Raw genomic sequence first — 72,089 nt, forward strand, 5'->3', positions numbered from 1 at the left:
CAAATTGAATAATTTTTTAATAAGGCTCAGGAAACGAGACCACTGAGTCATTCCTGCAATAGTGAGAGATGTCAAGTTGCAAAGATGCCTTCTCCTAATGTGAAGTGAGGGCTAATAAGGTCGTGTTAAAAGGAAAAGACTTCTATTTATCTACTAACTTTCATGATCTCAGAATGTCTGAAAGTGATTAAATGGTCAAAACTGATTTGGAGGTGGGACCTCACCCAATAGTTTTCATGTACCAATTGAGCATATTGAAAAAAAGCTGACAAAACAATTTCAAAGAGGAGTTACAGATTTCAGAGTCGCTCCATTCTCTGTCACACCATGACCATTAATTTATGTTTAAAAAATTAACCTATCCAGGAACAATGACACACTTCTGGAGCAGGCTGGACCACCACCTCATCACCATGAATTAACATTAAAATCCAAATTAGTTTCAGCATCAGCCTGGTATATTGATTAATCTCCCCCCTTCCTCAACAGCTGCCCCACTGCTTACATATATAAAGGTTTTCTACACTTCATTTTATGTGCCAAACAAAATATGGTCTGAGAAATGGTGGTAAAGGAATTAAGAAAGCAATCTGAGCAAGTTCCAACTGGATCTCAAACCATTTAAATGGTGGGTTTTTTTTGGGCACGTTTGGGAGTTGTTGCCAATTTCTACATACATTTGCTCCTCTGAGATTCGAATGTTTTGTTTCGTTGCTGCACGCAGGCTGACAGAAACAGAACTCAATTCCTAAAGACTCAATGCAATTTAAGTCACAACTACAGTCCAATGCCTGCTTCGAGAACCCTGTTCCCAGACTCACTTTATCCCATTTCAAGCGCCCTACTTCAGAGTTGAGTTTCATGAATCTGGTTGAAAGACACCCCCAAGCTGACAGCTGTTCTGCCCAGTTGATTGAAAGTTAGTCAGATGCTCACTGTTACCTGCATTCCTCGAAAGCAGAAGCACCTTTTAATTGATACTGAGAGCACCAGCTCTTCCCTGACCTAATTCTGCTGTAAAAGAAAACGCCTGCATAACTTATTACTACTCATCTACACTTAACTTCGACATGGAACTCTGCTCTGCTAACTTGAACATTCTGTTTGCCATTTCTTTGCCAACAATTGATGGCAACTCTGAGCAAAACACTGCAGTTTCTTCACATTGATATTGTAGCACCAATTCTCCCCATTTCTGTAATCCTTCATGTTGCAGCCTTCATTAGTTTTGACAAAGTCATCAATTTTAAGTTAATGCTTTCTTGCTGCTAGATCTGTTGGCTATTTCCAGCACTTTGTTTTAAATTCAGATTTATAGCATCTATGTTACTTTGCTTTTATTTCAAAGAGTTGCAGGAGTTGAGGTGTGTTATGCAGACCACCTTGATGTCAGGATACAGCTCACACAGGAGCTGGATCTTTGTTGGGCTACGTGTTGTGTGGGGGTTATAGGTTCCACAGGCACTGGATACTTGGTGACATGAGTCCCAGTTCCCATGGCTCATGCCTAAGGTATGGGTTCTACTGATCCCAACTCCATGCTGTGGGTAACTACAGCTAAGCAGCTGAAACCCCATCTTTGCATTTTGGTACAGGGAATTATGGGAATCTATCGTGATCAGTGGAATGACTGAAAGCCTTAAAGTCTTTTAGCTGATCAGACAGGATATGTAAATGATTGATTAACTGAGCTTTGTCAAATGATCTATGAGTTTTTTAGATTCCCTACAGTGCGGAAACAGGTCCTTCGGCCCAACAAGTCCACGCCAACCCTTGGAAGACCCATTTCCCTCTGATTAATGCACCTAACACTATGGACAATTTAGTATGGCCAATTAACCTAACCTGCACATTTTTGGACTGTGGGAGGAAACCGGAGCACGCGGAGAACATGCAAACTCCACACAAGGCTGGAATTAAACTTGGGACCCTGGTGCTGAGAGGCAGCAGTGCTAGCCACTGAGCCACCGTGCCACCCTATTGGCTGCAGAGAATGTCCAAGAGTGTCATTTACATGGATTTTGAGAAGGTATACGATTAAGTCTCTGCATAGATTATTGGTTGAGTGTGAAGCACACAGAGCTCAGAGCATTCTTGATCCAGTGAGAAACTTGGCTGCACAGGTGACAAAATTGGAACAACAGGCACATACCAAAAAGGGTGGGATGGACAGGACTGCCAGTGTCCTTCTAGAGTCTCTACTGGGACCTTGTGATGTATAATCTTTGGTAATGGTGTTATTGTATTTACCTGACGAAGAAAAACTTCAAAGACAACAGGGCACAAATATACACAGCAATGATCCAACACAACTACATCAGTCGAGAAAATGTTAGAATTATAATCAAGACACAACCCTCCAAAAAAACCTCAAGAGGAGACCTCAAATGAAAATGTTTTCAGCCCTGCATGAATGTTCATTTAGCTGCCTTTATGCTGTTCCAGGATCCACATGCTCAGCCTAGACTGGAAGAACACCCCAGGGTCTTTGACCTAGTATAGTTTTTTTTAAAATCATTCAGCCAATGAAAAAGCTGTTGTCCATTGAAAATAGTTATATTTGGAGATACCACAATCATGTCAGCAGTGAGATAGTGACTCAGTGGTTAACACTGCTGTGTCTCAGCACCAGGGACCCAGGTTTGAATCTACCCTTAGGTGACTTTGTGGAGTTTGCACAGTCTCCCTGCATGTGCATGGATACCCTCCAGGTGCTCAGATTTCCTCCCACAGTCAAAGGATATACGGGTTAGGTGGATTGGCCGTGCAAAATTGCCCATAGTGTTCGGGGATGTGTAGGTTAGGTGGGATATACAGGGTTACAGGGATTAAGGTGGAATCCTCCTCTGAGGGTCATTGTGGAGTCAATGGGCTGAATAGTCTGCTTCCACATTGTTACGATTCTTTGAGAATATAGCTATGGCTTAGTTTGACCATATATAGTGGAAACTTTGCAATGATCATGCTCCACTTCATTGTCAAAGATGACTGGAGTAATCCTGGGACCATGGAAAATTCGTTAACTTTGCCTTGTGCCTGCTGTGAATCTCTCAGCAGCATATGGAGCAGAGGGAGACTGAGTTAATCACAAAGCTAGTTCCTCCAGGGGATGTTGGAAGATGAATGATTCCCTGAACAATGCTGTTCTATTCTCCACTCAGTAACGAGTACAGGGAGATATTTCCAAAAGAGGACCAGTGAGGGGCTTTCGATTTAAATTCCCTGTCCACCCTGCGAAAAACCCAGTCACATTTTCTTTCAATTAAATTAATTTTTACTCTCCTCAAAGCAAGGAATGATCCTACTAGGAACAGAACATTGTTTTTGTAATTATCAGCAGTGGTCAAGCCACTCAAATTCGGTATTTTGTAGCTTAGATACACAACAAAATTCTCTACAACAACCTGACCTTGGTACAGCATGTGTTTAGTAAGTTCACTTAATTTAGTCTTGTCAAATACTTTTGACACAGCTGAGAGTAAAATTATACTGTTCCCATCAAACGTTCCAAGGGGAGGTACAGCACTGGGTTAGGTACAGAATAAAGCTCCCTCTACATTATTCACAGGACAGGTACAACACAGGGTTAGATGCAAAGTAAACCTTTACACTGTGATAATATGTTGCATCCCTTTGCTTCATTAGAGTTGTACGTTTTCCTCTTTCTATGCCAGCCAGGCTGTGACTTCTCAGAACAAATCGGAGAAGTTGGTTGAGAATGAGAGGATGCTTTGTGTTGTGTACTCAGCCTGAATAAGAGGAGTCCAAATCCATTCCAAGGACTGAGCAGGGTGTGGTGACTTTGATCCCATGTTTTGCAATTTAAACAAAAAGGGCTCCAGTGTGAAAGACCACGTCAGTTTTAAAATGTTTTCAAAGCACAAAAATTGGCAGGAGCTGTCAAACGGCCAGAGACCATTCCCATCTGATCACGGCCTTTCACACTTCTCAATTCTTTCACTCCTCGCAACAAACAGAACGAGTTTCACGTGTGGTCGACCTGACTGAACACTTCAGACACCAGGGATGCTGACATCTGTGAAAGGTCCCCGTGATTTGGTACGACGCATTAATTCTCATCCTCAGAGGACTCCACCTCAGCCTCTTCAAGCCACTTGATGAACTTCAGGAGCTGAAGAATAAAGGAACCAGTTAGAAAAATGTTGTGAATGTGCAAAACCCACACAGCAGCAATCCCAGGCTGTTTACAAAATGTTTGTTGTGCAAAGCAGAGACAGCTCTCCTGTTTTACATGCAGTCAGCCTAAAGTTAATATTCAAGATCGGATGGTTCATTATCTGTCCGAGGCCACAAAGAATTTCAATACTTACTTTAATGGCTGGTTTCACTTGCCAGTATCAAAACAGAAGGAAGGTTCATTTTATTTCTGGCCTGTTTACCTTTCCTTCTCCTTGTCAAGATGCTAACTCATTGCCCTTTCCTCCTTGAATATGGTGACTCAGAGTCCCCCTACCCACTGAACACCAACTCATGTCTCCATCTACCTTGAAGGTGCTGATTTGATATGGGCTAGTGGCTGCAGGGAAACTGTGAGCATGTTTGGCTAATGGCTGCCAGGGTATTACGAACACTTTGAGCTAATGGTTACAGAAATATTTATTGAGTTATGGACTAATGGTTGCAGGAAGACCATGAGTACTTTCAGCTAATAGCTGTAGAAATATTGCAAGCACATCAAATCCCAGCGGCACGGTGGCACAGTGGTTAGCACTGCTGCCTCTCAGCGCCAGAGACCCAGGTTCAATTCCTGCCTCAGCCAACTGTGTGGAGTTTGCACATTCTCCCCGTATCTGCGTGGGTTTCCTCCGGGTGCTCCAGTTTCCTCCCACAATCCAAAACTGTGCAGGTTAGGTGAATTGGCCATGCTAAATTGCCCGTAGTGTTAGGTGAAGAGGTAAATGTAGGGGAATGGGTCTGGGTGGGTTGTGCTTCAGTGGGTCAGTGTGGACTTGTTGGGCCGAAGGGCCTGTTTCCACACTAAGTAATCTAACCTAAGTATATATGTTTTATGTCGTATCAGCCTGGAGTTACTTTGATGGCTATTGCAGGGTAACAATGACGTTGATAGCTGCAGGGATATTGCAAGCACTCCAACAACTCATCCAAATGGAAAGTCTTCATGTATGAACCCAAGCCGCATTACCAATCTATTGAATCATAGAAAGCTTCTCAGCCAAACTCAATTCTACCCTCCCCCGACACACAGCTATGGAGTTGTTGCAAAGCTCAGGAGATAGCACTCAGGATTGAAAAGCCAGAAGATCAGATCTCCTCTTCTGGCCAGTGGTGGTGCCTCCAATTAAGAGTAATTTAATGAGCTGGCAGCACAGTGGCTCAGTGGTTAGCACTGCTGCCTCAACGCCAGGGACGCGTGGTCAATTCCACCCTCAGGCTCCGGTTTCCTCCCACAGTCAAAAGATGTACAGGTCAGGTTAACTGGTTATGCTAAATTACCCTGTGGTGTGAAGGCTAGGTGGGGTTAACTATGGTCAATGTTGGGTTTTGGGAATAAGGTGAGATCCTCTTTGGAGGATCATTGCAGACTCAAATGAACCGAATGGCTTCTAACTCATCGTGGGCCGAAGGGCCTGTTCTGTGCTGTATTGTTCTAACTGCACTATAGGAATTCTGTGATTCCAGTGAGCTTCTGGTTAGTGAACTAATGGTCATGTGGTGCCTTGACAAAATGCATGAAAATATAAAAATAAATAAGATAAATAACCACTCAGGAAATAACAAATTCATTCCTTAAATCAGGACACCGAGAAAAACTTAAGCACAGCATAATTTACCACACAGCTTGAAGACCTTGTTGACACAAAACAGAGTGTGGGAGACAAGAGAGTCAATTATCACAGGACACAGGGCAAGTTGGAAAAAGTTAAAATTGTTCTCCCTGTACAAAAAAAATTAAAATACGAGCAAAATCAACTTTTGCGTGTTTTGATTGAGTAGATGGAGGAAAACAAAACAAATTCCATGATGAGTGGGCCAGAGGTCAGAGATCTATAAACATTGGCAAAAGATCTCAAGGGACAAGGAGAAATTATTTCAAAGGGCAATGAGAACCTGAAAAGGCGCTTGGACAGGATTCCGTGAATAATTTTTAAAGGAATGTAGGCTGTGATGAACATGGACAATAAGGAGGGGTGTGGGACCGAACATGCTTGCACATTCAAACAGCCAAAAAAAGGAGTGATGGGCTGAATGGCCTCTTCCTACATTGTGATTTTCTATGATTCAATAAGATAACTGGCTAGAAAATCCATGTGATGTCTGAGGAATGGCAGCATGTCTTATAGTTTGGACCTCAATTCTATAAAAGCAGTGAAGGCAGCTTCAACTATACCTTTCAATAAATATATGGAGAAGTATATGACAAGGAAAAAGTGAAGAAAGAGTGTTGCGTACGACTAATTGGATAGATCTTTGAAAGAACCAGTACAGGCACAATGGACTAAATGGCCTCCTCCTGTGCTGTATGATTTGACAACACCTCTTGTAGGGTACTCATTAACACAACTGGCACATAGCCCAGTGACAGAAAAGGGTGGACTCACAGCCGTGCACTCACCCCTTGATGTTTTCTAATTTTTCTTCCTTTCTCTGTAGGCACATTCTGAGAGAACCAACCCAGGATGGTTTCTTCAACCAATACTTCCAGCTGGTACAATGTCATCAGTGCCTGAAGCAGATGCAGAAGAAAAGAAAGAATCAGCTTCCACTTTATAACAATTTACAACTTTGTCTCCTTAAGCCTAAATAAAACTCTGCTCCCCATATTCAGACATATTTTCATCCTTGTTCACTGACCTACAGTGACTCCTGGTTTCAGGAACATTCCGAAAATTATTACCCTTGCTTTCCAATCCCTCTGGACCTGACCACACCCTCTCTCTGTAAGTGCTTCTAGCTCCACAATTCCATCACGATATCTGTGCTCCTTGAATCCTGTCCTGTTGATTTGAACCACTCCTCCATTGCTGGCTCAATTTTCAGCAGCTGACACCATAAACATTTCTGCCTTCCTTTCCTCCTTTAGGACATTCCTTCAAACCGAAATCTTCGACCAGGATTTTGGTCACTTACCCTAAAATCTCCTGAAGCAGTTCCGTGAGACTTTTGATGGTGATACATGTGAAACTTGGGACACTTCACCAACTTCTAGGTGCTATATAAATGCAAACTATTGCTTACTATCAAAAGAACCCTTTAGACAGAGATGCCAAAAGACTCTTTTTTTTTAAAAAAATTCTCCAAATGATTCCCTTTTGCTTATTTGACAATTGTGTACTAATGAGGAGAGGGGAAATAAAAACACCACGATCAAAAATTTTGCTGGACACAGGATACTGGGAAACTCAAATTAAAATCACATCCCTAGAATTATGACCTATCCTATTGTATAAAATGAAGAATTAGAAAGCCAAGGGGCTGTTGCTGCAATGCTTTTAAGTTCTGATTTTATATATTTTATGGAAACCACATGAGCCTAATATCCTTTAAAGTAGTGTCAATCTCCACATTACTGCCACCAGCCACAATAAGACACCAGTGTTATGCAGACCACATAACTCTTACCAGGCAACAGTCAGATTTGGAAGAGTACAAACTGAAAATGGTCCAACTGGGCATTTCCCAGAGTAGGTGAAGACAGCGTGGATGTTTCACATACTTATTACTACATTTGAAATAATCTTTTCTCTTCCCGTAAACAACTTGCCCCTCTTCCTCTCTCCAGAGCAGCAATCATTTGGCTGGGTAATGATCCCAACACCTTTCTGACACTTTACCCAAGCTGTCATCACTTTGGCTGGGAACTGTGACAGTGGGATGGGGTCAGTCACCAGGAAGTTACAGACAGTCTCTCAAAGCAGGCTGCAGGAGATTTGGGAGCTTGTTACCGACATAATTACCAGTCTGAAAACGGAACCCACTAACTGCAGACAACTACAAGGTGGTCACACAACTGGCAATACATATCTTGGCAGAATAGTTAAAGGAGGAGAGAAAAACACTTTTGACACTAAACAGACCCATTTTCCATTGCAATTGATACAGTGCATCCAAGAGGTTAACAGCACCACCCAGTGGCAACAGTTAGAAGTGCCAAAAGAAATGAACAAGTGAGTAACTCCATGCTGTACTTGTTCTGGTAGCCTTTGATAGGCCTGGAAGAAGGGCTTTCCTGGTATCCGCTCTCTCATAAAAACATTAGAAATTACTTTTGACATTCCTTAAGTTCACACAGTGAACAGCTGACTATGCGTAGTGACTGCCTTGAGTTAGATAGAATGGGATCTACTAATCAATGCTCCTGCTCCCAGTTACTAATATCTGCTGAAGAGGTCTTGCCTATGGAGGTCAGCAAGGACATTTCCAACTATGAAATATAAACAATATTTTTCCACCCACCCTGAAAATGGTCACATGATTCATGATAGGGAAGGGAAAGCAACAGAAAGGGACTGCATTTTAACCTGCACATCTTTGGACTGTGGGAGGAAACTGGAGCACCCAGAGGAAACCCACACAGACACAGATAGAATGTGTAAACTCCACACAGACAGTCACCCAAGGCTGGAATCGAACCTGGGACCCTGGTGCTGTGAGGCAGCAGTGCTGAACTACAATGCCACCACCCACTAATTTCAAGGAACAGCAGGGCACACCCCCTCAATTAAAATTACTGAAAAGAAATCTACTCATTACCACATTGCTGTTTACAGGATCATGCTCAACACAAACAGCTTGCTGAATTTTCCAGTTTGTAAAATGGGACCATGTTTCAAAACTACTTGATCGGCTTAAGTCCTTTTGGGTGTCCCAGGATTGTGCAAAGCACAATATCAATCAAAGTCCTTTCTTCCTGCTTCTTTTTTCCCCCCATTTGCATCACACTGGCTTTCAATGTTGCTTAAGGGCAGCAGCAAGGCCTGTGTCCCATGGCTCCTGGAAGTTGTAATGACAGCTGATCATGAGGTGGCCTGGAGCTCTCCCTGACCAACACCTCTCAAGGAGCAGCTTAAAGCAGTGAGATAGGAGGGAGCACGGCGTGGTTACACAATACAGCACAACCACAGGCCCTTCGGCCCACCAAGCCTGCACTGATTCCTAACCTGTATTTAAAACTATTTATTGCCCATATGTGGTCTCTATCCCTCTGTTCACTTTCCGCTCACGTATCTATCAAGATACAGTCAGTTCTGATATAACGCGACAGTTCAGTTCTCATGTGATCTCACATCATAAGAAAATCGCACAATAGCCGCACCATTTAAACTAATGGGGCCGGAATCGCGTTATTACCAATACAGGTAAGGAAAGTTTACGTTCTACAAACAACCATCTAAATTCTTCAATCGTGTTAAAGCCAATTCACGTTCAAGAAATATACGTTATAGCAGAACCGACAATACGCCAAACATTACTAATGGCTAGTATGCCTACTTCCACCACATTCAATAATAAACAAACAAACAAACAAGGTTAATAAATAAACAAGAAAAGTGAAAATAGACCTTACCTTGACAAGGGCAGGCCAGAACACTTCATGTTCTGTGAAAAACTCCTCAAAAGCAGCTAAGCAGTTCTGGTGATCTGTAGCCCGCTTGATATAATTCTTCAAAACGAAAGCCCACTTCTTCAGATGCTGAAATACACAAAAACAAACACTCATTCCTTCTCACTTTTGATTTGAGATTTGTGGCTGTATTTTGGCTCTGCAGTATTACTTAATAGAGGCTTAGTTTCAGGTTAATATTAGGTTTAATCCCCACACCCCCAGCTTATGAAGTATCATGAGAATAGATTTACCTTGCTTTGTGATCCTGCCATACTGTGCACTTTTTACAGATACTCTATTTGTACATGGATAAAATATCACTATGAAATTTCCATATTAACTTCACCCCATGCATTAGCTAAGTTATTCTCACTGGTCATGAATTCATCTTGAAAATGTAAAAACAAAATAATTCAGTCTGCACCACGAGCAAAGCCAGCATTTATTGCACATCTCTAGTTACTCTCGAGAAGTGATAGTAAACCATTCTTGAACCCAATGCAGTCCATAAAGTCCATGGAGTAAACTGAATGACAGTGAAGGAGCAGCAGATACCGTTCCTAAGTCAGGATGCTGTGAGACTTAAAGGAAACCTGCAAATATGATGTTCTCACGTAGCTGCTGCCTTGTCTTTCTAGACAATTGAATTCTCAGGTTTGAAAGAGGCTGTCGCAGAAGCTTGGCGATTTGCTGCAATACATCTAGTAACCATTCTACGGCAGATGTGTAGTGAGTGGATGTTTAAATTGATGAATGTACTGCTGCTGAAACAAACTTTGTTCTGATCATGTGAAGTTTTGACAGCTGCTGCAGCTGTGCATGTCCAGACAACTGGAGAGCATTCCATCTTACACATTTCTGGCTTTGATGAGCTGAGCACAAAATCTGCAACTTGCAGATATGGAAGCACGTGCTACTGCTCTGCTGTCAATTCATTTCTGATTTTGCAAGGTAAATGGTTTGTTGCTTTCGCACTGGTTCATGTTCTGTTCCTTGGAAATGGTATTCCAGAAACACGGACTCAGACTCTCTGCTCCAATTTGTTAACATTAATTTTCCAGCACGTCTCTTCTTTGACCCCATATAATCAACTGTAATATCAGTAGCAAAACCACCAAACAAGCCAATGACATTCTGTGACAGTGAAAAGCACTGACATTGCAACAACATGTCAAGAAGCTGGCAACTTCCGAGGCTCTTCAGATGTTCGCAGCCTTATTAAATGTATGTCCAGCTCTATTATCCAAAATGGGTTTTTTCAAAGTAACACTGTTGCATCACTGAGTAAATACTGTCCATAATATCCATAAGGAAATAAAAAACAATTCTTGCACTATATCTGACAGATATCAGCTCACTTCTGTCTGAAAGTTTTGATTTTGACACCCACGTTATGTCAGGTGACACTCCAAGAGAATGCTGCTCTATCAGAGGCAGATGAAACATTATATGGAAGACGTTTGCACAGTGCATCACCAACTTAAAGCTACAGTACAACTTGTGATACAGGCCAGAGAAACACTCTGCACACACTTGGATCTGCAGTGAAGCTTATGTTCGTAATAGTAAAACATACCTTTTGATCTGTTTCCCCGCAGTCAGAAGATAGTCCCAACATTTTTCACATTTTAGAGAGTTTCGCAATTCAATACAGCCATTCCCAGTCATGCCTTACGGCTGTACCTGGTGTGCTCACTGGAACCATTTCTTCTTGTTCCTCCAAAGATGTGGATAATCGCCAGGCACACTCAATCAAACTAACTGGTCACCGATCTCATTGAGGTTTTTTGGGACCTTGCACAGATTTGCTTAATCACTTAACAAAAAGTGACTCTACTTTCTAACATACAAATAAAGAGTTGGAGTAGGCTATTCAGCCCCTTGACCCTGTGCCTACATACAAATGTTCACAACTGATCTAACTACAAACTGAAATCCATATTTCCACCTACCCCAATAACTCATTTGCATTGTTCAGAAGAACACAAAATGACCTGATGAGAAGCAGCACTCAGTGGTCAAGATGCTTTGATGTACAGTTTGAGATGGGCTGAAGGACTAGCTGGTCTTTTTCTGATTGCACGTATTTTCGTAAACCCCAAGAACATGAAAAACCACTTGCTATTTGGCTTCACTGACTTGTCATGGCTTGTTGCACAAAATATCAGATGGTGGAAATCTGAAATGAAGACAAGTGCTGAAAATATTTAACAGAACTGGCAGTATTTGTACAGAGATGAAAATTGTCAATGTTTCAGGTCTGCGAACGCTTAAGAGAACTGGTAAAGTTGAGAGATATAAAAGGTGTTCAAGCTTGTGTAGAGATAGGGAAAGGGGGGGGGGGGGGGTAAGTGAGTGAGAAAGAATCACGACAGTTGCTGCATACTCTGCCAAGTATCTGCAACACTTCCTGTTGATATATTCAACATTTGCACTAATGTACTTCTTACAACACTTCAGAGTCTATTACGCAATGGGATAGAAAGTCAGTCAGACAAATGATCAATTAGAATTCATTATGACACACGAGACATCAGCTTTTTTTGGATCAGAGACAGATAAATCTGGATATTACCTTCAGAATGAGAAAGTGGATCTGTGAAGGAGCAGAGATTCAGGTGTGTATGTACAGAAATTAATAAAGACCAGTAACTGATACAAAAGGCAAATGAGAAATGACAATGGAATATCAGCCTTTATCTCAAGTGGGCTGGATTACAAAGGGAATGAAATAACACCACTGCTGCATAAAGCTGTAGTTAAATCACACATGAAGTCACGCATTCAGCTCTGGGCACTGCAACTCAAGAAGTTACACTTCTCTGGGAGAAGGGTTCTGTGCAGATTTGCACAGCATGATAGCAGAACTGAAAAGGCTAATTTATGAGGATGTAAAATTGGTCTTTATTGCCTTGAAGTTAGAAGATTAAAGGGTGATCTAAACAAATGACCAAAGTATATGATATGATAGATGCAGAGGAAATATTGAACCAATCTTCAAACTAGAATTACACCATAAGGTTTGAAATCAGGCAGCACCTTTTCATACTAAAGGATAATAGAAGTCTTTGTCCTACCAATCTCTGGATACTGGGTAGCATTTGTAATATTAAAGACTGTGATTGCTAGAATTTTATTTGGTAAGGGTATTAGGGGACATTCTGTAGTTGGCATACACATCAGCCATTATAAAGAACAGGTTTGAGGGGCTGATGAGCCTATTCCGGGTTGATCTACATCTAGAATACGTTTCCCCCAGTAAAGCAGCACTCAGCACACCCAAATCCTTTGCGGCTCATTTAAAATAAAGATGTTATGTGCACAGCTCTCTGATATGCATCTGTGCCAGTGCTCCTATTGTGTTCCTGGGAGTTAGGTCATGGCTGCCACTGTGCTAGAAGATAGCACCTTGCATGGTCCACATTAAGAAAGAATTTCAGCTGAATGTGAAACTCTGGTCCTTGAGACCAAAGCTGCAGACTTCAGCATACCCATCACAGTGAATCACAAATCATCAAGGTTTGTTGTGGTTCTGTTCGCCGAGCTGGAAGTTTTTGCTGCAAACGTTTCGTTCCCTGCTAGGGAACATCATCAGTGCTATTGGAGCCTCCTGTGAAGCGCTGCTTTGATGTTTCTTCCGGTATTTATAGTGGTTTGTTCTTGCCGGAACACCCGGCACCCAGAAGCGGCAAGAACAAACCACTATAAATACCGGAAGAAACATCAAAGCAGCGCTTCACAGGAGGCTCCAATAGCACTGATGATGTCTTAGCCAGGGAACGAAATGTTTGCAGTAAAAACTTCCAGCTCGGCGAACAGAACCATAACAACGGACACCCGAGCTACAAATCTTCAACCAGACTTCTTCAAGGTTGCACAGCTGTGTGTCTTGAGAAACCAAATTCCAAGTCCCCTACGTATCTCACCATCCAAAGACCTCATTCTACTGGGAATGGGAACCATTAAGCCCCAGGGTGCACTCTCCTGTTCTGCTGACTTGGACCTACTGAAGCCTCCACTATCCATCTGGTTCAAATACTCACCAATATTAGAGTGTTGCTGTACTGGCTGGCTGAGATTTCAGAGCCATGCTGTTGCAGGGGTATTTCCAGGATCACCTTAGTGGTGATCTGTGTCACATCTTTCATGGAGATGTTATAAGCATACCTAGGGAAAAGAAAAATCATTCAGCTTGAACTTACAAACTGTCATTAACATTGCAAAATCTAACAAAGATCATCGCAAAAGCTGTATAGGAATATTCGGACGAACAAAGAGGTATATTTTGGGAGAGTGTGGAAAGATATTAAAGAAAGGAATTTCAGAGTTCAGCCAGATAAGGCACAGCTATCAATGGCTGAATGAGATCTGCAAGAGATCAGAATTGGGCAGCGCTGACATGTTGACGGCTTGTAGGCCGTGAGAAGTTGCAAAGTAGGGGGAAAAGATGATGAAGGTGCTTGAACACAGTGAGAATTTTAAAGTCAAGCCACTGCCAGACTGAAAGTCATCAGAGACCAGCAAACACAGAGCTGAAGGCTGAGTGGGGCTTGGTGAGAGTTAGCAGCAGAGATTTGGACACAAACATACAAATTAGAGCTAATCACACAATCTCTCTTATATTTATGGAGAGTGGAAGGAGGGAAATGGGGAATTGAGACTCTGGGACTGCATCAACATTGTTAAAGATCTGTGCCTACAGATGCTTTAGATGAGGTCCAGGCAGGCCCCAGGTTGTGATTAGGCTTTGTTCTGGAGTCTGCTTGCAAGTCGATTTGTACACAAGTGGAACACAATGCAGGACAATGTAGCCATTTAGAAGTACAGGAAATGTTTGTATCTCAGACTTTAAAAATTACATCCCTGTATGGGATTGCGTTTGATAGTTGGACATTCACATATCCCCTGTAACAAACCAAGACTCCAGTTGCCTGAACCCAGGCTACCAGACACAATAAACTTTGTGCAGCATTCCTTAGTTAATAGTACCCATGCCACCATGATTTATGGGAAATCAGGATATATAACTGTGGGTGCTCAATTCATTAACATAACAATTGCTACAACGTGCAATAATTAGTCTTACATGAGGTACTTCATGATCCTATTGAATACAATAGGGCTCTGGCCCGAAACGTCGAATTTCTTGTTCCTTGGATGCTGCCTAACCTGCTGTGCTTTAACCAGCAACACATTTTCACCTATTGAATACAGTACAACCTTGATTATCTGAACGAGAAAATGGATAGTTTGGATAACTGATCTGATTGTAAACAAGCAGTAATTTGAGAGCGCCAGTTATCCGAACATGCCTCGATTATCCGGCAATACATGCCAGAATGCCGTTTAACTGATAATTAAATGTGGAGTTGCCTAATGCCTTTTTTAACGGACCTTGAGATCTTGATCAGATAATCTGAAATTCGGATAATTGAGGTATTCTGTAGTACGAAAAGGCATTACACAAATGCACATTCTTCCTGAAAGAAAAAACACTTAAACAGGTACTTACTTGAGAGAGTTGATCTCGAGTACAAGATGGTCACATGAAATATTTTCTTCTAAGCCTCGTTGCAACGTGCCTAGAACTTCATTCTGAAAAACTTTGGAAGGGAAGAGAATGGGAATGGTGTGATGTTGAGATGCAATGCAATGCAGGATCAGATCTCTACAATGTTTAGTATTAGAAAGCAGCAATGAAAAGAAACAACATGAAAATTTCAGCAACCATGGCAAACAAAATGATCCCAAAATATTGCTGATATTTCCCTCTCTTGCAAATGTATCTTCATCCTTCTTTCGTTGAACACTCAAAGCACAGTTCCACATCGGCTATTACCTAACCCAAATAGTCACTGTTCACTGGTAGGACTTTGACAACAAACTCTCTCAGGTGACTCAGCTATAGGTGATAAAGACTCTGTGCATTGATACAAAGGCAAGTCTGACAGGGTTTGCTGAATAGCAATGAAGGAAAGATGAATTTGGTCAATTTAACCTGACCTTTACCCAGGACTGATAAGGGCTTATGCCCAAAACGTCGAATTTCCTGTTCCTTGGATGCTGCCTGACCTGCTGTGCTTTTCCAGCAACACATTTTCAGCTCTGATCTCCAGCATCTGCAGACCTCACTGATATCGCGTCACCTGTCAGGATCAGCTAACTTATACATACATGTCATTTATAAAACAGACTGGGAGTCTGCAGTTATTTCATTTAATCTGCAACAATACTCAGTGTTAACTTCTGTACACATTACATTTGTGACTAATTACTTTTTGTTCTATAATTATAACATGCAAGTCCTAGCAAGTGCATAAATAAAGAGAATTTTAAAACAAAAATTGCTAAGCCATACGTCATTTGGAAGCTGGAATGAAACAGTTAAACTAGTTTATCTATGGAGGTCAAGAGTGTAGTGCTGGAAAAGGACAGCAGGTCAGGCAACATCCGAGGAGCAGGAGAATCAGTGTTTCAGGCATATGCCCTTCATCAGCAGTCCTCACTTTCTCCTTACCTAGAGAGATATCAAATTGCCAAGGCCAGAAAGGTACCAGGCTCAAATCTGGTCTGTACTGAGTCATCTAATCTCTGACAGAAGATGAGCAAGAAGTGACCTGATAGGTAAACAGTTTGGAGAAGTGAGAAAAGGTAGACATGAAGGAAATACTTTCACTTACAAAGAAATGGAAAAGAAACAAGAGTAGGTCCCTCGAGTCTTTGAAGTTCTGCCATTCAATAAGATCATGGCTGATCTGGTTTTAACCACAACTCTACATTCTTGCATATCCTGAGTAATCTTTCATCCCCTTGGTAATCAAGAATCTCTCTAAGACTGCCTTAAAAATATGTAAAGATTCTGCATCAACTGCTTTTTGAGGAGGGGAATTCCAAAGACTCAAAAAAATCTTTACTCATTTACTTTAGATGGATGCCCCTTATTTTTAAACAATGACTCCAAGTTCTAGATTGCCCCATCAGAGGAAACATGCTTTTAACGTTTCCACGTCTGGCTGAAATCTAACATAAACAGCAATAAATTTAACAGAACCACAAATAAATCTAATCAAAAATTCAGGAGAAATGTCTTTATCCTGTTCGTGGTGAGAATTGTGAATTTGCTACACAGAATGTTTGAGGTCATTTAAGCAGATGCAGTAAAGGGGATTCTGGGGAGCAAAAGGGAGAAAGAAATAGTAGGACAATAGTTTGACAGAGGGGACAGTGTTTGAAACAAAGGAGGAAAGGAGAAACTTTGAAGATAAAACAGCAAAGTAAGTTTTTTACACTGCCCCAAACCTGATCAATAATATTAAGCTTCTTGGTTTAATAACCTAAGGTTTGTTGCTTGATGCGATGCACAGTTTTTGATATTTTTGCTATTATCTGTGATCAGGAGAGGCAGGATCAATGCACTCAGTCTTTTAGGAAAAAGGAGGTGGCTCAGTGGTTAACACTGCTGCCTCACAGCGCCAGGGACCCAGGTGACTCCAGCCTCAGATGACTGTCCGTGTGGAGTTTGCACATTCTCCCGTGTCTGTGTGGGTTTCCTCTGGGTGCTCCGGTTTTCTCCCACAATCCAAAGATGTGCAGGGGAGGTGAATTGGCCGTGCTAAATTGCCCATTGTGTTCAGGGATGTGCAGGTTTGGTGCATTGGTCAGGGGTAAATGTTGAGTAATAGTGTTAAGGGATAGGTTTGGTTGGGATACTCTTCAGAGGGTTGATGTGGATTTGTTGGGCCAAAGGGCCTGTTTCCACACTGTAGGAATTCTATTCTAAAGATACTCATAAAGAGCTTCTTTAACTATATGAAAAAGAGGCCAAAGTTAATATAGATCCCTTAGAGAACAATGCTGGGGAAATAACAATAGAAAAATGAGGAAATGGCCGAAGGAGTTCAATAAATATTTTGCATCAGTCTTCACAGTAGAAGACAGTAACAACATTGCAAAATTAGCAAATTTTCAAGGGCCAAAAGGAGAGGAAATAAATATGATAATTATCACGAGAGAATAAGTACAGTGCTGAAGACTCAAGTCCCCTGGACATGATTGGATGCATCTTAGGATATTCAAATAAGTAGCTACAAAGGTAATGGATCAGTAGTAATCTTCCAAGAATCCTTATATCCTGCAGAAGTCCCCCAAAGGATGGAAAACTGCCAACATAACACTTCTATTTAAAAAGGAAAAGATACAATAAACACAGCTAACTACGGGCCAATTATTGGGAAAATATTAGTTTATTATAGGAGAATGGAACAGCAAAGCATTTAGAAATTTATGATATGAACAAGCAAAGTGAACTTGGCTTCACGAAGGAGAACTCATGCCTGACAAATTTACTAGAATTCTTTGAGGAAGTAACAAACAAGATGGATAAAAGGAAAGTAGTGGGTATGATATACTTAGATTTTCTGAAGACATCTGATAAGGTGCCACATGCTAGGCTAGTTAAGAATAAGAATTCATGGCATTAGAGGTTGGATATCAGCATGGAGAGAAGATTTGCTAACTAATAGAAGACAGATTTTGGGATAAGTGGAGCACTTTCAGGATGGTTACCTGTAACTGGTGAAGTACCACAACGATCAGCACTGGGTCCACAATATACATTAATAATTTATAATAATTATTATGAGGAAAGTGAACACACTATAGCCACATTTGTAGCTGACACAAAAATAGGTAGGAGGGTAAGTGGTGAGGATGACAAATATTCTACAGATGGATAATAGGTAGGATAAAAAAACTTGGCAGATGGAATATAATGTGGGTTGAATTTTGGTAGGAAGAATGGAGGTGGTGAATATGATTTGTAGAACACAGCAGTACAGAGGGATTTGGGAGTCCTCGTGCAAAAATATCAAAAAGTTAGCATACAAGTTCATTGAGCAGGCTACAAGGAAGGTAAATGGAATGTTATCCTTTATTTCAAAAAGAATGGAGCATAACAATAGGGAAATCTTGCTAAAGCTATACAAGTCACCAGTTAGACCACGGTTGGAATACTGGTGAACAGTTTTGACATGTCATCCAAGAAAAGATATTGGAGGCAGTTCAAGGGACGTTCAGTAGGCTGATCCTGGGTATGAACTGACTATCTTATGAGGAGAGGTTGAATAGGCTGGGCCTATACTCATTAATGTTTAGCATAATAAGAGGTAACTTTATTGAAACATAACAATTTCTTAGAAGACTTGACAGGTTAGATGTGAAAGACTCTACCACAAGGGGAAACAAGCTTAAGAGCAGAGGGCACAATCTCAGAATAAGGGGTCACCCAGTTAGAACAGAGATGAGGAGGAATTTCTTCTCTCAAGAGCATGGAATTTGTAAAATCCTTTATATTAGAGAGCTATAGAGGATGGCTAGTTAAGTATATTCAAGGAGGAATCAAGTTTATGGGGAAAAAAAAAAGAGAGGAAACAGGAGTTGAGGATTATCAGCAATACCTCAGTGAATGGCAAAGCAGATCTGATGGGCTGAGTGGCCTGCTTCCGCTCCTGCATCTTCAAGTTTCTAAAATCTATGTAACTATGCTTTGGCCACTTTCAAGCAGTTCATTTTCAACTGAGCTACTGTCCAGTTGTAGGAGTATGCATTATACCGAGGTTCCTATACCAGGAAATGGGCAGTTGGACAGGGAGAGAGAGGGTGGTGGCGGCATGGAACAGAAGGGAAAAAGGAAGAACTGGTACAACAGACCAAATCAAAAGGAAAAACCGTATAGGAATCCAATAGAACACAGACTGCTCTTTAAAAGAAAAGTTTGCTAATGATTTACTTGAACGGTAGCTGGATGATGGTCTTCAATAATGTAATGAGACAAGAGCACCTTGAATATATCTCTTAAATTAGAGAAGGTTAGAAGATTAGTGTTTAAGATGTTTAAATTTATAAGTAGTTTTGAAAGAGTAAATCCAAGCAACTACGTCTGCAGACACTTATTCAGAAGTTGGCAAAGAAAGAAACAAATAAGAATTCTGCACTGCCTGAAAAGCTGGAAGAACTAGATTCAATACAAATGTCCAAAAGCAAAATTGAACAAACACTTTGCAGGGTTTTAGGGTAAGAGCAGGGGAGTGGGACTGATTGGATAAAGCTACTAATAAGCTGGTACAGACAGAATAGGCTGAATGGCTTCGTTGTGAGCTGTATTCTTCTATGATTCTACATCGACACGAGAGAAACACTCCATCGACATGGCAAACACATCAATGATTGGCTTGAAATCTCTACTCATCATCACAGATTTAGAGGGATATAGGCCAAGGAGCTGGTAGGTTGGACGAATTTAGTTTGAGATTATGTTCAGCATGGACTGGTTGGACTAAAAGGTCTGCTTCTGTGCTGTTATAACTGTAACTTACTCAAACCACAGCAGGCCCACTCAAGGAAATCTGCTAAACAGAAAGCTTTGATTTTAAAAGGAGTTTTGAGAAACAAAGGCAACAACATAGCAGGGAGATTCCAGGGTTCAAGATGCAACTAATTCGACAGGTTTGACATCTCCCTGTACAGCCAATGCAAACAAACTCTGCATCGACTCCAGGAGAACATGGTAAGAGGAGATAAGGAAGAAAATTTCATTTCCCTTACAATCCAAGTGTCTGAAATAATTTAATATCATGTCTGAGCTGGTTTGTTCAGACTGTAATCTAGAATCTCTTGGAACACAATCTTTCACATTTTTGTGTGAATTGAGGTCACAGAATAATTGCAAAAAATGCAATGAACATTCATCACATTATAATTCATCCAACCAGAGGCTGAATTCCTCCACTGCGTTATCTAATCGCTTCTTAAATCATGCCAGGGATTCCTTTTCACCTCACTACTTTAATTGGAAGCCCACACTGATCACTCCCTGAAAGGAGAACTTCTGACTTTTACTAGTTTGAACCCGTTCTCATTCGTCCCACTCTTGCAATTTAATTAAAGTATTTAATTCCTGGGATGTGAGCAACACAGGTACTGCTGTGCTTATCACCTGCCTCCAGCAGCCCGGAGGTGAAAAGCCTTTTCTTTGTCACGTGAACCCCCAACCTGCCTTGTGGGACCTACGATGATGAAGCTCCCAGGATGAAGAAACTAGTAGGATACAGAGCCAACAACAGTGAAGGCAGACCAACTCCTGTCAATATCAGGGTGCTGTGTGACTTGAAGGCAAAGGTCTTGTGAAATTAACAGTGACCACACTGCAGCTACAGTTAGGATATCAGCATCAGTGGGAAGGCAACAAACTCTTGCCCATCCTCAACTGCTCAAGGTGGTGGTGGTAAGCTGCCTTCTTGAACCATTGTGGTGTTGGGGGAGGGTTCCAGGATTTTGTCCCAGCAGCAGTAAAGGAATGCAGGATATTTCCATGTCAGAACAGTATGTAGTTCAGAGGGGAATTTGCTGGTGTTGTTCCCACTCGCCTGCTGTCTTTGCCTTTCTAGGTGGTAGAGGTCATGGACTTGGAAGGATTGCTGGAAAGTTACTGCAGTGCATCCTGGGGGACACTGCCAGAAAGTGGTGGAGAAAGTGAATGTTTATGGCAATGAGTGGGTTTCCAATCAGATGGACTGCTTTATACTGGAGAATGCTAAGTTTCTTGTATTTTTGTTTTACAGTTACTATCATCCAGGCAAGTGGAGAGTACTTCATCACAGTTCTGATTGGTGTCTTGAAAAGAGTAGTGTGTTTAGGAGTCAAGCAAGTTATGAGTCTCAATTTTCAGCCTCTGATCCACTCTTCTCGTCAGTGGTTAAAAAGCTGGTCCAGTTCAGTTTCTGGTCAGTAATAATCCCAGGACACAGATGTATATACTGGGAGAGTCGGTAATGTAATGCCATTACACGACAAGGGGTGATGGCTAAATTCTCCATTGTTGGAGGTGATTATTGACTTGACACTTGAGCACATGGATTTTACTGGTCACTTATCAGCCCAAGACTGAATGTTGTTTAAGACTTGCTGCACATGCATCCAAACTGCTTCATTATCCGAGGAGTCACGAACATTGTACAATTATAAGTGAAAATCCCTATGTCTGACTTTCCAATAAGGCAAGGTCACTGAAGCAGCAGCTCATTATCATTGGTCTTGGATAATATCCTGAGGTGGTTTTGCAATGAATACAATCTGAAAAGTACAGTTTGGCATTTATTTCATTCATGTATCCCAGGGACGCTGTAGTAGATTGTAACACCTCTCAACCCTTTCCTTGTGAAGATAATGTAATGAGAGATACGTCGGGTTCCAAGCGATTGATTGTTAGATTAGATTAGATTAGATTACTTACAGTGTGGAAACAGGCCATTCGGCCCAACAAGTAGACACCGATCCTCTGAAGAGCAACTCACCCAGATCCATTCCCTACATTTACTCCTTCACCTAACACTACGGGCAATTTAACATGGCCAATTCACCTAACCTGCACGTTTTTGGACTGTGGGAGGAAACCTCAGCACCCAGAGGAAACCTACGTAGACACAGGGAGAACGTGACAGACAGTTGTCTGAAGCAACACGCTAAGGGATACTCTAGTCCAAGGTACAGACAGATGTTTCTGTGGTCAGCAGTGAAAAAGCAGAATGGTGTGTTGCTTCCCTGGTGCCAGGATCAAGGATGTCTCAGAGTGTGCAGAATGTTCTCAAGGGGGAGAGGGGCCAGCAGGACGTCATTGTCCATGTTGGAACCAACGACACAGGAAGGGAAAAGGTTGAGACTCTGAAGGGAGATTACAGAGAGTTAGGCAGGAATTTAAAAAGGAGGTCCTCGAGAGTAGTAATATCTGGATTACTCCTGGTGCTACGAGCTAGTGAGGGCAGGAATAGGAGGCGAGAGCAGATGAATGCATGGCTGAGGAGCTAGTGTATGGGACAAGGATTCACATTTTTGGATCATTGAAAGCTGTTTTGGGGTAGAGGTGACCTATACAAGGAGGACGGATTGCACCTAAATTGGAAGGGGACTAAGATACTGGGAAATTTGCTAGAGCTGCTCAAGACGATTTAAACTAGTAAGGTGGGGGATGGGACCCAGGGAGATAGTGAGGAAAGATTTCAATCTGAGACTGGTACAACTGAGAACAAAGGTGAGTCAAACAGTCAGGGCAGGCAGGGACAAAACAGATAACAAGGTAGGACTAATAAATTAAACTGCATCTATTTCAATACAAGAGGCCTAATGGGGAAGGCAGATTAACTCAGGGCATGGTTAGGAACATGGGACTGGGATATCATAGCAATTACAGAAATGTGGCTCAGGGATGGCCAGGACTGGCAGCTTAATGTTCCAGGATACAAATGCTACAGGAAGGATAGAAAGGGAGGCAAGAGAGGAGGAGGAGTGGCATTTCTGATAAGGAACAGCTGTACTTAGGGAGGATATTCTCGGAAATACATCCAGGGAGGTTATTTGGGTGGAATTGAAAAACAAGAAAGGCATGATCACCTTATTGGGATTGTGTTATAGACCCTCTAATAGTCAGAGGGAAATTGAGAAACAAATTTGGAAGGAGATCCCAGCTATCTGCAAGAATAATAGGTGGTTATGGTAGGGGATTTTAACTTTCCAAACTGGGACTGCCATAGTGTTCAGGGTTTAGATGGAGAGGAATCTGTAAAGTGCTTATATGAAAATTTTCTGATTCAGTATGTGGATGTATCTACTACAGAAGGTGCAAAACTTGACCTACTCTTGGGAAAAAAGGAAGGGCAGGTGACTGAGGTGTCAGTAGGGGAGCACTTTGGGGCCAGCGACCATAATTCTATTAGATATAAAATAGTGATGGAAAAGGATAGACCAGATCTAAAAGCTGAAGTTCTAAATTAGAGGAAGGTCAATTTTGACAGTATTAGGCAAGATCTATCAAAAGCTGATTGGGTACAGGTGTCCGTAGGTAAAGGGACAGCTAGAAAATGGGAAGCCTTCAGAAATGAGATGACGAGAGTCCAGAGAAAGTATATCCCTGTTAGGGTGAAAGGAAAGGCTGGTAGGTTTAGGGAATGCTGGATGACTAAACAAATTGAGGATTTGGTTAAGAAAAAGAATGAAGTATATGTCAGGTTTAAACAGGTTTAAATTGATCGAGTGAATCCTTAGAAAAGTATAAAGGCAGTAGAAGTATACTTAAGAGAGAAATCAGGAGGGCAAAATGGGGACATGAGATAGCTTTAGCAAGTAGAATTAAGGAGAATCCAAAAAGTTTTTACAAATACATTAAGGACAAAAGGGTAACTAGGGAGAGAATAGGGCTGCTCAAAGATCAGCAAGGCAGCCTTTTATGCGGAGCCGCAGGAGAGGAGGCAGATACTAAATGAGTATTTTGCATCAGTATTTACTATGGAAAAGGACATGGAAGATATATAATATAGGGAAATAGATGGTGACATCTTGAAAAATGCCCATATTACAGAGGAAGAAGTGCTGGATGTCTTGAAACGCATTGAAGTGGATAAATCTCCAGGACCTAATCAGGTGTAACCTAGAACTCTGTGGGAAGCTAGGGAAGTGATTGCTGGGCCTCTTACTGAGATATTGGTGTCATCGATAGTCACAGGTGAGGTGGCGGAATAGTGGAAGTTGGCTAACATAGTGCCACTGTTTTAGAAAGGTGGTAAGGACAAGCCAGGGAACTACAGACCAGTGAGCCTGACATCGGTAGTGGGCAACTTGTTGGAGGGAGTCCTGAGGGACAGGATGTACATGTATTTAGAAAGGTAAGGACTGATTAGGGATAGTCAACATGGGTTTGTACGTGGGAAATCATGTCTCACAAACTTGATTGAGTTTTTTGGAGTAGTAACAAAGAGGATTGATGAGGGCAGAGCAGTAGATGTGATGGACTTCAGTAAGACGTTCGACAAAGTTCCCCATGGGAGACTGGTGAGCAAAGTTAGATCACATGGAATACAGGGAGAACTCGCTGTTTGGATACAGAACTGGCTCAAAGGTAGAAGACAGAGGGTGGTGGTGGAGGGTTATTTTTCAGACTGGAGGCTTGTGACCAGTGAAGTGCCTCAAGGATCGGTGTTGGGTCCATTACTTTTCATCCTTTATATAAATGATTTGGAAGTGAGTGTAAGAGGTATAGTTAGTATGTTTGCAGATGATACCAAAATCGGAGGTGTAGTGGACAGCGAAGGAGGTTACCTCAGATTACAACAGGATCTTGACTAGATGGACCAACGGGCTGAGAAGTGGCAGATGGAGTTTAATTTAGATAAATGTGAAGTGCTGCATTTTGGGAAAGTAAATCTCAGCAGGACTTATACACTTAATGATAAGGTCCTAGGGAGTGTTGCTGAACAAAGAGACCTTGGAGTGCAGGTTCATAGGGTTCAGAAAATATTTACAAGGATATTGCCAGGGTTGGATGATTTGAGCTATCCGGAGAGGCTGAACAGGCTAGGGATATGTTCTCTGGACCGTCAGAGGCTGAGGGATGACCTTATAGAGGTTTATAAAATCATGAGGGGCATGGATATGATAAATAGGCGAAGTCTTATCTCTGGGGTGGGGGAGTCCAGAACTAGAAGGCATAGGTTTAGGGGGAGAGAGGAAAGATATAAAAGAGACCTAAGGGGCAACTTTTTCACGCAGAGGGTGGTACATGTATGGAATAAGCTGTCAGAGGAAGTGGTGGAGGCTGGTACAATTGCAACATTTAAAAGGCATCTGGATTGGTAAATGAATAGGAAGGGTTTGGAGGGATATGGGCCGGGTGCTGGCAGGTGGAACTAGATTGGGTTGGGATATCTGGTCGGCTTGGGCAAGTTGGACCGAAGGGTCTGTTTCCGTGCCGTACATCTCTATGACTATCTGCATGAGCTGGAAATCCATGCAGCAATTAGTCAAACCTGACTAGACGTAACTGTCCTACTGTGATGCCCAACAAAAAAAATCAAATATTTCTACATGTCTAAAACTATCAATGGAACCTCACCTTTTACATCATCCAGCTGAGGCGAGACACTTCGACTATCTACCTCTTGTGAGCTAACACTCATCTCACTGTCACTCTCACTCCCAGATTCAGACTTTAAGCTGAGACCTGCAAAGGAGAAAAAAATTCCATGATGAGAAAACAGAAAACTAAAAGTTAAAGTTCTTGGCAGCAGAACTGATCACACAGGAAGCCCAGGTAGAGCAGAGAGGTTCTGGGCAATCTAGAGAGCTTTTTTGGGGGGTGGCGGGGGGTGGGGGGGGGGAACAGCCTAGACTAGACTATTTCTACATATTTTCACCAAGAGAAAGAAAACCAAAATACATTTCCATTGTGTTTGATGACCTAGACGAGACTCCAGCAAAGCAAATAGCTAACAATATCTCACAAAGGAGGTTTAATCCGTCTCATTTAACTTTTCATGATGAATTATCAATATCAACTATTGATTTGCCATTGTAACTGTGGTTTTCTGGCACTCCAGATTAGGGAAGTAAAGGAAGAATCTCCTCGAGCTTGCCATGAAACCTGGTTTCCACAGTCTCTGTTCTGATATCAGCACCCATTATGGAGAGTCCTGCATTTAAGTATCAAGCTCTCAGCATTGGGTTGGCTACTTTAAAATAAGTGATGCCATTTTCTGTTTTTTTTCAAACAGGTCCTACCGAAAAGAAAGAGGCCAAACACATAATACATTGGATATTCTTTTTAAACTGTTCAAGAAACAGTGAGTATCGTATCTCTCATCGCTATCTACCTGATCAGGGCTCTTCGACTACGTGGGAGAGCTTAGATTTGTTTCACTCATCAGTTAAACTTATAAAACGAGAAAGTTAATGGCAACATTTATTCTCATACAGGAGAAGTGTCAACACTAACTAATTAGGCCAAATGGTGTGATTCCAAACTATTTCTACATATTTTCACCAAGAGAAAGAAAACCAAAATACATTTTCACTGTGTTTGACAGCATGTGTCACTACCACAAAATTCCCACTGCACTTTTTTCAGCCAATCAAATACTCAATGAAGTGTGGCCACTGTTGGAATGGAAGAAAGCTGGCAGCCACTTTGTGCACAGTAAGCTTCCAAAATCAGCAACCTGATCATAAGATCATCGGTTTTAGTGAAGTTGCTGAGGAATAAATATTGGATTGAGCACCCCATGTTTTTCTTCCAAGTAGTGTTTTGAACTGTCTTGCATTCAGCTAAGGGAACAATTAAGTTTAATCCTCCCATCCCGAAGACACTCCTTTGAAAAAGGAATGCAACTGCTGAATAATGAACTGGAATGGACACTGAATTAGATAAATAGGAACAAGATGTAACTGTGCATATTTCTGGAGAAAGGACTGACTCCAGAACATGTAAAGATGATGTTTGGCAGGGCATGTGATTTCACCAAAAGGCAAAGTTGGTTGGATTAGCTCAAACTTCTCAAGCTTTAAATTCTATCATTTTTCCTGAAAATCCTTACCCCATATATTCTGCACCAGTTCATCATCTTCAATCTCATTCTCGGTAGCAGCCGTCCAGATATATCCCACACCCTGTGACCCCACTTCAGCTTGATTGTAGCCTGTGCAACAACAGATGGAATGAGAAAAGATCTGGATTGCTACAATTTTAAGGTGTGATTTCTTCCACAACTGCATGTTCCCAATTACATTTTTGTCAGGCATGTGAGGGCCACAAAGTGATCAAGAGATGAAACCATGCTTAGCATTCTACTTCCATAAGACACAGAGTCAAAATGTGTGATGCTAGAAAAACACAGGTCAGGCAGCATTCGAGGAGCAGGAGAGTCGACGTTTCAGACATCAGCTTAACAGTCCTGATGAATGGCTTATGCCCAAAACGTCAACTCTCCTGGTCCTCTGATGTTGCCAGTGCTTTTTTAGCGCCACACTTTTCGACTGACTCTCCAGCATCTACAGTTCTCACTTTCTCCAATGCATGGACGCCAACTCACGGGTTTTCTGCCTCAGAAGAGTGTGGAAGGTCTTTAAACCTATTTATCAGAGATAGATGGAATGTGGAAGCAAAACTTAAAATAGATCAGGTATGAACAATTTGCATGGTGGAGCAATGACTTGAAGGGCTATATGATCTATTTCTGCTTGTACTTTGTATGCTTGTAAACACTGCCCTATTTGAGATCACTCAGCTCAGTAACCACTCCTAGTCAACTTGCTCAATATGAGCATTAAACAAGCCATTTCACTGTTTGGATTGAAACAGTGCCAAATATGTTCACTGGGCATCTTAAAGTAATTCACAGTGAAAGAACTGCTAGTCATTCCAAAACAACAGCCAATTTGTGTAGCTCTAGGTGCTGCAGCACTGAGATGAATGGCCAGTTGATTGATTCTTAATAGTTCCAATTGAATATTGGTCAAAAGAAACTAGGAAGAACTCCCTCAAACTCTCCAGAATAACGCTCTGCGATATTTGGCATCTAGGTGAACAGATATATAGTACAGGGATTTTGACTTAATATAGGCAAAAGTGAGAACTGCAGATGCTGGAAACCAGAGTTTAGATTAGAGTAGTGCTGGAAAAGCACAGCAGGTCAGGCAGCATCCGAGGAGCAGGAAAATTAACGTTTCGGGCAAAAGCTCTTCATCAGAAATAGAGGCAGGAAGCCTCCAGGGTGGAGAGATAAGATTAGATTAGATTACTTACAGTGTGGAAATAGGCCCTTCGGCCCAACAAGTCCACACCAACCCGCCGAAGCGCAACCTAGCCAGACCCATTCCCCTAACACTATGGGCAATTTACCATGGCCAATTAACCTAACCTGCACATTTTTGGACTGTGGGAGGAAACTGGAACACCCAGAGGAAACCCAAGCAGACACGGGGAGAATGTGCAAACTCCACATAGTCGCCCGAGGCGGGAAATGAACCCGGGTCTCTGGTGCTGTGAGGCAACAGTGCTAACTACTGAGCCACCGTGCCACCCAAAATAAGTGGGGGTGTGGGGTTGGGGAGAAGGTAGCAAAGAGTACCATAAGTGAATGGGGGTGGGGATGGAGGTGATAGGTCAGAGAGGAGGGTTGCTAACTTCCCCCACCCTCCTCTCTGACCTATCACCTCCATCCCCAACCCCATTCACTTATGGTACTCTTTGCTACCTTCTTCCCAGCCCCACCACTCTTTTCTCCCCTCCCCCCATTGAACTGCTGTGCTTTTCCAGCACCACTCTGATCTAAACTTTTGACTTAATACCTCAGTTAAAAAAATGGCAACCTCTGAAAGCGCAGTATGCCATTAATGTTTCACTACATTTTTCACCCTGGATGGCGTTTCCACGGGGCATTGACACAACTTTGACTTGGAGGGGAGAGTGAGCCAGACTGATACTTTAAGTAAAACTGACTCACCTTTCACCTTCGCTTTTATGGGTGTATGGTTCATTCCTGCATCATCACTGAACTCATCGTCTTCTTCTTCCTCATCTGGTAAATGCATGGAGATCACAGTACCTTCTGGAAGTGACACATCAGGCCCCACAACTACCTGCAGGAGGTGAGACTGCATCAATTATGGTGCATCCACTGTAACTTCCTATACATGACATAACAGTTTTCTTTGAATACCTGAATGTTCTGGGGAATTTGCACTTGAATTATTATGGCACTTGGCAACTGAACAAAATTCCATTTTGCAATAAATGCAGCGCGTTAATGTCTAAGCAATCCTTGCAATAAAGAGGAAATTTTACATAAAATTGTGAACTTAAAGAGCAGACTTGGAGGGCAGAATGATTCCGTTCTGTGTTGTACTATTCTATCATTCTTTGGGAAACTTGCTACCACATAAGTGGCTCCGGTGATTAGCACAGGTTTGTTTAAGGGGAGCTAGATCTCAGCTTGCTTTGGTAATGCTTCAGGCATGACCCTGGAAAATTCCCAAGAACTCATTGAATATACAGCTAAGAATGCCTATGTATCTGCTGAAACTTGGACAAATATCAAAAATAGGGATGTAGATTGAATGCACCTGGATGACAGGCAGTTCTCTGTATTAGAATAAGTCATACTTACGTTAAATGCCAAAACACAACGCTCATTTAATCTGACTTTAGGTTTGACCTCCACATCACTGCACACAACTGATCTGTAGATATCCACCCCATCTCCAATGTGGACATTATTCCAGATGTACGCCTGATCCAGTTTCACATTGTCTCCTGTGGAGAGGAGAGGAAGTGTTTATTCATGCTTAAATTATATTTTAAAGTCTTTTCCAGGTTTTGACTTCGCCCCTCCTCTGCACTGAACATGTTTAACTGCTGAGGAGTTGGCAAACAATCTGTAGCCAAAAGGCTGTTACACATCAGTGAGAGTGAGATACTGACTGAAACCGAACTGTGACTTTCAAGAAAACAAAATTGCAGATCAACAATGGGATGATAGCAGAGCTTCAGGTCATGTACACAGACCCACTGGTCATCCCAAAGAACATGAAAGCCGCCAATTCAGTGTTACAGTGTAGGAAAATAAGTTGTCAAATTATGCACAGCAAGATGCCACAATACAGGCAGATTATTTAGTTGTAATTAAAAATAAGTTGTCTTGGTAGAGGTGTAACTAGGGGTAGGGACATTACCATTGTGCCACAAGAGCTTTCCTAGCTATGAGAATTAGACATTTTAAAAAATCAACATGCCCATGGGCGTTGTGACCCATCTCTGGAGCAGGGTGGACTCAAATCTTGGCCTCAGCTCAGTGTAGGGACACTACCAATGTGCGAGTAAAAAGTGAGGTCTGCAGATGCTGGAGATCAGAGCTAAAAATGTGTTGCTGGTTAAAGCGCAGCAGGTCAGGCAGCATCCAAGGAACAGGAAATTCAACGTTTCGGGCATAAACCCTTCATCAGGAAGGGCTTATGCCCGAAACGTCGAATTTCCTGTTCCTTGGATGCTGCCTGACCTGCTGCGCTTTAACCAGCAACACATTTTCAGCACTACCAATGTGCCACTTGACCCTTGTGAGCAGATACAGAGAGACAGAATTTTGGTGAAAGCAGATCAGCTCTGCGAAGCTGAATAATCTCCTCCTGTTTCTAAGTATTTATTACATTGGCCAATGTCCAAAATGAGATTTTATACCATTTTAAGTTAGTTTTGGAGATTTGAAAATTTTAACTATTATACATCTGATGAGTACGCTTATTTTTACTGTCAATTTACTCCAATGATGAGTTCACTCGACATAGCATCTACAGTCTCTTGGCTACATTTTATTACTGTTGGTGCCTATTAACACCATTGGTGGGGTCTCGCTTTCTGGCCCACTTACAATTTCGATGCATACATTGACTAGTTGAACCAAATGGCCATTGATAATTTTGGACATTAAATGCCATAGTTAATTCAGAAATAGCCTGTACTTACACAAAGATGATGTGTCAGAATGTGTTACAAAGAGTATATGTCCTCACGCCAAAGATAGCCACCCAGATGCATGAGCAGCTGACCCTCACGACAGTCAGCTGCGACAGAGGTGCTATTGCCAAAAATCAGACAATCCAGTTTCACCCACAAACAGATCCTATTATCAGCTTTTCTTTCTCTACGGATCCCCATAATCCATCCCTTTGCCTGCTCAACTGCTGCTTTCTCTCTCTCCAGGATTCATCTCTACCTACCATTTGCTCCATTTCCGTCCTCCCCCACTGTCTTCCGAATATATACCAACATTTTCCGAGCTACAATCAGACTTGAAGAGTCAATGGACTCGAAACGTTAAGCCTGCTTTCTCTCCACGGATGCTGCCAGACCTGCTGAGTTTCTCCAGCAAATTCCTTTTTTGTCCCTATTGTCAATATATGTGTGCACATGACTACAATTGAATAGTATGCATTTTTTTTGTCCATGCGAGCAGTTGTGATGAATTTGAATTATTGGTACTTGCTGGAAGTGCAGGAATAATTGACTGAATTTGTTGTTCTATCCCGTGAATGCATAAGCAGTATCAACTTTGTTCCGTCATTTTGCAATCATGTAACACTAACTGTGTTTGTCCATATGTGAAGCACAGTAAAGATTACTATTCTATAAAAGGGAGGGCAGACTAATGAACACCAATTCTAGCGGAAAAAAAAATAGAGGGATAAAATAGTTGGGCAAGATGAAAGAGGGGAGTTTTGAAATGATTTTAGAAAGCAAGGAACGTGAATAGAATTGGATGGAATATTCTTGATAGTAGTAGCAAACTGGTTGAATAAGCATGAGGAATGAGGTAGATCAGAGCAAGTTAAGGATGAAGTTATGAGCTAGTCTGTCCGTGAGAAGCCATTTTCTGCTGTTTTAGGCATGCTGTGTAGATATTCCCTAAGTATTGTTAGGGAGGGAATACAGGATTTGAGTGAAAGCTTTGCAACTGAGGGACAGAGGGGTGAGGAGAAGCAGTGTCAGATGGGTATCAAAAGAGAGATGATCTGGAAAAAGCGTTTTGGGGGAGGGACACAGTGGATCATGAATCTCAAATGTTCAAGGATCTGAGGGTATTCCTAGATATGTAAGGCAAGATGGGAACACTCATTTTTGGTGGGAGATTTGAAGACAAGGCCAAAAATTTTAAAATGAACCTGTACAGAAGCCAATGGAGCTTGAAATGACTATGTTGGAACACCACCACCTGTAAATTCCTGCCCAAAGTGTACACCATACCGACTTAAAACTGTGTCAATGTTCCATCAGTATCAGTACCATTAAGCGGGGGTCAGAACAGGGATGCTGGAATTGTGGGACATACTCCTCACCCTCTCTCCCTCTGCCCCTCAGACACAAATCTTCACTCCTCACTCAAATCCGGTGTTCCCTCCCTAACAGTACTTAGGGAATATCTACACAGCATGCCTAAAACAACAGAAGATGGCGAATCATCAATTCCTTCTACAGATTGCCTCATTCTCCCCTTAATATGTTTTTTGTTTCTTGGGATTAATTTGGGAGGCACAGCAGAAATTTTCACCAGAAACTTCTGCCATTGCTACTCCATTATCTTCCCTGCTATGGTCCCCTTCTCATCAAATCTTACCAGGTCCTCCTTCATATCTTTGAAGTCACTTTTATTCAATTGTAATATAATTACATCTGATTCAAGCTTCTCCCTCTCAAGACTACAAGGTGAATTTTATCATATTAGTTCTCTGCCTCTTTAGCATTCCTTCACCTTGAGTTCCCTAATCAAGTGTGCCTCATGACATCAAATCCAGAACTTATTCGCAGCATACCGCAAGCTGCTCCAAAAAAAAACCTGAGAGAAGGAGGAATTTCTTTACTCCTCTTTGGAGTATCTTTGGAATGCTCTAGCTCAGAAATCCATGGATGCTACTTAATTGAGTTTAGATAAGATTAGATTAGATTACTTAGTGTGAAAACAGGCCCTTCGGCCCAACAAGTCCACACCGACCTGCCAAAGCACAACCCACCCATACCCCTACATTTACCCCTTACCTAACGCTACGGGCAATTTAGCATGGCCAATTCACCTGACCCGCACATCTTTGGACTGGGAGGAAACCGGAGCACCCGGAGGAAACCCACGCAGACACGGGGAGAACGTGCAAATTCCACACAGTCAGTCGCCTGAGTCGGGAATTGAACCCGGGTCTCAGGCGCTGTGAGGCAGCAGTGTTAACCACTGTGCCACCGTGCCGCCCATTTATTCAAGACACTGATCGATTTTGAGGTACTAAGGGAGTTAAGGGATTTGAAGATGCTACAGGGAGTTAGGGCTGAGGTAGAAGATCAGCCACATCTCGATGAATGATGGAAAAAACTCAAAAGGTATAATGGCCTACTCTATTGCCTGGATACTTAAATTCATGTGTGTACTGGCCACATATTAAGAAATCACAAACTACACAGAAAAGTACTTACAAGTAGCCAGTTAGAAACTAAGATTACTGTAATGCAAAGAGCTATTTTGGCTAATTGTTGCAAATTGAATTCAAAATTGTATAATGGCCTACCTATAACACAGTTGTAGCCAATCACACTGTTGGAAATGAAGCAGTTAGTCCCAATTATGGTGCCTCGGCCGATCACTACATTTTCTTCAACCACACTTCCCTGGCCCAGGCTGACCTCTGACCCTCGGTAGACATTGTGCCGCAGATGAACACTGAATCCTTTCTCATCTTCCGAGAAGTTCATCTCCGGCGTCAAAGGGTAAGCCCAGCGACGGATAATATCTGAACACACAGCCTCATACATGAGCAGATTGGAGACCCGCACTCCATATTCATCAGACGTCACGTGCATGTGAATCTGATTACCTAAAATCTAAAACACAAGGATATCAACACATTACAACGTACAATGAGATTGGACAAGTCCCATCGGAAAGGTAGTTCCAGAATATTACTTCAACTTAAAGTGACAATACTTCAAACCGACACTGGAGCAGCAAACCAGATGTTGAGAGTTTAAACCTCATTATTGTCAGGCAGTAAACTGAGTTCAATATCTTTAGTTATTTGAGAGATCAAACTAGAAAGCTTCTTCTAAAACCCGAGCTGCTGCAACTCAAAATACTCTGCCCGAACGTTAGCTGAAAGCAAATCTAATAGGAACTTTCAAAAGAGAATTGCAGTCATGAGTTTGTTTACTGGGGGTCATTGGGACTCTAAATAAACTTTCTTTGCTAAGTAAATATATTATTTTCTGTGACGCCTGCTATAAACAGGGCTGGGAGAAGCACACACTAATGGTCCACAAGAGTCAGTATTAGTATAATTGTGTTTTTAAAAAATGTATATTCATGACATTAATCATGTTAATGAATCGGGTTTACTAGACAGCATCATTTTAAAGTCTGCAGATATTATGAAACTTGCAAGTCTTCTAAATGATGACATTTCTGGAGGACATAGACTAGAAAAACAGGCAGACAACATGGAAGATAAAGGTTAGTACATATTTAGTATATAATGCAAAGTGTAGGCATGGTGGACCAACTGGTCTTCAGTTGGTTGCTTATCTAATGAGCATGACTGGTATAGCCAGTGAATAATTGATCATATCAATTTCCTGTGGAAGAGATTAGTGAATCACCATCTCGAGTTGTTGTAGGCCAAAGTCAGGAATCTCACAACACCTGAGATATTGCCCTCAGTCCAACCATCTTTAGTTGCTTTGTCAATGACCTTCCCTCCATCAGGTGAAGTGGAGGAAAACACACAGACACAGAATAGTCTGTATATTCTGTGCCTGTGCACTTCCCTCCACTTCACCTCACGAAGGAGCAGCGCACTGAAAGCTTGTGATTTTAAATAAACCTGCTCGACTATAACCTAGTGTCATAAGTCTTCGGACTTAATCCACCCCAGTTCAACACTGCCATTCCACATCACGTTGCAGGCCATGCTGTGTAGGTATTCCCAAAGTATTGTTAAGGGGAGAGTACAGAATTTTAATTTGGTGATACTGATGGGTCAGTGATAGAATTCTAAGTCAGTATGGTGTATAACTTGATTGAGAACTTGCGGATGGTGGTGCTCCCATGGTTCTGCTCCCTTTGTTCAAAGTTTGTGCGAAGATTTGTAGCTCGGGTGCTTGTTGTAGTGGTTCTGTTCGCCGAGCTGGAAGTTTTTGTTGCAAACGTTTCGTCCCCTGGCTAGGAGACATCATCAGTGCTGTGGAGCCTCCTGCAAAGCGCTTCTTTGATGTTTCTTCCGGCATTTATAGTGGTCTGTCCTTGCCGCTTCCGGGTGTCAGTTGCAGCTGTCCGCTGTAGTGATTGGTATATTGGGTCCAGGTCGATGTGTCTGTTGATGGAATTTGTGGATGAATGCCATGCCTCTAGGAATTCCCTGGCTGTTCTCTGTCTGGCTTGCCCTATGATAGCCGGAACAAACATCAAAGAAGCGCTTCGCAGGAGGCTCCACAGCACTGATAATGTCTCCTAGCCAGGGGACGAAACGTTTGCAACAAAAACTTCCAGCTCGGCGAACAGAACCACTACAACAAGCACCCGAGCTACAAATCTTCGCACAAACTTTGAACACTTACGGGCGAGAGACGCTGAGACAAGCCAGGAAATGGGAATCCTGCGCTAACCGCCTAAGCGCAACATATGAACAACTCCGGTTTCTACACGAATGCCGAAAGAATCAAATCCTTCCACAATGTGTCAGGTACAGACCACCAGTCAATAATCCACAAGCCAGGGAAACAGCCAAGCAGAACGGACTCAGGATGATCCAGGTAATGATCACAGACGCTCACAACCAACTGCACAAATACAAACAAGAAATTGCGCGCCAAAAGTCGTTAATTTCAAAGACCGCTAATCATGAATGGACCCGGACCATAGAACAGGCTGTCACTATAGGACAGAACAGGACAACACATCACAAAAAAACGGCACTAAAAGAAAAACTGGCCAAACTAACACACAAAAAAGAGGACACTACAACACACACCTGGGTTAAAAACCTCTCCCACAGACAGCTCACAGACATGGAAAGAACTATACTGACCAAGGGACTCAACTACAACCACAGGGACGCCAAGACAGCAGACTTCCTAGCAGCACTGGAATGCACACTCAGGAACAATGGACTGACTGAAGAGACACAACAAACAGTGAGACAAATGGTCGTACCTATGATGATAAGAAAAAGACAAACACATAACCTCAACACCAAGGAGAGGGAAGCACTGAAAGCACTAAGAAATGATAAGAACATAATCATACAACCAGCAGATAAAGGCAGAATGACTGTCATCCTAGATAAATCAGACTACATCAAAAAAGCACAACACCTACTAGCAGACACCAACACCTACCAAATAAAGGATTCGGACCCCACACCACAACTCACCAATAGAATAAATAACACTCTAAGGAATCTACAAAAAAACGGACAGATAACCAAAGCGGACCTACAAAGAATGAAACACGGAAAGCAACAACACCCCCAGATTCTATGGACTACCCAAAGTACACAAACCAGACATCCCACTCAGACCCATAGTATCACTACCAGGGACACCAGCATACAAACTGACCAAAGAACTACAACAGAAACTGAAACACCTGGTCAGCGGATCCAAACACTCCATACAATCAACACAGGAATTCTTGGACGCCATCAGGAATACACACATAGACAAAGAAGAAACCATGATCTCATTCGACGTGACGGCACTGTTCACATCAATTGACAAAACCCTAGCCAGAGAAACAATAGCCAACCGACTGGACATACATAACAGAAAACAGGAGGCGGAACCTATCAACAAAGACGGCATACTTAAACTACTGGACTTATGCCTCACTACACACTTTACATTCAACAATCAGATATACGAACAAATCAACGGAACACCCATGGGATCACCAATCTCGGGACTCATAGCAGAGGCAGTTATGCAAAGGTTAGAACAAACAGCCCTACCACAAATTCAACCCAAACTCTGGGTCAGATATGTCGATGACACTTTCGTAATCATCAAAAACACGGAAATAGAAAAAACACATCGGATCATCAATGCCACACTCACAGGCATCCGATTCACGAGAGAAGTAGAAAAGGATAGCCAACTCCCATTCCTAGACGTGATGGTACAGAGAACACCGAACGGAGAATTCACCACAAGGGTACACAGGAAAACAACACACACAGACCAAGTCCTAAACTATGAAAGTAACCACCCCAACACACACAAACGAAGCTGCATCAGGACACTATTCAAAAGAGCTACAACTCACTGCAGTACACCAGAACTGTGAAAAGAGGAAGAGGAACACCTATACAAGGTATTCGCCAGAAACTGATACCCGCGCAACTTTATCAACAGATGCCCAACAGATAGACCACGGAACGAGGACATGCCACAACCAAAAGGACTAGCCACACTACCATACATCAGGAGCGTTTCAGAACTGACAGCCAGACTACTGCGACCCCTAGGACTCATAACGGCACACAAACCAACAGCCACGCTCAGACAACAACTTACTAGAACAAAGGAGCCAATACCCAACATGAGCAAAACTAATGTAGTTTATAAAATACCATGCAAGGACTGCACAAAACACTATATAGGACAAACAGGAAGACAGCTAACAATCCGCATACATGAACACCAACTAGCCACGAAACGACACGACCAACTATCCCTAGTAGCCACACACTCAGACAACAAGCAACATAAATTCGACTGGGAAAACACTACTATCATAGGGCAAGCCAGACAGAGAACAGCCAGGGAATTCCTAGAGGCATGGCATTCATCCACAAATTCCATCAACAGACACATCGACCTGGACCCAATATACCAATCACTACAGCGGACAGCTGAAACTGACACCCGGAAGCGGCAAGGACAGACCACTATAAATGCCGGAAGAAACATCAAAGAAGCGCTTCGCAGGAGGCTCCACAGCACTGATGATGTCTCCTAGCCAGGGGACGAAACGTTTGCAACAAAAACTTCCAGCTCGGCGAACAGAACCGCTCCCTTTGTTTTTCTAGTAAAGGTCACCTTTTGGGAAGTGCTTTCAAAAATACCAATTAATTTGTTGCAATGCATCTTGAGATAGTGCACGCTGCAGCCAGAGTGTTGGTGATAAAGAAGGGGAGTTGTTCAAGTGTTGGGTGATGTGCCGAATAAGTTAATTGCTTTGTCCTACGTGGTGTCTAACTTCCTGTGTTGCCGAGTCCACACATGTCGGCAACTGGAAGACATTCTTCATACTCCAAACTTGCGCCTTGCAGATAATGGTGGACATGCTTTGGGGTTATGGTACGTGAGATATTTGCCACAGAATTCCCAACCTCTGATCAACTCTTATAGCCAGAGTATTTGCATGGCTAGACCAGTTCAGCTTTTAATCAATGGTAAATTCCCAGGATGTTAATAGGGACTCATTTAGGGATGGTAATGCTGTTGAACATCAAGGAGAGATGGTTAGATCCTCTCATATGAGATGGTCACTGCTTGTCATTTCTGTAGCATGTTACTTGTCAAGCCTGAATATTGCATGCAGGAACAGACCGCTCTATTGGCTATGGAATTTCAAATAGCACTGAACACTGTGCAATCATAATCAAATATATACCCAATTCTGACCTTATGATGGAGGGAAGGTGATTGACAAAGAAGCTGAAGGTGGTTGGGCTGAGGCCAGTTGGATTGAGGGCAATATCTTGAGGAACTCCTGCAGAGATGTTCTAGGACCGAAATGATTGGCCTCCAAAGAACCTCAAACATCTTCCTTGGTGCCAGATATGAGTCCAACGACTGGAAAATTGACCCTGTCCTCCCCAACCTCCACACCACCCACTTCATCATGCCCATTGATTTCAGTTTTGTTAAGCTTTATAGATGCCAAACTCTGCTAAATGCTACCTTGATGTCAAGTCAGTCATTTTCATCCCAACTCTGAAGTACAGCTCTTACCTTGACTATAATGAGATCAAAAGCCTGATCCTGCAACAACCCAAACAAAGCATTGGTATTCAGGTTAGAAGTGCTCTTTGACAGTACTGTCAATGACACCTTCCATCACTTTGCTGGCAATTGAGAGTAGACTAATGACCTGATAATCAATGGGATTGGAATTAGCCTACGTTTTGTAGTCAGGACCTAGTTGGAAGATTTTCCACATTGCTGGGTTGCTTCACCATCCTACAGTACTATCACTCCCGTGATGCCTTATTCCAACTTGTTATGGACACCATATTTTGCCAGAGTCTTGGATAGTATAACAACCTATAACATAGTCAAGCATCAATCTACACACATGAAGAGGGAGGGAAGAGAACCAAAATAATTGCAGAATGTTATCTAATGGTACGATATCTAAAATCTGCCAAAGGGAGAGCGAACAGAGAGACTGAAGCTGGATTTACATGACTGTAAATCCACTACCTACAACTAAATTTTAAATACAGCCAAGTAGCATATTGAAGACTCACCTCTTCATTAACAAGTATCCCACGCACAAAGTCATCCCTGGTTTGGTAGTCAAAGTTATCAGTGAACAGCTCTGCAACCTGGGAAGAAAACTCAATATTAGAGATGGCAGAAACGCTGAAATATAAATGCAGCCTTTTGGAAATTCAAGGGAATCCCATCAACAGTTAGGAGAGGTAAAAAACAGTGGCCGCATTAGCAATCTCCTTCAGGACTGCAGCAAGCTTTCAAACTGAAACACTGATCTTATCACTTCCTGACTTTATGGACCTGATTGAAGTGAAAAGTGCTGGAATTGCCAGATTCTCCACGATTCATCTTGGTTTCTAACCTGCAACATTTTAAATTGCAGGTACCCTTCTCCACAGCAAGTGAATATTTTTGCTTGCCTGACATACAAATAGAAGATTAAAAAAGATTTAAGTGTCTCTATGCATCTAAACGCAGGTGTGTAAGGTTCGGTTGTTCCCTATTTTACAAAAATGACTGATCACACGCTCAATTTACCAGAACGAAGAAGCCCTACCTATCAGGAAGGATTTTTCTCCAAACAAGCGAAGGTTGGGGGATTGATAGGGTAGAAGCCAAGAAGATCTGTCCACTTGTGAGGAAGTCCAAAGCGAGAGTCCACAAACAAAGATAGCTATTAATAAATCTAATGTGGAATTCAGGAGAATCTACTTGATACAGAGAATAGTCTTTTGGGTGAATGGTACAGATACATTTAAGAACAAGCTGGATGAATACTTGAGGGTAAAACAAATAGAAAGACACTCAGATAGGGTGTGATGGAGTAGAGCGGGAGGAGGCTTTTGTGGAGTGTAAACACAGACAAAGACCAGCTGGGCAAATGATCTGTTTGTGTCCTGGAAATACTAAATAATATAAATGTAAATCCTTATTTCTATTTTAATTAGTTTTGCACACATATTGCACAAGTTCCATCGCTACTGCAGTGGAGATACTGATCATCCCAAGCCCTCTCCTGTGAAATAATCAGGACACATCTTCACTGACCTGTGGTGAACAGATGCTTATATGACAGTCCAGAAGATCATGGCGGATTTCAATCTCATCCGTGCTGCTGTGGAACATGTGCTGGAGAAAACAAGATACGAACAGCATTGAACTAAAACTTCGTCTCACATTAGAAGCCAAGTGGCCTACACAGACTGTTCTTGAGAATGGCTGCCTCATTAGTGGATAAACTCTGTGAGCTATTAGTGACAAAAATTAAAGGTGGATGAAAATTAAAGTTTGCTTTAAACTTTATTAGTGACCCCCCCATCCCGCCACATTGCGTCCTCCCATACATACCTCGTGTCAAAGATAATAACTTGACCAAATGCCAAAATGAAAAGCTGCAACAGTCAGATGGAAAACTACAGTAATTTGTGAATAAGGCTTTAGGAAAGTGTGATGGTAGACATGCAGTACAATTATTAGGATAAATGTATTGAATTTGCTCCCTCAGCAAAAAAAAATCACTCACCAAGCACACACATCAGGATTCCATTAATGAACTCAACAGCTAGTTCTTTCCATTGTAAGTTAACATCTTTAGAAATGTGCAAGAATGATTGATCTCCACATCCAAATTCTGCACATGAGCCCCCCACCACCTCAACATGTAAATTCCATAATATTTTATCTATTGATTCAGTCCCTCCAAACACAGACACGTAGAGAATGTACTCATCGGACTGGTGTACAGCAGTGGGGACGGTTGTAGGTTTGTCACTGAACAAACAAACAGAAGAGTACAATCCTTCTAGCATGTTATACAATTCAATGAGAAACTGGCTGGTCTGTGACCCATATTCAAAATATTTGGCTTTGTCCTCTATCCCTTAATACCTCTGGTTTACAAGAAATTACCAATCACAAATTTACAATTAATAATTGGATTTATTTGCAAATTACCACTAGAGATCAAGAACTACTGGCACCCTTTTCATATTGCAGTGTCTCCTACATTCACACTGGAAAGGTCTGGCTCTAATTTTTAAAGCTATATTCCCTATTGCTGAACTGCCTAGTACTTTGAAAACTTGGTGCCAAATCACACCCAAACTTCTCAATTCCAAAGAATTAGAAATAACTTAACCCTTGGTGTCCATGCATCATTCCGGTAAAACTACACTGCAACCCCACCAAAGCCAGTCCATTCTTCCTAAAATGTGACACCCAGAACTGAACACATTGTTCCAGATGTGTTTCAGCCAGGGCTCTATATATCTCTGGCACAGCTTCTACCCTTTACATAAAGGTCAGCTCGGGTACAACTAGTTGCGGCTGCAGTTTGGAAGCTGTAGAACACCGTGAAATGGATCTATCATAGACCAAAAAAAATGCAGAGACAACAAAAGCCCTTCAGACCTATTCCAAGGTCAAAGAAATTTAGTCCCAATATTTGTAATGTCCATGTTATTTATACACTTTCGGATACAAACCCAGTCCTTCAGTGATGTAGCAAAAAGGTAAGTTAATCGAGGCCTGTGCCCCCTGCCTTACAGTGATAGGCCAATGCCTCAGTACTTTAGAGGCACGCATCTGTTTGACGTTAATGTAGACTTCAATTACAAAACTCCCATTTAAATACATTAACCGAGCTCAGCATTTGTGCATTTCAGTTAAGTGTTTAGCAACTTAAAACTCAATTGATTTCAGGCAGTGTCAGAGGTTCTCAAACTGCATCGACCAACTGCCATACACCTGCATCATTCCACAGCCTGCCCACTGTTAACAATTTGAATATCTAATTGAAACTGCCTGAAGATGCCATCAGCTGCTCACGTTTTCCTGACTCTGAGGAAGGAATCAAAACAAGTTGCACATGCCCCACGTTGCCAGTCTTCCATGCAGTGGGAAGGTGGAGAGTACTGGCAACTTCAGAGGCCAATTCATCCACCTTGTGGTTTTGGCAAATTATATTTGCAACAACTGTTAGGACAAGGTCTATGGAGGAAGTATTTCAGCAAAGGGATTAATTGCTGGGTCATTCAATGATACGTACCATGGGAAATCGGAATTTCTTCAGATTATGGGCTTTCTGATAATGCAGCACACGGCTTGTTTTGCTGTCCATGACTGCAATGATGTCATCCTCTTTACACCTTGTCCTGTGCCCTGGCGATGACTCTTTGAAAATCATTGTCATAACAGATACATTCTTCTCCAGCTTTCGCCGTGCCCTACATAAAACCAGACACAAGGGGACACAATACAAGCAGTAGTGAGTCATAAAGAGCTGCAAGAATGGTCTGAAGTTTTAGTGAGGTTAAGTTATTAAACTGAACAGGTGTGTTAAGAAATCTGGGTCTGCTTTTTGTTCTTGTTGTCTCAGACATGGAGATGCTTATCTGTGATTCAGATTCAGGACATTTCCAATATCTAATCATGAGTGTGGAAGTGGGATGGTTGAGAAAGGTAGTACAGTAGATGTATGGACTACAACAGAACACTTTATAAATCAACACGTATCAGATTTACTTGGAGTTGGAAGCATAAGATTGAAGGATTAGTGACAATTTAGTATTCAAATAGTTAAAGAAAATAGGACGTGATTATAAGAAGATTGCAGATGAAGAATAAGTGAGTGGTCAAAAATCTAGCAGATGAAGCATAATGTGGGTAAATGCAGACTTACTCATTTTGGCAGGAAGAATAAAAAGACAGAACTACTTGAATAGAACTGCAGAATTTTGAGGTGCAGAGGGATCCCGATATTCTAGTGCATTAATCACAAAACATTAGCATTCAGGAGCAGCAAGAAATTAGTATTTTATTACTAGTAAAATTGGAAAGTGAAGTGTAATGCTTCACTTATAGGGTGCATTGATGAGACCAATGCAGTTTTAGTCTTCTTATTTAAAGGAAAGACTAAGGCATTGCAGGCAGTTCAGAGAAGATTTACTCGGTTGATAGCTGGAATGAACAGGTTGTCTTCTGAGGAGAGATTGGACAGGCTCAGCTTGTTTCCACTCAAGTTTAGAAGAGTGATGGATAACCTGATTTAAGTATCTCAGCTCTTGTATGGTTTGGATAAGGTGAATGGGGAAAAGATCTTGCAGGTAAGTCCAGTACTAAAGGAAGCTGTTTAAAAATTAGGAACTGCCCTTTTAGGACAGAGATGAGGAGAATTTTCTCAAAGGCATTGAATGGCTTTGGCACACTCTGCCTCAAAAACAAGTGGGACAACTGAATATTTTTAAGGTGGATTCTTGTTAGGCAAGGAAACCAAACATTATCAGAGGTAGATGGGAATGTGGAATGCAAAGCATAAACAGATCAGCCAAGATCTTATCGAAAGCTGCATTTGCTTGAAAAACCAATAGCCTAATCCTGCTCCTAATTTGTACGTTTGTAAAAGGTGGTAGATAGTAGGAACGTTAAGAAGCTAATTCTGGCCAGAAGGAAGTATCCATCAAGCACAGGATATGGGAGTGGGCAGGAAAATACAGCTGAAGCCCAAGATCAGTGATGATCATGCTGAATGGTGGAGTAGGCTCGATGAGTAGTATGGTCAACTGCTGTCAGCATCTGTTGTGCTGCATTTGTAGCATTGTCTTTGTTATACATGTGATCTGGGCTTGTTATAGGCACTGCACTTTCAAAGTTTGGGGTTAATATAATAATTAGTAGTAAACGGTTCAGGAAGGAACACACAGACTAGTGAAACAGGCAAACAGGTAGCAGATACAAAGCAATGGGCCAGATGTGCACTTTGGGAGGATCAAGATGGAGAGATAGTATAATCTGAATCATACTATTTTGAGGGGAGTGCATGAGCAGATGGATCTGAGGCTGCACAACCACAAACCTTTGATGGTGACGAGCAAGTTGATAACATTTTCAACAAAGAACATGGAATATTTAGCTTTATAAAATGGAAAACTGCATATAACATCAAAGAAGCTATGCAAAGCCATTTCAAAACCATTGTTAGATCTCACGGAGTTCTGTATACAATTCTCTGCACTGTAGTTTAGAAAAAATGTCAAGGTCTCGGAGATTATGTAAAAGAGGTTCACCAGGGTATCTTGAACAAAGAACTTTCAATTCTGCGGAATGGTTGAGATGGCTCTCAGAGAGCACAAAGAGGTGGAGGGAGAGGAATTAAAGTTGTGTTATTTTAACAGAACACTTTAGGGAGAAACTGCTCCTGATTACAAGTGGCTCCCCAAACAGCTACAATCTTGAAGTCATAGTGATACATGCGCAGAAAGAGACCCTTCGCTCCGAATCGTTCGTGCTGACCAGACGTCCTTTTTAAATCTAGTTCCATTTGCTAGCATTTGGCCCATATCCCTCTAAACCCTTTCTATTCATATATCTAATTCTTGTAATTGTACCAGCCTCCACTACTTCCTCTGGCAGCTGCCAAAGATTTGAAGTATTTGGCAAAAAATAGAGGGTAAATGACAAAAATTCCTAACATCTGAAAACGTGGCGGAACAAGGTACCATAGAAACATTCTGAAGGCTAGATGGCATACACTTGATGAGGACTTGCAGCTTACGGGAAAACTGTTAGCGTGTGCATCGAAATTGGAGAGTTCTTCCAAAGAGCTATATACACAACTGGACAAATGGTCTCACTGTTTATGAATATACTGTGCCTCTACTGTATATGGGGGACTGATAATGCAACCCCAAGCTATAACAATACCTTGCCTCACCAACTTGTGAATATCGGAAAACACCACAACACCCTATCTTTCAGTGGAGTTTTTACTGAATTACAACAAAGTATGCTCTAACTACTCTCTTTCATTCTAAACTTCAGACCCTAGAAAAAGCCTGCCCTAGTACTTTTTGTTCAAAAATCTAAGGGTGTACTCATTCTAAGCACAGGAAAGAAATAGTGCAGACAACAAGGAAGAGCCAGGGAGAGAGATCTATGTCAGACAACCCAACCTACGACTAGAAACTTCTCAACAATGAGCACGAGGTGTTACATGAATTATTTGAAATTTTCTATTGAATTAAATACTGCATTCAATTATTAGGGAAAGATACATTATTTATATTTTAGACATTTATATTTTAATTATTTTGCATCCCTCAGCTCTTTTAACAAAACAAAAATCTAACGTGAATCTCCTGCTTTATTTGACAATGTTAACGTATCAGACAGATGTGGAACCATGCCGACACTGGTGTTACAGATACACAAGATGTGCCAACGTAAGGTTAGCCCTTCGAAGGGGGCGTTGTAACTAAGTAAGGCTGACACTGCGAGATGTCTATTGTGTAATAATTATTGTGTAAGAACTTTGAATTCAACAAGAGGGGAGGGGACAATGACTGTTCTTGACATCAAGACCACATTTGATCAAGTACGGCATGAAGGAACTCTAGCAAAATTTGAATTAATGGGAATCAAAGAGAAAGCTCTCTGCTAATTAAGAGTCAGATTTAGCACAAAAGGAAGACTTTTTGCAGCCTGTCATCTTAGCTCCAGGACATCACTGCAGAAGTAATGACTCTGAGCTCACCAGGGTCATGTCCGAGGCTCAGCCATCTATAGCTGACTCATCAATGGCCTTCCCTTCATAGGTCAGAGGTGGGGAGGTTCACTGATGATTGTGGAATGCTTAGCACTATTTCATGACTCCTCAGAAAATGAAATAATCCATCACAAATGTAGCAAGGCCTGGACAATATCCAGGCTTGGGCTGACAAGTGGCATGCAGATTTCATGCCACTTAAGAGCCAGGTAATTACCATAGCCAATAAGAGAATCTGATCATTATCCACTGACACTCAATAGCATCTGCCCATCTCACCAATGTATCTACATCTTCCTCTAACCTACAACTATCTTCTTTGCTATTAACCACACTACCAATCTTGATGTCACCTGAAAATTTGCTTAACATTTCCCACACATTTCAATGATATCATTTATGTATATAACAAACAATAAAGGTCCCAATACTGATCCACTGGCCTCTGGTCACTCAAATAGCCTTCTACCACTCCCCTTTGTGTCCAATACTAAGCCAGTTTTTGATCCATCTCGCCAAGTGTCCCTCAATTCCATGTACTACAACTTTCCCAGTCTCCCACGTGGGACCTTGTCAAAAGTTTGGTTAAAATGTACATAAACGACATCAAGTGAACTTACTTAATACATACTTGATCACAATTTCAAATAATTCTAACACATTTATGAGGCACGGCCTCCCTCGGACAAAGCCTTGCTGACTATCCTTAATTAACTCATGCCTTTCCAATTGGTTCCTTGAGAATTCTGAAGAATTCTCAAGGAAGGGCTCATGCCCGAAACGTCGATTCTCCTGCTCCTTGGATGCTGCCTGACCTGCTGCGCTTTTCCAGCAACACATTTTCAGCTCTGATCCAGGAGATCTGTCTGCTTTCAAACCCGACAGAGCCTCCAATACATCCCCATTTCCTATGACAAACTGCAAGTCCTCACACTCCCTTTTCCTAAATTCTGTACTTACATTCTCCTTACAGAGAGAGAAGACCAAACAGAAGTATTTCCAATATCCTGAGGCTTTACACACAGGATCCCCCCTTGGTCCCTACTCTTTCCCAATATTCAAGATGTCTTGATAACTACTGACAGTTAGACCTGCTAGAGATGGACAGCTGCAAAGAAAAGTCAGCTCATATTTCTGTTTCTCCATTTACCCTGTGAATGCTGCCAGAAAGTTGCAAATATAGTTCGTTCAAAAAGCTGGCTTTGACACAATGAGCTGTGTTGGGTAATTTCAATCTAGGGTTAGTCAATCAAAGGCAGCCTTGACTACATGCTGCTTACATGCAGCTTCAGGGTCAACATTTTAAAACAGTAAGCATCCATCCTCTTTCTTCACCTTGTCCTTTGTTCTGGGACTCTTTCCTCACCTCTTTACTTCACTTTTTCGTCAAAATCTGCTTTTGGTCAAAAGTCCTAATATCTCCTGTGCGCCTCAGTGTTGGATTTTCAGATTACACTGATAACAGAAATTTGTGACCACTTTTACCATGCTGTTGTGTATTTCATGGGAACCAGAACTACACAATGGCCTTTGGAAAGGAGGATAGAATGAACCCAGCAATGATAATCAAATTGACTGAAACTTAACATCTTAAGGGGCAATTCCCCATAACAGAATCATAGAATCATAGAGATGTGCAGCATGCAAACAGACCCTTCGGTCCAACTTGTCCATGCCGACCAGATATCCCAACGCAATCTAGTCTCATCTGCCAGCGCCTGGTCAAAACCCTCAAAACCCTTCCTATTCATATAACCATCCAAATGTCTCTTAAATGTTGCAATTGTACCAGCCTCTATCCTCTGGCAGCTCATTCCATACATGTACCACCCTCTACGTGAAAATGTTGCCCCTTAGGTCTCTTTTATATCTTTCCCCTCTCACCCTAAACCTATGCCCTCTAGTTATGGACTCCCCGACGCCAGGGAAAAAACTTTGTCTATTTATCCTATCCATGCCCTTCATAATTTTGTAAACCTCTATAAGGTCACCCCTCAGCCTCCAACGCTCCAGGGAAAACAGCCCAGCCTGTTCAGCCTCTCCCTGTAGCTCAGATCCTCCAACCCTGGCAACATCCTTGTAAATCTTTTCTGAACCCTTTCAAGTTTCACAACATCCTTCCGATAGGAAGGAGACCAGAATTTGCCACAATATTCCAACAGTGGCCTAACCAATGTCCTGTACAGCCGCAACATGACCTCCCAACTCCTTTCCTCAATACTCGGACCAATAAAGGAAAGCATACCAAATGCCTTCTTCACTATCCTATCTACCTGCGACTCCGCTTTCAAGGAGCTATGAACCTGCACTCCAAGGTCTCTTTGTTCAGCAACACTCCCTAGGACCTTACCATTAAGTGTATAAGCCCTGTTAAGATTTGCTTTCCCAAAATGCAGCACCTCGCATTTATCTGAATTAAACTCCATCTGCCACTTCTCAGCCCATTGGCCCATCTGGTCCAGATCCTGTTGTAATGTGAAGTAACCCTCTTCGCTGTCCACTACATCTCAAGTTTTGCTGCCATCTGCAAACTTACTAACTGTACCTGTTATGCTTGCATCCAAATCATTTATGTAAATGACGAAAAGTAGAGGCCCCAGCACCGATCCTGGTCACAGGCCTCCAGTCAGAAAAACAACCCTCCACCACCACCCTCTGTCTTCTACCTTTGAGCCAGTTCTGTATCCAAATGGCTAGTCCTCCCTGTATTCCATGAGATCTAACCTTGCTAATCAATCAGTCTCCCATGGGGAATCTTGTCGAACGCCTTACTGAAGTCCATTTAGATCACATCTACCACTCTGCCCTCATCAATCTTCTTTGTTACTTCTTCAAATAACTCAATCAAGTTTGTGAGACATGATTTCCCACGCACAAAGCCATGTTGACAATCCCGAATCAGTCCTTGCCTTTCTAAATACATGTACATCCTGTCTCTCAGGATTCCCTCCAACAATTTGCCCACCACCGAGGTCAGGCTCACTGGTCTATAGTTTCCTGGCTTGTCTTTACTGTCCTTCTTAAACAGTGGCACCACGTTTGCCAACCTCCAGTCTTCCGGCACCTCACCTGTGACTATCAACAACTATGGATCACTGTTTCAAAATAATGGGTGACCAATTTAAGACAGAGATGAAGAAAGACCTTATCTCAGAGGGTCATAAGTCTTTGGAGTTCTCTTCTTGAAAAGGCAGTAAAAATAGAGTCTATAAATATTTTTAAAGCAGAGGTAAACAGGTTCTTGATAAGCAAAGGGATGGAAGGTCTAGAAGTTGGCAGGAGTTTGGACTAATCAGTGCAGCTATGATCTAACTACATGGTGGAGGAGGCTCAAGGGGTCAAGTGGCATCCATCTCTTCCTAATTAGTGTGTTCACAAATGGGTAGATTGGATGTATTTTGTACAAAGAGCAAAGTGAAGAAACCAGCGTAGAAGTCATTAGAAAAATAATGCATCTGAAATAGATTAATCCAATGACAGTCAATGGCAAGTATAACTAGTTGACTACAGCCTAATTATTCCAAGAAACAAGACCTATACCAAAGACTTCACTCACTTATGTTCCTCCAATGCTTTAGACACATTGATATTTGACACAATATCTCCATAAATTAATATGAAGTCTGAGCGAAGTAGTGACTTTGCATCCACATCCCTCAAGACATCTCCCAATGATCGGTAGGACTCAGAGCTCATGACGTGGATGGTGTTTGGTGATGTGGAACAACTCCATTTCGATTTCCTGAGGAAAAATACATAACAGACCATTAAAAAGATGGAGAATTTATCTTTATTACAACATTTTAAGACCACCTCCTTTGATTTAGTTTGGTTAATTTTTTTTCATCTGCCGACAATTACTGATAATCTCTTTTCTTTGATTAGTTACCATATCCACATTTCTACCTTTCTGAAAGATGTCACACCTTAGTCACCTCTTGTCCAATGGTTTCATGCCTGCTGGCAGGAGAGTGGAAATGCAGTATGCCAAAATTAACTTTGCCATTTATCAGTCAAATACAAAATTCAAAATATGGTTATAAATAAGGTTGGTTTTACACAACTTAAAAACAGAGAGGAGTTACATCTGCAAGACCTAATCCAAAGACCCATCTGCATCAAGTCTCACGTCACTAGAAGACCAATGTTACCTGTAAACTCTGCAACAACCTAAACATCTTGTGCAGGCCATGCACATGCAGTGGGAGGTTTGGATTGGATCTTGTAGATGTAACTCAATTGCTTTTTTAAAGTTAAGGAAACTATACTTATTTCTACACATTCCCATTCTAAATTCCACCATTCCACATTTGTAACAGAATACTGCCCCTGTAAAATTACCATGCAAGGCCACGCAGGAAAAAAAATTAACTGGCCAAGCAAATTGCCTGTAACCTCTGCAAGAAAATTACAGGGAATGTTGCTGAGGACTGCAGTTAGTTTCAATCAAATATGCATGCTGGCACAGACTCATTATTGCTCTACAGAGTGAGTTGCTGGCTCCAAAATGTTACCTGCATTTTCTGTATCCTTACATATTCCGCTCAGCCTTCACACAGCACGAGGGTCCAGGCAACACAAGAGCATTACTTATATCTGGACACTTTCATAAAATCAGATCGCTATTTTGTTACTTACAACAAAAAGTCTTTTAAAGAAAAACCACTAGAGAGACTATCTTGTCCTTAAGGAATAGCAAAATATTTCACAGTCAACGAATTACTAAAGGGAAACCACAATAAAAGGACGAGTGAGAAATCTTGGAGCAGGCATGTGTTGAGAATGCAGAGCACTGAAAAGGACAGTGCATCTAGTTTACCAAATGCCAACTTTGACTCAGCTGGCATATTCACCTCTCAAGTTTGTGGATTCAAATTGCACTGGAGAAATCAGAGTGTTTGATTCAGGCTGACACTCCATTTCAATAAGAGAATGCTGCACTGTCAGAGGTACCATCTTCTCTCTCAGGTAGATAGCAAAGCTCCTATGAGGGAAGAGTAGACAGCTTGCGATACTTATTTCTCAATCAACCTCTAGAAAAACATTGGAGAAAGTGAGGACTGCAGATGTTGGAGATCAGAGTCAAGAGTTTGATGCTGGAAAAGCCTGATGAAGGGCTTATGCCAGAAATGTCGATTCTTCTGCTCCTCGGATGCTGCCTGACCTGCTGTGCGTTTCCAGCAACACACTCTTGACTCTAGAAAAGCATTATCAGCTGCTGTATTCTATTACCATTTCTGGAATCTTCCTGAATGCACCTCCAAGATATTGGAGAATTTCCACACTGCAAGCATCTAGCCAACTAATGTGTAATAAGATAGATGTAGATTTGTCACTGGATACAGGAGCAATTTGAGGTGATGAATTAATGTGATCACAGATGAGTCACGAGACACGAAGCATTAACTCTTTCTCTCTCTTACAGATGCTGCCAGATCTGCTGAGTTTCTCCAGCACTTTATTTTTGTTTCAGATTTCCGACATCTGCAGTTCTTTTGTTTTATTTTATTCTGTTATCATTAGTGATAGAGTCAGTGTGTAAATGAGAGGGAGGAGGAGGAGGAGAATGTTTTATTCAGTGAGTTATAACCTGGAACAAACTACTTTAAAAGATTGAATCTATTTCCAATTAAACTTCCAAATGGGATAAAAAGGAAAACTTTGCAGTGCTATGGACCAATTAGATAGCTCTTTCAAAGACAGGTGCTGTGAGATTCTGGTCTCTAATGGTTACAAATGTTCAGTTTTCTGTGTGCCATAGTTTATGGTACAAGTTCCATTTGCAAATTTTATAAGTTTTCATTACTGAATGTGTTCCTTGATTTTCTGGGCCATCCAACAGCAGAAGATGTAGGTTTCCTGGACACCTGTCGCTGTAAGGAACTCCAGGCTGTAGTCAATCATTGCCACGTTCGCAAGAGGGATCAAGGCCTACAGCAAAACATAAGACAATTTCATTTTATATATGTGTGAACATTGCAGCTGACCCTACATCCACTGTATCAAAGCCCCTTAAGATGCTATGCTTCAGTCTTACCGATTACTATTGACAGGTTCATTCTATCCTCCCTTCCAAAAGACCTATACAGCTGAACACAAGATCTGCCCTTCATGAAAACAGGTAACAGATAAAGTGGCTCCATTTCCTGAGGGGCTGGTGACAGCGCCCTGTGGACATTTTTTAATTCACTCATGGGAAATGAGTGTCACCAGTTGCCCGTACCTAGTTGCTCTGGAGAAGGTGATAGTGAGCTGTCTTCTTGAATCATTGCAATTCATGGTTCCATGTCTAACAAACCTGAGAGAGAAAACAAATTCTCATCTGTGTTAAAAGGGATACTACTTCTTCTTAAACTCTGTCTCAGTTTTAGTCTCTCCAACTGTAGAAAATGTCCTCCTGCCAACCAATTCCTTCAAGATTCTGTACAATTCAAGAAGATTCTTTCTCATTCCTCTAAATACCAATACATATATACCCCAACTGTTCAACACATCTTCATCGGACAAACCTTTCATCCCAGGAAGGAGATCACAGACATTTCATGGTGCAGGAAGAGTTCATTTGGCCATATAAACATAATAACTGAGAGCCAATCTCCTGATTTTTCCCATACATGGAGTCATAGAGATATACAGCATGGAAACAGACCCTTTGGTCCAACCTGTCCATGCCGACCAGATATCCCAACCCAATCTAGTCCCACCTGCCAGCACCCAGTCCATATCCCTCCAAACCCTTCCTATTCATATACCCATTCAAATGCCTCTTAAATGTTGCAATTGCACCAGCCTCCACATGAAAAAGTTGCCCCTTAGGTCCCTTTTATATCTTTCCCCTCTCACCTTCAACCTATGCTCTCTAATTCTGGACTCCCCGACCCCAGGGAAAAGGCTTTGTCTATTTATCCTATCCATGCCCCTCATAATTTTTAAATCTCTATAAAGGTCACCCCTCAGCCTCTGACGCTCCAGGGAAAACAGCCCCAGCCTGTTCAGCCTCTCCCTATAGCTCAGATTCTCCAACCCTGGCAACATTCTTGTAAATCTTTTCTGAACCCTTTCAAGTTTCACAAAATCTTTCCGATAGGAAGGAGACCAGAATTGCATGCAATATTCCAACAGTGGCCTAACCAATGTCCTGTACAGCCACAAAATGACCTCCCAACTCCTGTACTCAATACTCTGACCAATAAAGGGAAGTATACCAAACGCCTTCTTCACTATTCTGTCTACCTGCACTCCAAGGTCTCTTTGTTCAGCAACACTCCCTAGGACCTTACCATTAAGGTGTATAAGTCCTGCTAAGATTTGCTTTCCCAAAATGCAGCATCTCGCATTTATCTGAATTAAACTCCATCTGCCACTTCTCAGTTGCAAACTTACCAACTGTACCTCTTATGCTCACATCCAAATCATTTATGTAAATGACAAAAAGTAGAGGACCCACCCTCACACATTATGATTATTCTTACGCAAATCATTTTAAAATCTTTCATTCTTGTTCCCACTTCTAATTTGAACAATTGAATTGAGTGAACATTCCTGGAACTGCAGTGAATTAATGACATATTTGTTTCAAATAGGGAGACCAAAACCCAACGTGGTTTTTTCAGATATGGTCTCACCAACGTTCTGAAATTTTCAGTAAAACTTCCCCAGGTTCCCCTGTACAATGTGGCTTTAGCTTGTGCAGTAACCTTTGATGCGGCTCTTAAATTGCTAGGACTCACTGGCATGCTGGAAATTGAGCCTCGCTACTTCTGGACTAATCATAAAAACTAAAGATTTTATCAAGTACCGAAAGCTCCCCAGTTTGTCTGACTTTCAGATCCTGGTTGACAGAAAGCAGAAACCAAGGTTCTGTACTGAACAAGAATCACTATTAATTAGACTTGGACTTCAGGTAAGTATAACTCTTATTTAAAACGCTAATATCTTTTATACACTCCTACATGCATATGCGCGGGCACGCGCACGCCCACACACACACACACACACACACACACACACACTTCAGTAAGTCGTGGACGACACTAAGATTGGTGGTATAGTGGAAAGTGAAGGTGGTCATCTAAAATTACAAAGTGATCTCGATTAATTGGGTCAATGGGTTTAAGAGTGACAGGTGAAATATCATTTGGATAAAATGTGAGATATTGCATTTTGGTAAAACACACAAAGGCAAGACTTACACAATTAAAGGTAGGTCCTTTGATAGTGTTATAGTAGAGAGAGCCCTCGAGTTTTGGGTACATAATTGTTTAAAGTTTAAATCACATTCAGAAAGGGTGGTTAAGGAGGCATTTGGCGTGCTTTCCTTCATTGCTCAGACCTGTGAGTATAGGAGTTGGAACATTATGTTAAGGCAGTACATGACATTGGTGAGGCCTCCTCTGAAGCTACGTGTCCAGTTCTGATCTCTTTTTACAAGGAAGGATATTATTAAGCTGGAGAGAGCTCAGAAAAGGAATGTTGCTAGGAATAGACAGTTTGAGTTAGAAGGAAAGGCTGGGACTTTTTTCACTCTGGCATTAGACATTGGAGGTAACCTTATCGAGGTTTATAAAATCTTGCGAGGTATAGATAAGGTGAATGGCAGGTGTCTTTTTCCTAGGGTGGGAGATTTCAAGACTCGATGCATATTTTTAAGGCGAGGGGAGAAAGATTTTAAAAACGACTCAAGGGGCAATTTGTTTTTGTTTACATAGAGTGGTTCACATGGGGAATGAACTTCCAGAGAAAGTGGTGGATGTGGGTACAGTTACAACATTTGGATAAGTCCATGAATAAGGAATGTCTGGATGGATATGGATCAAGCAGCAGGCACGTGAGACTAGTTTAGTTTGGGATTATGGTCTGCATAGACTTGTTGGAGCGAAGGATATGACTCTAGAATTCTAGAGTTTTTTCCCCAGTTATAGTCGTTAAAATGATCGTCACAAATTCTCTGCTGACCAATAGGTTGTTTCAGTCGTCCTCCTTCATTTACTTTCACGAGTTAATGATAGACACAAGATGGCCGGTCACTGAAAAAATAGTTGCTGACTGGTTTGCTGCAGGTTTACAGTGAGCTTTGACTGCAGGAAACAGAGGACTGCTTCCAAGCTCTGTAACCTCTAACTTGCTCCAAACTGTTCAGTTACCAGAGAACCAATTAGAATTGTTGGTAGGGAAAAAGATCACTGCTGTTGTTAATTAGTCACTAGACTATAGACCAATCAACTTCCTGTAGCCAGCAAAGTGCTTCAGAACAGACCCTCGGCTCCAAATCGTCTGCAAATCAAACTTCATTTACTGCTTGTTCAAACAGTTGTTTGTTATGCTTGGCATGCATGTTAGCTTACTTGCTTTTCAAAACTGCAGCCATCCTTCCAAACACTGAGGTTAAAACAGCACTTTTTACTTCAGTCCACATCTTAAAAATCACAAATGAAAAAGACACACAATGCCCTAATGAAATGCTTTCCAGAAATCCAAGTATACCACATTTACAGGTTCCTGTCCATCCACTATGAACTGTCAAAAACTCTTAATAAATTAATTAAACATGCTTTCCTTTTCACAAAGCCATGTTGGTACTGTTTGATCACACAGTGATCCTGCTATATTAATGGATTTGAACACTATCCTTTGACATGGGTAATCATTTAATTGATCTAGAGTTTCATGCTTTCAGCTCGGTCTGCATCCTTTCCCGAATTTCCTTTTTTTTCCCCAATCCACTAGAACACTTCCATAATCTGAAGAATTTTGGAAGATTATAACCAATGCGTTCATTATCTGTATAGTCAATTATTTCAAGATCAGAGGATGCAGGACATCTTGTCTTAGTTTGCCTGTCACCTTTTCCCTTGTATTATGACACAGAGATGAACCCTTCTGTTACTTAAACCCTAACACCCAGACAAGCTCATCTCTTAAAATATGAGTGACAAAGAAATCCCAAATTCCACTATTTAAAGAAAATAACATTAATTTATTTTTTAACCCTAACAGTAAACAACTATTCACAACTCTAAGCCCACCTTTCTCTTAACTGCTTATTATCTGCCTCCAACTCTAACAATATGCTATTCCAATAAGACACTTATTAAAATTCCATCAACTTAATTTCAAAACCACACAGCCACTGTTGTCTTCTGTGATTTCACTCTTCTGGCTGCTGAATTCCCTGGGTCATCATCTTCCCTTTTACTGCGAGTATGTTTCATACAAAAAAGGTACCTTTGATAGAGACCGTTTCCTCATTTCTTGGTAAGCAAGATGTTAAATCTCCAGACATTCCTGTCTTGATGGCAATTGCTCGCTGACCAATTTTCAAAAGGTCTGCATTTTATAACACCCTTCAACATCAGATCGTCTCATTGGTTTGATATTGGCTATACAATAAATTCACACTTGGTTGGGTTTTAGTATCATGAGGCATAATTTTAACTGATTGGTTAATTTTGAATTGCTGTCAAAACAGCAACCAAAACTCAGGTATGCATTTCGCAGCCAAATGTTACATATTTTCAATTTTCACTCTGGGACTGCCATTTAATCATAAACCCAGGTGCTTGTAAGCTCTTTAGTTCAGAACAGCATTCTCTCTCAAAGGTAAAATACATGTCTTCAACTTCATAACGCTAGTCATGGTGATTGTGATGAATTCAATCCTGTCTATAATTTATGGACTTTAAATTATATTTGGGGAAGCATTTCAAAATCTTCTACCAAAAATACAGACAACACCTGCCATCTCTGTTTTCCTTTATCAATTCCCCAGACACACTCTCAAGGATAAATGCTATCTTTCATTGCTAATTTCCTGTTCAAATACTTCTAGAAACTCCTAATACTATTTTTATATCACTAGCTAGCTTTCTTGCATGCTCTGCTTTCTGTCTCTTCATTATCTTTTTAGTCATGGATTACAGTCTGTTAAACAATCTACCTTACTTCTATGTTTTACAGATTTGGACAGTGTTTCTTTCTATTTGATCGTGCCATCCTTAATTTTCTTATTTAGCCACCGGCAAAGTCTTTTTTCTCACTTGGATCATTCATCTTGAATATTACTAATTATCTCATCAATAATTTCAAAATTTTAAGAGAGTCAAGTGTCTTCAAAACAAGGAAAACACAACAGAAAGGCAATGCTTCCATCATCCCTCCAACACCAACTACATTTACAGTTTTTGTAAATTGTTGTGCAAAACGGGACTTGGTCTAATGTAACTCAACGCACATTAACTTAGACTGTAAACTGGTGTTCTCCTTTATGGAAACACTTATCTGTCAAAGTAACAGGAAAAGCCATCAGAAATTCAAGCAGCTATTGCATGCCAGGCTATATAGTCGAGCTTTCCTGACTTGATAATCTGCTGTTGGCCTTTCATTTTTAACCAAACACACTACCCTTTTTTAAAGATAAGGGAAAGAGTCTAGCATTATCTTTCAATAACTCATTCAAGGTAGCAAATTCCACATATAACCCTAAATTGGAAGTCTTGCCAGACTATTCAGCTACATGGCCATTACATACCAAGCTTTCTTCAAGCTATGTTCGCAGACTTGGATTTTCATCAGAAATCACTGAAGAGGAAAGTTCTGGCTGATTCTCTTGACACCAGGCCAACTGCTGTTCTGTCTTCCATCCCTATCGACATAATGGTAATGCTGCCTAGCCCATGGAGATTCCATGTCAGGTCAAAATTGTGTTCACTTTGCAGAGGCAGGGGCAGTGATCAAGGACAAAGAGATACGAAAATTGGAGCAGCAAAGGAATGGGCAGTGAGGAAGGGGCAGGAAAAGAAATGACAGGCAAGAGGGCTGGAAGGTGAAAGCAATTGGGGAGGCAGTGATATAGTGATGATGTCACTTGGGTTGGCAATTCAGAAACCCATCCCAATGTTCTGGGGGTGTGGGTTCAAACCCCACCAAGGGAGATAATTTTTTTAAAAAAAGCAAAATCTGGAATAAAACGCTTGTCTAATGTGTACCATGTTATTACTGTGTACAGGGAGGAGGTGTAGGGAGTGGGGCATTAAAGAGGCAGTGAGACCCGCAGCCACATGGGGGGGTGGGGAATACTCCTCCTCAGCCTCTGATCGCCAGCCCCGTGCTGGAGCCCCCTGCAACTCCTCACTCACCCGGGGCAGGTCCTTGGTGATGGGGAAGAACCTCCGATTGAAGCTGTCTGCCACCAGCACCGCTTGGAGCGGCAGTACCTGCTCGGCCTCCCCCTCAGTCCCGCGGCCCGGACCAGGAGCCGCCCTCCGACCCGCTTTCTGCTTCGCCGCCATTTTGAAGAGGGTGGAGTCTCCGGTCCGGCCCCTCCCTCTCATTGGCTCAGCGCGCTTCCGCCATCTTGGTACGGTGGGCCCCCGTCCTGACCCTGTGCTCAAATGGCCCAGCGCACCGACGCCATCTTTGTAAAGGGAAGGTGACGGATCGCCAGAGGGAGCAAACCACACTTTCACATTCTACTTCAAAACGTGTCAAGCTCCCTGCAGTGACAGGGTCAGAGTCGAATGTTCAAAAAAATCTGTGAAAAAAAAGATAAAATGCTGGATGCACAGGGCAGGTTGGTCAACATCTTAAAGGTGCCGTAAAATCGACGTTTCGGGCAAAAGCGCTTCATCAGGAATAAAGGCCATGCCCCCTACAACCCACCCTCCCATCCTGGCACCTTCCCCTGCCACCGCAGGAATTGCAAAACCTGCACCCACACCTCCTCCCTCACCTCTATCCAAGGCCCTAAAGGAGCCTTCCACGTCCATCAAAGTTTTACCTGCCCATCCACCAATATCATTTATTGTATCCTTTGCTCTCGATGCGGTCTCCTGTACATTGGGGAGACTGGGCGCCTCCTAGCAGAGCGCTTTAGGGAACATCTCCAGGACACCCGCACCAATCAACCACACCGCCGCGTGGCCCAACATTTTAACTCCCCCTCCCACTCTGCCGAGGACATGGAGGTCCTGGGCCTCCTTCACCACTGCTCCCTCACCACCAGATGCCTGGAGGAAGAACGCCTCATCTTCCACCTCGGAACACTTCAACCCCAGGGCATCAATGTGGACTTTAACAGTTTCCTCATTTGCCCTTCCCCCACCTCACCCCAGTCCCAAACTTCCAGCTCAGAACTGTCCGCATGACTTGTCCCATCTGTCTATCTTCTTTTCCACCTATCCATTCCACCCTCCCCCCGCTCACAACTTATCACCTTCATTCCCTCCCCCACTCACCTATTGTACTCTATGCTACTTTCTCCCCACTGCAAATGTGTTGCTGGTCAAAGCACAGCAGGTTAGGCAGCATCTCAGGAATAGAGAATTCGACGTTTCGAGCATAAGCCCTTCATCAGGAATAAGAGAGAGAGAGCCAAGCCGGCTGAGATAAAAGGTAGGGAGGAGGGACTAGGGGGAGGGGAGATGACCTGGGGGGTGCAGTGAGAGAGGGACTCACTGAAATCCTTGTAGAGGGAGGAAGAGAGCTTCTTCAAGGAAGGCATCCTTGTAAGAGGATTCGCAGTAGGTTAAAATCTTCGAGTAAAAAATGAGGTCTGCAGATGCTGGAGATCACAGCTGCAAATGTGTTGCTGGTCAAAGCACAGCAGGTTAGGCAGCATCTCAGGAATAGAGAATTCGACGTTTCGAGCATAAGCCCTTCATCAGGAATAAGAGAGAGAGAGCCAAGCCGGCTGAGATAAAAGGTAGGGAGGAGGGACTAGGGGGAGGGGAGATGACCTGGGGGGTGCAGTGAGAGAGGGACTCACTGAAATCCTTGTAGAGGGAGGAAGAGAGCTTCTTCAAGGAAGGCATCCTTGTAAGAGGATTCGCAGTAGGTTAAAATCTTCGAGTAAAAAATGAGGTCTGCAGATGCTGGAGATCACAGCTGCAAATGTGTTGCTGGTCAAAGCACAGCAGGTTAGGCAGCATCTCAGGAATAGAGAATTCGACGTTTCGAGCATAAGCCCTTCATCAGGAATAAGAGAGAGAGAGCCAAGCCGGCTGAGATAAAAGGTAGGGAGGAGGGACTAGGGGGAGGGGAGATGACCTGGGGGGTGCAGTGAGAGAGGGACTCACTGAAATCCTTGTAGAGGGAGGAAGAGAGCTTCTTCAAGGAAGGCATCCTTGTAAGAGGATTCGCAGTAGGTTAAAATCTTCGAGTAAAAAATGAGGTCTGCAGATGCTGGAGATCACAGCTGCAAATGTGTTGCTGGTCAAAGCACAGCAGGTTAGGCAGCATCTCAGGAATAGAGAATTCGACGTTTCGAGCATAAGCCCTTCATCAGGAATAAGAGAGAGAGAGCCAAGCCGGCTGGGATAAAAGGTAGGGAGGAGGGACTAGGGGGAGGGGAGATGACCTGGGGGGTGCAGTGAGAGAGGGACTCACTGAAATCCTTGTAGAGGGAGGAAGAGAGCTTCTTCAAGGAAGGCATCCTTGTAAGAGGATTCGCAGTAGGTTAAAATCTTCGAGTAAAAAATGAGGTCTGCAGATGCTGGAGATCACAGCTGCAAATGTGTTGCTGGTCAAAGCACAGCAGGTTAGGCAGCATCTCAGGAATAGAGAATTCGACGTTTCGAGCATAAGCCCTTCATCAGGAATAAGAGAGAGAGAGCCAAGCCGGCTGAGATAAAAGGTAGGGAGGAGGGACTAGGGGGAGGGGAGATGACCTGGGGGGTGCAGTGAGAGAGGGACTCACTGAAATCCTTGTAGAGGGAGGAAGAGAGCTTCTTCAAGGAAGGCATCCTTGTAAGAGGATTCGCAGTAGGTTAAAATCTTCGAGTAAAAAATGAGGTCTGCAGATGCTGGAGATCACAGCTGCAAATGTGTTGCTGGTCAAAGCACAGCAGGTTAGGCAGCATCTCAGGAATAGAGAATTCGACGTTTCGAGCATAAGCCCTTCATCAGGAATAAGAGAGAGAGAGCCAAGCCGGCTGAGATAAAAGGTAGGGAGGAGGGACTAGGGGGAGGGGAGATGACCTGGGGGGTGCAGTGAGAGAGGGACTCACTGAAATCCTTGTAGAGGGAGGAAGAGAGCTTCTTCAAGGAAGGCATCCTTGTAAGAGGATTCGCAGTAGGTTAAAATCTTCGAGTAAAAAATGAGGTCTGCAGATGCTGGAGATCACAGCTGCAAATGTGTTGCTGGTCAAAGCACAGCAGGTTAGGCAGCATCTCAGGAATAGAGAATTCGACGTTTCGAGCATAAGCCCTTCATCAGGAATAAGAGAGAGAGAGCCAAGCCGGCTGAGATAAAAGGTAGGGAGGAGGGACTAGGGGGAGGGGAGATGACCTGGGGGGTGCAGTGAGAGAGGGACTCACTGAAATCCTTGTAGAGGGAGGAAGAGAGCTTCTTCAAGGAAGGCATCCTTGTAAGAGGATTCGCAGTAGGTTAAAATCTTCGAGTAAAAAATGAGGTCTGCAGATGCTGGAGATCACAGCTGCAAATGTGTTGCTGGTCAAAGCCCCCACCCTCCTCTCACTTATCTCCCCTCGCTTCAGGCTCTCTGCCTGTATTCCTGATGAAGAGCTTTTGCCCGAAACGTCGATTTTACTGCTCCTCGGATGCTGCCTGAACTGCTGTGCTCTTCCAGCACCACTAATCCAGAATCTGGTTTCCAGCATCTGCAGTTATTGTTTTTACCTATCTTAAAGGTACCGATAAACATTGTGCTGTGTATCCATCATGCAACTTTGACTTTCCCTTGCATCTGAGACATGTGTGCATGTGTGTTTGCGTGTGTGTGTCTGGGGTGGGGAATTGTGATTGTCTGTGAGAGAGTGTATATGTGTGCATGTGAGAGTGTAAAGGGGTCTAAGTCCATGAGAGGGTGCATGTGTGAGTGTGGGAGTGTGTGTGTTTGTAGGAGTGTGTGTGAGTGTGTGTGTGTGTGTGTAGGAGTGTCTGTATGTGTGTGTATATAGTGCAATGGTGGTCACCTGTAGTGTGACATGAACCCAAGGTCTTGGTTGAGGCCGTTCCTATGGGTACCAAACTTAGCTAGCAGCCTCTGCTTGGCCACTTTTCGCTGCTGCCTGTCTCGAAGTCCGCCTTGGAGGATGGTCACCTGAGGATCTGAGGTCTAATGTCCTGGACCGTTGAAGTGTTCTCCAACTGGGAGGGAACACTCCTGTCTGTTGATTGTTGTGCGGTGCCCATTCATCCGTTGCCGTAGCCTCTGCTCAGTTTCACCAATGTACCGTGCCTCAGGGCGTCCTTGCCTGCAGTGTATGAGGTAGACAACGTTGGCTGAGTCGCATGAGTACCTGCCATGTACATGGTGGGAGGTGTCCCCATGTCCACACTCACACACTCACGCATGCACCATCTCACAGACTTAGACCCCTTTACACTCACACACCCACATATACACTCTCTCTCACAGACACTCACAACCCCCTCCACCCTAGACACACACGCGCGCACACACACACACACACACTCCTGCAGACACACACACTCCCACACTCACACATGCACCTTCTTACAGACTTAGACCCCTTTGCACTCACAGACACACACAAACACATATACACTCTCTCTCACAGACACTCAGAACCCCCCACCCCAGATACATACACACACACACACACACACATGCAATGACCCACAAGCACCCATACACATATATGTTTGTGGGGTGAATTTGTACTTGCAGAGTTATATTGTACTTTGTTCCAAAACTGCATGAATCCATGTAAGACTCTGTCAACTCATTTTTTAGATTAGAATCAGTCTAAACATTATAGCACAGACAACAGCACCCAGGAGGCTTAACACCTTCAACATATAATCTGGGTTGACACTAATTGTTAAAAGTTAAAAATCACATAACACCAGGTTATAGTCCAACAGGTTTAATTGGAAACACACTAGCTTTCGGAGCGATGCTCCTTCATCAGGTGATTGTGGAGGGCTTGATCGTAACACAGAATTTACAGCAAAAATTTGCAGTGTGATGTAACTGAAATTATACATTTCAGTTACAATCACACTGTGTTACAATCGAGCCCTCCAGAATCACCTAATGAAGGAGTGTTGCTCCGAAAGCTAGTGTGCTTCCAATTAAACCTGTTGGACTATAACCTGGTGTTGTGTGATTTTTAACTTTGTATACCGGCATCTCCAAATCATGCCTAATTGTTAAAGTTAACCTGAAGATGTAACTTTTAAAAAAAGGTTTTGTGATTTACATATGAAAGAAGTGAAACTAACATGGTCATTCTAACAGATAAGAGACTTAACAAACAATCAAGGTATTTTTCAATGTATAATTTCAGTCACATTGCACTGTAAACTTTTGCTATAAATTCTGTGTCTTACAATTGTGTCCTCCACAACCACCTGATGAAGAAGCAGTGCTCTGAAAGCTAGTGCTTCCAATTAAATCTATTGGACTATAACCTGGTGTTGTGTGATTTTTAACGTTTATGGAAGGATTTTCAGCATTTGGGGTCAAGTTTGGTAAAGATGCAGTAGGAATGGTAGGCAGGGGGGAGTAATTGTCAGAATTGGAGAAACTTGGACGTGTTAGGGATCTTGTTTGACTGGCATGAGAGAGGGAAGGGCACGAACATGTACGAATTTGCATACAGGTAACTCCGCATGTATCCTCGCAGAATCCAACCTTCTCTGAGCAAAACAAATTAATAAATAAACTAGCAGGACGTTTGCATACTGACTGAATAATGAAGTAAATTATATCATAATTTAATTATGTCAAATTAAACTTTTTGAATGTCCTGTGATAATCCTGATCCCTTCTAACAATGCTAAGCATTGCATATGGTGTGAGGACAGAAATTTGCCACAGTCAAAGATGGATATATATGTTCTATAAAACATTTGTTTCTCCTGCACTGATATTACTTTTCTTTAAATCAATTCACAGGAATTTGGCATTGCTGACTAGACCAGCATTTTGTCACTCAAAATCAAAGAACAAAAAAAAAGATGTTGGCTACCTGAAGCAAAAACAGAAATTGTTGGAGAAACTCAACAGATCTGGCAGCATCTGTGGGGAGAAAGCAGAGTCAGCATTTTGGGCCCACTGACCCTTCATCAAAATGACAATTTTCTCCTCAACACTAATTGTTCTTGAAAAGATGGTGATGAGTGGCTTGTGATTAGATTTGCAGTATTGGTTATTATTTGTGAATTTGGATTTTAAAGTGGAGTTAGACAGTAGAAATTTTAGTTTTCACATCTGTGGAGAAAACATTTCTTTTTAAAAAGGTCAGAAAATCCATTTTGGACATAACGTAAATTAGTAGTGTAGTCGACAGTGAGGAAGGTTTTCTAAAATTACAAAGAGATCTTCATCAATTTGGTCAATGGGCTGGGGAGCGGCAGATGGGGTTTAGAACACAGCACATAGAACAGTACAGCATAGCAGGAACAGGCCCTTAGGCCCATGATGTTGTACCAATTATGATGCCAAATTTAACTAATCCCTTCTGTATACCCTTCTCTAGCCCTTCATTTCTTGCATGTTCACCCGCTTATCTAAAAATCTCTTAAACACCCCTATCATATCTGTCTCCACTACCACCCCTGGCAGTACGTTCCAGAATCCTACCACCCTTGGTGTAATAAACTTGCAGCTCACATTTCCTTTGAACTTGCCCCTCTTACATTAAATGCATGTCCCATATTTTAGACATTTCAACTCTACGCATTTCATAATTTTATAGACTTCAATCAGCCACTGTTTAAGGAAGGTGGTAAGGACAAGCCAGGGAACTATAGACCAGTGAGCCAGACATCGATGGTGGGCAAGTTGTTGGAGGGAATCCTGAGGGACAGGATGTACATGTTATTGGAAAGGCAAGGACTGTTTAGGGATAGTCCACATGGCTTTGTGCGTGGGAAACCATGTCTCACAAAATTGATTGAGTTTTTTTGAGGAAGTAACAGAGGATTGATGAGGGCAGAGCGGTAGATGTGATTATATAGACTTCAGTAAGGCATTCGACAAGGTTCCCCATGGGAGACTGGTTAGCAAGGTTTTACCTCGTGAAATACAGGGAGAACTAGCCATTTGGATACAGAAGTGGCTCATAGGTAGAAGACAGAGGGTAGTGGTGGAAGGTTGCTTTTTGGGCTGGAGGCCTGTGACCAGTGGAGTGCCACAAGGATCCATTACTTTTCATCACTTATATAATTGATTTGGATGTGAGCATAAGAGGGATAGTTAGTAAGTTTGCAGATGACACCAAAATTGGAGGTGTAGTGGACAGCGAAGGAGGTTACCTCAGATTGTATGGGACCTTGATCAGATGGGCCAATGGATTGAGAAGTGGCAGATGGAGTTTATTTTAGATAAATGTGAGGTGCTGCATTTTGGGAAAGCAAATCTTAGCAGGACTTATACACTTAATGGTAAGGTCCTAGGGAGTGTTGCTGAACAAAGAGACCTTGGAGTGCAGGTTCATAGCTCCTTGAAAGTAGAGTTGCAGGTAGATAGGATAGCAAAGAAGGCATTTGGTATGCTTTCCTTTATTGGTCAGAGTATTGAGTGCAGGAAATGAGAGGTCATGTTGCGGCTGGAGGCTAGTACAATTGCAACATTTAAAAGACATCTGGATGGGTATATGAATAGGAAGGGTTTGGAGGAATATGGGCTGGGTGCTGGCAGGTGGGACAGATTGAGTTGGGATATCTGGTTTGCATGGACAAATTGGATCGAAGGGTCTGTTTCCATGCTGTACATCTCTATGATTCTATGACTCTAAGTGTCCCATCAGCCCCTGCCACTCCAGAGAAAACAACTTGAGTTTTTTTAGCCTCTCCTTATTGCTCTACTCTCTCATGCAGGGAACATCCTGGAAAACCTCTTCTGCACCTTTTCCAAAGCCTCCACATCCTTCCTATAATGTGGCAATCAGAATATCCTTCCTATAGTGTGGCTTCATCAAAGTCTTATAAATCTGCAACATGACCTCCTGACCTTTGTACTTAATTCCCCGACTAAGGGCAGTACGGTGGCTCAGTGGTTAGCACTGCAGCCTCACAGCGCCAGGGACCTGGGTTTGAATCCAGCCTCGGGTAACTGTCTGTGTGGAGTTTGCACATTCTCCCCGTGTCTGTGTGGGTTTCCTCCAGGTGCTCCGGTTTCCTTCCATAGTCCAAAGGTGTGCAGGTTAGGTGAATTGGCCATGCTAAATTGCCTATAATATTAGGTGCATTAGACAGGTTAAATGTAGGGGAAGGGGTGTGAATAGGTTGCTCTTCGGAGGGTGGGTGTGGACTTGTTGGGCCAAAGGGCCTGTTTCCACACTGTAGGGAATCTATTCATAAGGTCAAGTATGCCACATGCCTTCTATACACCCTATTGACTTGTGTGGTCACTTTCAGGGAGCTATGGACTTGAACCCCAAGATTCTTATGTTGAGAGTCCTGCCATTAACTGTATTCTTTTTCTAACTTTTTCATTTCCTAAAGTGTAGCACGTCACACTTACATGGATTAAACTCCATCTGCCACATCTCTGCTCATATCTGTGACTGATCTGTCTCCTGCTGTATCCTTTGACAACATTCTACACTATCCACAACTCAACTGATCTTTGTATCATCTGCAAACTTGCTAACCTACCCATCCACATTTTCATCCGAGTCATTTATATGTCACAGACAGCAGTGGTACCAAAATGGATCCCTGCAGAACACCACTAGTCACAGTCCTCCAGCCTGAAAAACACTCTTGCACCACTATCCTTTGCCTTCTATGAGCAAGCCAATTCTGAATCCACTTGGCTAAGTCACCATGGATCCCATGCATCTTAATCTTCTGGATATTCCTACCATTAGAGACCTTGCCAAAAGTCTTACTAACATTCATGTAGACAACATCTACTGGTCTACCCTCATCAGTCACGTTTGTCACCTCTTCAAAAAATTCAATCAAGTTAGTAAGACATGACCCACCATGGACAAAGTCATGCTGACTATACCTAATTAGGCCATGCTTTTCCAAATGTGTGTAAATCCTATCCCTAAGAATTCTCTCCATTGACTTCTCAACCAATGATGTGAAACTCACCAGTCTATAGTTTCCTGGATTGTCCCTATTTCCCTTCTTGAACAGAGGAACAATATTAGCTACTCGCCAGTCCTCCAGAACTCTCCAATGGCTAGTAAGGATAACAAAATCTTGGTTAAAGCCTCAGCAATCTTCTCTCTTGCTTCTCTCAATAACTTGGGTTAGGTACCAGTGGACCTGGAGACTTATCCACCTTAATGCTCTTCAAGGGATACAATACCACTTCTTTCTTAATCTCAAAATGTCATAGCATATTAGCAAGCTCTACAAAATTCCCACTATTCACCATATCCTTATTCTGGGTGAATAATGATGCAAAGTACTAATTTAGGATCTCTCCCACATCCTCTGCCTCCAAGCACACGTTCCCTCCTTTATCCTTGAGTGGTCTGACCTTCTCCTTAGTTATCCTCTTGCTTCTGATGTCTGTATAGAATGTCTTGGGATTCTCTTTAACCCTACTTGCCAAAGTCATTTCATGGCCCTTTCTTGCTCTCCTAATTACCTGCTTGAGTTCTTTCCTGCTTTCTTGATACTCCTCATGGCCCTTGTCTGATTGTAGCTTCTCAAGGCTTACATATGCTCCTTTTTTCCTTTTAACCAAATTCACAACCTCCCTCATTATCCAAGATTCCCTTATCTTGCTTTCCTTGTCCTTCCTCCTTACTGGAACATACGGTCCTGAACTCTCTTTAGCAGGTCTTTAAACAATTCCCACATGTCAAATATGAACTTGTGGACAACAGCTCCTCCCAATTAACACACCCTAGCTCCTGCCTAATACTCATGTTATTTGATCTGCTCCAATTTAGTACCTTGTCACAAGACCCTGACTTATCCTTATTCATAGCTATCTTAAAAGATAAGAAATTGTAATCATTGTTTCCAAAATGCTCTCCCACTGTAAGGTCAGTTACATGCCCAGGCTTATAAGCCGGTACAAGATCCAGTATGGTGCTCCTATAGTTGGACTATCCACACCCTGGTTCAAGAAACCCTCTTGGGTACACTTAACAAATTCAGTCCCATCTAAGCCTCTTGTTTTAAGGGAGTCCCAGTCAATATTGAGGAAGTTAAAGTCAAGAGTTATGACAATTCTTTTTATTGCATCTTTCCATAATCTTCCTACATATTTATTCTTCAATGTCTTGCTGGCTGTCAGTATAATACTGTTATAGAGTGACTGCACCCATCTTATTTTTAATATCTTAAATTTGGAGAAATTTGCAGTTTGATAAAACAAACAAGGGAGGACTTGTACAATTAAATGTAGGGTATTGGCGAGTGTTATAGAGCAGAGACCTAGGAGGTCAGGTATATAATTTATTGAAGCTTACATCACATGTATACAGGATGGTTAAGAAGGTGTTTAGTACACTTACCATCATTGCTCAGACTTTTGAGTTGGGAATTCATGTTGAGATTGTACAGGACATTGGTGAAGCCTCTTCTGGAATAATGTGTCCAGTTCTGATCACCTTGTTATAGGAAGGATATTATCAAGCTGGAGAGATTTACAAGAATGTTGACGGAAAAAAGATTTGAGTTATAGGGAGAGGTTGGATAGTATGGGAGTTTTTTCACTAGAGCTTAAGAGGTTAAGGGGTGATCTTACAGAGGTTTTTAAAATCATGAGGGATATAGATAAAGTGAATTTTCCCTAGGCTGGGGAATTTCAAGACCAGGGAACATATTTTTAAGGTGAGAAGAGAAAGATTTAAAAATGACGCGAGGGACAACGTTTTTACACAGACAGCAGTTCATGTGTAGTATGAACTTCTATTGAAAGTGGTGGATGTGGGTACAGTTACAACATTTAAAAGACATTTGGATAAGAAAGGTTCAGAGGATTAAGTGCAGGCAAGTGGGACTAGTTTAGTTTGACATGTAGACCGGTTGAACCGAAGGGTCTGCTTCCATGTTGTATGGCTCTATGACTCTATAATTTCCAGAATGCATGTGACTTAAGTTAAACAATTCAACCAATTGCCTGGGAGGTAAACTGATGAAGTGTTTACAAGGATTAACTTTTATGATGTACAGAAAGAAAAGGATGGCCAAGAAGGTTGAATTTAGAAGAAACGTCCCCTAGTTTTTTGTTGAAATTGTCAGTTTGTGGAAGTTTTGTTTGTAAAAGTCTCCAGGTTTATTAGAGTTAGTAAAATCTTCAGGCTATCAGAACTGAAAGGAAGTTTGCAGAGAACTGGATTCAGTTGAGTAGAACATAGAATAGTACATCACAGTACAGGCCTTCTAATGTTGTGCCGACATATTATCCAACTCTAAGATCAAACTAACTTACATACTCCTAATTTTACTATCATCCATGTGCGTATCCAAGAGTCGCTTAAATGTCCCTATTGTATCTGATTCTACTACCACCGCTGGCAATGCATTCCATACACCCTCCACTCTCTGGGTAAAGAACCAATCTCTGACATCTCCTAAAATCTTCCTTCAATCACCTTAAGATTTTGCCCCCTTGTGATAGTCATTTCTATCCTGGGAAAAAGTCTCTGACTATCCACTCTATATATGCCTCTCATCATCTTGTACATCTCTATCAAGTCACCTCTCACTCTTCTTTGCTCCAGTGAGGAAAGCCTTAGTTCACTCAAACTTTCTGCATAAGACATGCCCTCCAGTCCAGGCAAAATCCTGGCACATCTAGTCTGCACCCTCTCTAAAGCTTTCACATCCTTCCTATAATAAGGCGACCAGAACTGAACACAATATTCCAAGTGCAGTCTAACCAGCGTGCAATAGAGCTGCAGCATAACCTCATGGCTCTTAAACTCAATCACTTTGCTAATAAAAGCCAAAACACCATACAACCCTATTCCTGATGAAGAGCTTATGCCCAAAACATTGACTGTCCTGCTCCTCGGATGCTGCCTGACCTGCTGTGTTTTTCCAGCGCCACACTTTTAACTCTGATCTTCAGCATCCGCAGTCCTCACTTTTTCCTGCCAACTTGGGCAACAACTTTGAGGGACCTATGGACATAGACCCCAAGATCCCTCTATTCCTCCACACTGCCAAGAATCCTGCCTTTACCCCTGTATTCTGCATTCAATTTCAACCTTCCAAATGGATGACTTTACACTTTTCCAGGTTGAACTCCATCTGCCACTTATCAGCTCAGTTCTGCATCCTGTCACTGTCCCGTTACAACCTACAACAGCCCTCCACACTATCCACAACTCCACCAACCTTCGTGTCATCAGCAAACTTACTACCCCATCCTTCGACTTCCCCATCCAAATCATTTATAAAAATCACAAAGACCGGAGGTCCCAGAACCGGTCCCTGTGGAACACTACTGGTCACCAAGCTCGGAGCTGAATACTTTCCATCTACTATCACCCTCTGTCTTCTATGTGCCAGCCAATTCTGTATCCAGACAACTAAATTTCCCTGTATCCATGCCTCCTTACTTTCTGAATGAGCTTACCATGGGGAACGCCTTGCTAAAATCCATGTACGTTACACCCACTGCTTTATCTTCATCAATGTGTTTTGAGTCATCTTCAAAGAATTCAATAGGGTTTGTGAGGTGCGATCTGCCCCTCACAAAGCCATGCTAAATATCTATAATAAAACTTTGGCTTTCCAAGCAATCATAAATCCTGTCTCTCAGAATTTTCTCAATAATTTGCCCACCACTGACGTAAGACTGACGGGTCTGTAATTCCCAGGATTCTTACTATTCCCTTTCCTGAACAGGGAATAACATCCTTCAATTATCTGGTATTACTCCAGTGGACAGTGGGGACACAAAGATCATTGCCAAAGGTGCAGCAATCTCTTTCCTCACTTCCCATTCCTTAGGCATATCCTATCTGGCCCAGGGGACTCATCTATCCTAATGTTTTTGAAAATTTTCAGCATGTCCTCCTTCCTAACATCAACCTATTTGAGCATCTCGTCCTGTTTCACACTGTCCTCACCAATGACAAGGTCCCTCTCATTAGTGAATACTGAAGCAAAGTATCCATTAAGGACCTCCCTAACTCCTCCAACTCCTGGTGCAAGATCCCTGATTGGCCCTACCCTCAATCTGGCTATCCTCTTGTTCCTCACATAAGTGGAGAATGCCTCAGAGTTTTCCTTAATCCTACCCATGAAAGCTTTTTCATGCCCCCATCTAGCTGTCCTAAGTCCACTCTTCAGTTCCTTCCTGGCTACCTTAAAAGCCTCCAGAACCCTGTATGATCCTTGCTTCCTCAACCTTAAGTAAGCTTCCTTTTTCTAGAGGTTCCACAGCCCTTGTTACCCAAAGTTACTTCACTCTACGATCCCTTCCTTGCCTCAGTGGGACAAACCAATCTAACACTATCAGCAAGTGCTCCCTAAACAATCTCCACATTTCCATCATGCATTTCCCTGAGAACATGTTCCCAATTTAGTCACCCGAGTTTCTGCTAATAACAGTGGAACTCCCCCTCCCCCAATTCAATACTTTCCCAAACTGTCTGCTCCTATTCCTTTCCATGACAATAGTAAAGGTGAGGGAGTTTTTTTTTTAGATTACTTACAGTGTGGAAACAGGCCCTTCGGCCCAACAAGTCCACACCGACCCGCCGAAGCGCAACCCACCCATGCCCCTATTACCTAACACTACGGACAATTTAGCATGGCCAATTCACCTGACCTGCACATCTTTGGACTGTGGGAGGAAACCGGAGCACCCGGAGGAAACCCACGCAGACACGGGGAGAATGTGCAAACTCCACACAGTCAGTTGCCTGAGTCGGGAATTGAACCCAGGTCTCTGGCGCTGTGAGGCAGCAGTGCTAACCACTGTGCTACCGTGCCGAGTTGTGATCACTATCACCGAAATGCTCTCCCACTCAGAGATCTGTTTTTTGCCAAGCACCAAATCCAATATGGCCTCCCCTCTAGTCAGACTGTATACATATTGAGTCAGGAATTCTTCCTGGACACACCTGATAAAAACTGCTCCATCCAAACTATTTGGAGTAAGGAGGTTCCAATCAATATTAGGGAAGTTAAAGTCACTCATGACAACAACCCTGTTACATCTGCACCTTTCCAAAATATAAAGTCAAGATTCTTG

General features: G+C 42.3%; 1 protein-coding gene across 1 annotated transcript; it reads right to left on the reverse strand.

The window, feature by feature from the left end:
* Window positions 1-2,321: 2,321 nt before the first annotated feature.
* Window positions 2,322-58,262, reverse strand: eif2b5 (eukaryotic translation initiation factor 2B, subunit 5 epsilon). Its single transcript, XM_060834605.1, has 16 exons — window positions 58,110-58,262; window positions 51,782-51,906; window positions 49,532-49,717; window positions 42,481-42,658; window positions 40,482-40,562; window positions 39,467-39,544; window positions 33,509-33,821; window positions 29,572-29,717; window positions 28,909-29,044; window positions 27,001-27,102; window positions 25,524-25,631; window positions 15,099-15,189; window positions 13,630-13,753; window positions 9,548-9,673; window positions 6,596-6,706; window positions 2,322-4,132 (listed from the first exon to the last, which is right to left on the reverse strand). Exons 1-16 carry the CDS (start codon window positions 58,260-58,262, stop codon window positions 4,070-4,072), a joined length of 2,121 nt encoding a protein of 706 aa, XP_060690588.1. The 3' UTR covers window positions 2,322-4,069.
* Between the last annotated feature and the right edge of the window lie 13,827 nt (window positions 58,263-72,089).

This window comes from Hemiscyllium ocellatum, chromosome 13, assembly GCF_020745735.1.
Source record: "Hemiscyllium ocellatum isolate sHemOce1 chromosome 13, sHemOce1.pat.X.cur, whole genome shotgun sequence".
Taxonomy (NCBI): domain Eukaryota; kingdom Metazoa; phylum Chordata; class Chondrichthyes; order Orectolobiformes; family Hemiscylliidae; genus Hemiscyllium; species Hemiscyllium ocellatum.

Excerpts from the sequence above, each read along its gene's own strand:
- eif2b5 (XM_060834605.1), bottom strand. The coding sequence starts at position 58,262 with ATGGCGGCGAAGCAGAAAGCGGGTCGGAGGGCGGCTCCTGGTCCGGGC. Across the intron at positions 33,822-39,466 it reads GGATACTTGTTAATGAAGAG|ATTTTAGGTAATCAGATTCA; the intron begins GTGAGTCTTCAA and ends CTTGTGTTTTAG. Across the intron at positions 9,674-13,629 it reads ACAGCAACACTCTAATATTG|CATCTGAAGAAGTGGGCTTT; the intron begins GTGAGTATTTGA and ends TGTGTATTTCAG.